The 63,373-nt window shown below is 37.6% G+C and overlaps 2 protein-coding genes across 3 annotated transcripts; both read left to right on the top strand.

Moving 5' to 3' along the window:
• The first annotated feature begins 17,008 nt into the window (after nucleotides 1-17,008).
• Nucleotides 17,009-39,218, top strand: LOC5567014 (lysosomal alpha-mannosidase). 2 transcript variants are annotated; one of them, XM_021847819.1, is made up of 6 exons: nucleotides 17,009-17,482; nucleotides 35,593-35,695; nucleotides 35,754-36,361; nucleotides 36,693-36,826; nucleotides 36,880-38,644; nucleotides 38,705-39,218. In XM_021847819.1, exons 1-6 carry the CDS (start codon nucleotides 17,288-17,290, stop codon nucleotides 39,140-39,142), a joined length of 3,243 nt encoding a protein of 1,080 aa, XP_021703511.1. In that variant the 5' UTR covers nucleotides 17,009-17,287; the 3' UTR covers nucleotides 39,143-39,218. The 2 variants fall into 2 exon arrangements, with proteins under 2 accessions (XP_021703511.1, XP_021703510.1); XM_021847818.1 differs by lacking the exon at nucleotides 36,693-36,826 and adding an exon at nucleotides 36,428-36,561 and having other exon boundaries at nucleotides 17,010-17,482.
• Nucleotides 39,219-39,383: 165 nt separating this feature from the next.
• LOC5567009 (lysosomal alpha-mannosidase) lies at nucleotides 39,384-55,193 on the top strand. Its single transcript, XM_001651361.2, has 6 exons — nucleotides 39,384-39,724; nucleotides 51,846-51,948; nucleotides 52,010-52,617; nucleotides 52,681-52,814; nucleotides 52,875-54,561; nucleotides 54,624-55,193. The coding sequence occupies exons 1-6, from the start codon at nucleotides 39,614-39,616 to the stop codon at nucleotides 54,993-54,995; spliced, it is 3,015 nt and encodes a 1,004-aa protein (XP_001651411.2). The 5' UTR covers nucleotides 39,384-39,613; the 3' UTR covers nucleotides 54,996-55,193.
• Nucleotides 55,194-63,373: the final 8,180 nt, after the last annotated feature.

A 63,373-nucleotide genomic window follows, 5' to 3' on the forward strand; every position in this document is an offset into this window, starting at 1 on the left:
CTATCTTTAAATACTATTCAAAGATAGTAAAATTGTTCTTTGTAGAAAGTTACCAAATTCGAATGGTGAGTTGAATAAACCATCTAAAAATTGTCAGTATTTGTTTTAAATACTACTAGAATATTGTTGTATACTATGAAAAAACAACATAAGGATAAAAAGCAGACGAGGATGGTGAAAAAAAACCAACACGAAAGAAAGAGCTCCAAAATACAGCGGAAAATTTAACTATTAGAGCACAATTTGAAATAGCATATAATTCAAATTTTGTAGCATCTTTGGTGTTGAAATTCGATGAACATTGTTCAACGACATGATTCAATGAAATCTACATTGAACGACTGACTTCGTTGTGTGAATCGCTAGAGAATACCGCTATGAACAGCATTCCTTATAACGCAGAACGTTCCATATTTATAACCGTTCGAAGGGAGATCGAAGTGGATAAGCAAACAGAATTACACTTACAAGAAAATCTCGGAGCATCGCTGATCATAATCAAGTAAATATGCGGTTAAGAAGTAGAATTAAAAAAGAAGTAGAAAATTAAAGCTGGAGAAGATCGAGAAGATCTGTTTGAAACTTCAACGGAATAGTTTCAGAACAGGATGCCTTATGAAACGTCATCGGATGTTTAGACTGTGATGTAGTTTCACAAAAAAAAAGCAATCTGATGAAAAAGCCGTTACCGATTTGGGTAAGTGCATCAGTACTATGAAGCTTGAAGTGATTACAATGACTCTTACGAATGGTACCAATTACAGTACCGTTGGTGCAGTAGAATATCAAAATTGATCAAAGCGGTAATCGATGAAATGATCCAGATATCGTTGGAGATTTGAATAAGGTGTAATATCTAATAAAAAGCCATTCTGTTATTCAAAACGTTTGAAATTGTACGTCCTACAAAGTTTCAATGTAAAGTATTGCAATCAAATGCTACGGATGCACGTTCTGTGGAGCTTATTTCTGTGGCTACTATGCTTGGAAATGGGCCAATTAAGTTTTCGAATTGAACTCTTAAAAATAAGCCATGAGATACCCTCAAATCGATGTCGATGTAACAAATTTCACATCACATTGTTATCAATAACATTACAGTTATTATTGTGGCTATTCGCCTTCAGCCAGTTTACCTCTGAATATTTGATTTTTGGGTATATCCTTCAGCCGTTTAAAGTGAAAATGGCACATTGGAAGATTAAATTTGTAGTTAAAATGAAATTTCAACTTGACAATCTCAATTGACTTCATGTAGTATTTGGATAAATTGGAATATATTTTGCTAAGAATTGTAATAAAAACATAGAATGAATTATATCTGAAATAAGCGTATTTCGTACATTTCTAATAATAAGAGAAATAAAACACTGAATTAGATTTAAAAAGGAGTAGGAAAAGAGAGTAATGTGAGGAAGTAATGAACTGTAATTGAATTGATAAGCAGGCTTAGAGATACAAGAAATAATCAGGCTTAGAAAAATAAGAAACAAACAGACTGTCAGTTATTGGTCTAATCTTGGCTCGCAAAGATGCTTCTCAAGTTAACTACATCTGGTAGTGAAATTTGTAACTTAGTGAATTTGAATTTATCGCTTTCGTCAGTGTTGCATGTGTTTATCTGTGGAAAAGCTGTTGGATGCTGTGCTGGGTTGGTTTGGTACCGTTGCTAGTTCTACTTTTTCATCATCAATCTCACGTCGGAGTCCCCTGTGATGACGAAGGTAGCCCTTTGGGCCCACTCGATCGGTATATTCATTGACGACAGCAGGTCGTTGACCGATCGTGCTTTACACTTCCATCTGTGGTCTGCTGCCAGATCATATTGCTATAGTTTTACTTTTTTCCATCAATCCAAATTGATTTTCATTCGGTGGATGCGGTTATAGATGGATGATAGTGCGTTTGATCCATTATGAGGCTCACGAACGAGAAATGAGTGTGCGGAGAAAATGGATATCGTTGTCAGAGGAGGTCGTGATCGATCAGTTTATGATGGAAATGAACTCTTCTGAACACGATTTCAAAGTGATCATCGTTATTTTTAAGTTAGTTTCCTACTATTGGATACTGTTTCTAACAGGCGGATCCGTGGATCATGGCAAATTGATCAATATGCTAGAACAATTTGCCATCGTCAACAGATACCATGGTTTTAGCTTAGTTACTGCGATTTCATTTGTTGGTCAGCTAGTAAGATGACATTTTAATACTTTACGAAAATATTCGCCTCTCTTAGTAGTTTCGTGGTTGTAAACAAGCAATTAAGATAGAAATCGAAACATTTTGTGCATTTGAAATGCTGATTAACCTTCAAATGACAGTCATTTTGCTATTTTAAGGCATCTAATCAATCAGCTTGCTTTATTAGGGCAGTGAGCATATGGCATGCAATTGGAAGACAGATTTAGGGCTTATTCAAATACTTATTGGTTACCTGGGGTTCGCTTTGAATCCAGTTGGTACCAAAAGGTGCGGAGTGTAGTAAGTAGACGTTGACCTATTATCACCTCAAGAAGGTACTCAACTTGAAGCCGAACAAAAATTAACATGCGAGAAGCTCAGTTTGCAAACGCAAAGTGAATGCATCTCATTTCTAATTGTAAATTTTCATCTTAACAAGCATATAAACAAACTACCACCGGTAGCTTGCATAAATAATCATCTCTAAAAATGTTGCAACATCCGAAAGCATTTTGCTCTTAATAATCACATTGTTTCGCCTCCAATTTGATCCCATCGTTTTTCAGTCTCGGCTCCGTCTTCATCAACAGCGCTATTCAGTTTACAAACAACACGACCAAACATTCAAACACACGACCGTTTTTCGCACGATCGCACCGCACTGCATGTAACTACAATCTCCCAATATCAATGGAAGTCAACTTTAATTGAGCCTTCCATGACACACGAGTTTACTGTTTTCGGATGAGAATACAGAAGAGTGCAAAGCGCCCCACATGGGGCGAATGACCCCCTCCGCTTAATGGACATTATTTTTTTTCGGGTCTCAGCGTTTTCTATGCATCGTTTTATAAAACAGAGGGTGAACTTGAATCACTCACGCACGCACGATTTGTTGCTTGCGAAGCGAAGAAAGTGAAATGAATCGAAATGTTGATACCGCATTGCCGTTGACCGCCTCTCGTTAGTCTATGACCATTGGTGACCAGGGGGTACAAAATGCTTCGAAATGGAATCGTTACGAAAATGGCCTAACAATTGGTTATCAGCTGGTAGCAAAGATGAAGTGGACGATCGAAGTAAAGATTATTTGCTTGAAAAATGGAAATGTCTGTTACGAAAATAATTACTAGCATAATAATAATCAAAAAATCAATAAATGATAATAATTATATGAGCATACCTATATATAAATAAAACCCGAATAACGACTCTACTACCTGACACTGAAGACGGTCCCATAGTTGAGGTCGAAATTCGCGTATCTGTTCAAGAATACAATATCTAGTTAAGCAAAATGATATAGTACTGAATTCGATTTTCATTTATTTATACCAACAAATCTAGATTATGATTGTGCAAGGGCGTAGCCAAGTCTTCTATCTCATGATTGATCATTGAGTTCCCTCCCTGACTGACTCCAAATCGCTTTTTTCTAGGAATAGCTCTGGAATATCTCCAACCATCTCTCAAAGTGTTTTTCGATGGATACATCTAAAGAATGCAACAGGAATGTCATCTATTTTGTACGGGTAGAAATCAGAATTAAAAAAAAAACAAGATTATGACTCATGATATCATGATTTCAGAGTAGAGTGTCCATCCCGGGACATCCCGGGACAAAAAATCCCGGGATTTGATAAATTTCGGGATTTCCCGTTTCCCGGGATTTTATTTCTGACATCCCGGGATTCCCGAAATGTACGTAGAATTTGATGAAAACCACTAAATTTCAATGAAAAACAGTGACATTTTTCCTCACTATCAACTTCATTCGATAAAATAGAAAAGCATAATGAAAAAGAAAATAAACGAGTAATTATTTTCATGAAAAGATTAATTTATCAAGTAAGAAACACATATTTTTATTTGTCTAGTTGCAAAGTTTTAATGCTTTTCTTTTCAACATTAGCCGTTTTTATAAGCCTATGCTGAGATAACAAATTGGAAAGTACACCTAAACTGCCGCAAATCGCAAATCAGTACCATCTGTAAAAGTAAGCATTGAGAAAATTGACTGAGAAGTTTTCAATCTCGTTTTCCATACGAATATTCAAAAATTTCCAGGAGATTGGAACATGTTTCGATCTAAATGATAATGATACATTTTTGTGCCACACGATACAGTGGGACTGACATGCGTTTACTTTTCATTAATATAGGACAATTCGATTTGGTCTTTTTTTTCCTAATTTTACTGAACAAAAAGTGATTTCTCGTTAGTGCAGCTGAAAGATCATTAGAAAATATAATGAAAATTGATATAAACTCAATTTTGACCAAAATTCAGATGGGGTTGACAAGCGATTCACGGCAGTTCACTGCTTTTATATATTTTAGTAATTAATATTAATATTTTGAGTAATTAACTTTTAGCATGATCTACAATACCTTCAATGATCTTGTATCGTTTCTTTTATTCTAAAGTTTTTATGACTTTCTTAATGTTTGAAGCAAATCGCTTTAAAATTATGACTTAAGTTTTTATCATACTTCCATTCATAAGTGTTATAGAGAATTTAACAAAATCAAACAAATAAACCCGTAATTAGTCAAGCTAAGTTTTGATTTTTGTTAGGTTACTTCATCAGAATAAGAAAGTCTTATCTGAAATGTGATTTGCTTTAATAACCATATTATTTTGAAAAAGTTCATTATCTTTTTATTTCATCCAAAAAATTGTATTGTTAAATTTGTACTTCAATTTCAACCGAAATACTAGTTTTATTGAAAATTCGATAAATCCCGGGATTTCCCGGGACAAGCATAGAATTTTATCCCGAATCCCGGGACGAGCAAAATGGCCGGGAAATGGACACTCTATTTCAGAGTGTTTTCAGAATATGAAAATACACCATGATTTGGACTCTTGATATCATGAGCCAGATTGCCGTAACGCAACACACGCGTTATGTTTTTGTTACGAATTGCTCGGAATGATGAATCACATGCGGTGGTAGGTCATTTGGCATAAAGTCGTTTGGCATAAAGCCGTTTGGCATAATGGTCATTTGGCTTAAAGTCGTTTGGCATAATGGTCGTTTGGCATAATGAGTCTGAAACCAATAATTTCTTAAGATGACATTCGTTTTTACGTTTCTATTGAATCTATCTGATCAGGTCCGTCCCACTCGGGCTCAGATTGGGTACCACTTCTAGTACTGCATTTGGTCCCTCGGTAGTGCAAAAGGTACCCAAGTTTGACAGATCGCAGTACACTTTGAACGGCATTCTAGATTACCTTATGAACCATAAAATTTTGGGCAACTGCAAGGGACATGGAAGTCTTTAATGTGTCTTTGATCTGATGGCATCAGGCTTGTTGTGGAGTCAATTGATACAAAATGTCACGTTATTCAACAATCATATGCTCTTGAATAAACTAAAGCATATTAAGAAAGTTATTGCCAATAGTATTTTATTATTTATCCAGCAATTATCCTTCTATCAAATATTAATTCTTCTTTTGAGTTCCACTATTGAAATACATTTTTGCACTGAAGATATTGATATATTTAGCAGAAATTTACCCTTCTTTCAATCATTATATATTTTTTTAAATATGATCTAACCAAAATTATAGGTATAAAACTGTTGATTTAAAATTCAAATGAATTTCACCTTCTTTTATATATAGGCTGTTCTTTGAAGATATTTTTTTAAAGTAGATGAAAACCTGATTTTAGTACTATACCATTTAATTCCACTAGAGTTTGTATCCTTTACGCGTATTTTGACCTCAACTGTAAGGCCGTCTTCAGTGTCGTGTACTAGACTCGACTAACTTCTACTAAACGGCTCGAAGATTTATTATCATATATATTTTTTCAAATATTGTTTTGGTTCCAACTGACAAAAGGGTGGCAATCGATAACATTGAGCTGCTCAAGTTATCAGCGAAAAGAGAAATCGATTACTGCAACTATTTCGATGGGTTGTGCTACTTTTCCCCCAATGTCGGTTCCACGAATGTCGTTACCCCGAAAGCCAAATCGTCGAATGCGAAAACGTCGAATCCCAAAACGTCGAAAGGAAAGAAACGAACATTTCCTCGAAGAATGATTCTCTTCCGAAAAAATAGATAATTCATTATGTGCCAGGCGTTATTTATAGTATACTTAACTATGTGAAAAAAGGCATCTGGAAAACAATCTAGAAAATTGACCACTTGGGACGTTTTGTCCTTTTAGACATTTTGGGACTCGACATTTTGTCTTTCGAAAAAAAAAACCTCGGAAGACAAAACTTCGAATGTAAACAATATTTATCATATTTAAATCGCTGAAAATTCATCGTTCTCGACGTTTTTTTCGAAGTTTTAGTATTCGACGTTTTGTCTTTCGACATTTTGTCCCTAAACCCTTTACAATAAAATTTTACGGTTCAGGGACAACATTTTGGAACACAAAACGTCGACACGTCATAACGTCGAAGTGGTGAATTTTCAGCATTGTTTGTCAGACTTGTTTTTTCACATCGGGATCGATTAAATATGGTAGATTACGTTTGAATAGAAACGACATTTTGTACTTTGGACGTTTTGGCATTCGACGTTTTGTCGCCCAACCATATTTCACTTCTTGGATAATTTTATAATATATGTTAGCTTCTGTCATAGAAACAGTTATTTGTTTGAGCTGAAATATCAAATAAGAGAAGGACTTAAATAGTCAGCAACGAAATTCTGAAGGAAAAACATCTTTTCAAGACAATGTAACGCTAAATTCAACAGGGATTCCTTTGGAAGATCTAGGAGATTTCATAAGATACCCTTTCAAACCTCATTTTTTATTAATTTAAGAATCACTTCAAGAATTCTTGTAGGGATAATTCCATACGTTCTTTTTTCATGAACATATTTTACTATGAATTAGTGCCTCAACGATATTTCCCTGATTGTTATCGAAATTCTCTGAAAATTCCAGGTTTTTTTTTCAGATTCAATAACATTTTCTGATGATTCCAGGTTTTTTCAGGTAGTCTGGGTATACCTTCTGAATGGTATTCTGGAGTAATTAATTTTGAAGAAAATTGTTTAGAAATTATCTTCCCAAATCATTCCAGAATTATCACAAGTATTCTTCTAGGTATCCACGAAGGGTAGATATACCAATAGTGGAGGTGCTTGTTAAATCCTGAGCCTGAGGTCAAACTTAGAGGTATTTTCTCTTGTTAGGGAAAAGTGATCTGAGTAGCTTGGTATCCACTTAACGAATGAGACTTCGGTCTCTCATTTATTCATTTCATCAACTTTCGATATTGTAGTTTACAATGATGCCAGTTCTTTCTTTTACATCGGAATGCGTTCACAGATCAGACACTCTAAAATTAGTTCGATCTACTCGAGCTAAACACAACAAGTTCTCCATCTTTAAGATCAATGATACATACAGACTTATGCAATTAAACAACTCGAATAACTACTTATAATTATAATCAAATTTAATTCGAAAGCTTGGTAGCAAAATAGATCCCTAACAAAATTCACTTTAAAACTTCTCTTTTGATCTTAATTCTATGTATACACAAAATCACTATCCATTTTCAAAAATCTTTTCCTTTTCGATCTCCTTGGAGTAGCATTCGGCATTGACGCCGACTGTTGAAGTTTCCTCTTCCTGGAATGATTCGAATGTGCACTTGAACACCTTGTACTTGCTTGATTTGACGAATCTTCTTCTGAACGCACTTCATTTGCTTGGGGTACCATCCCCCCTTCATTACGAATAGACACCATGCTCTCTTTCTCATGTCTCCCATCTTGCTGAGTTCCTCTTCGGCCCTCTTGTTGAATTTGACTCTCGCGTTGTACGAAAAAGTTTGGTCTTGGCAAATCGCCAACGGCCTTACATACCCTCAGTTGGTTGCGATGAGCGTGAAGGACCGCGCTTCCAATTTGTATCTGGAAAACGTTTTTTGAATATTTTTTTATAAAATGTGATTTTATCCAACGAAGATTATTGTTAGGATTGTTATTTTTGTACCACAATTCGGCTCCCTCAGACAAAGCATCAAGTGGATCAACCGATCCCTTGGAAACACATCCCTCACCTAACGGGTGAACACTATCATCATTATCATCGCTTTGTGGTACTAACTGTTTCAAAAAATGCTTCTTAGGATTTAGCAAATCAACAAGAGTTTTTGGTTTATATGTAAATATTTTTTCAGCTGGAAAGCTATCGTCTTTAGTCACGCAGGTATTTCTATAATTAATCAAAAAAAGATTGATTTGGTCCTCCAACGATAAATGAGAAAAATCTGAGTCTATTAAAAATTTCTTCAAAACTTCTTTTACAGTTCTTACAAGCCGTTCTGCTTGTCCATTACTAGGCGGGTTATACGGTGGGCTCTTGAAAACTTTAATTCCTTGCTTTTCCAGAAAGTTCACAAACGCATACGAGTTGTAGGGTGGCCCTCAATCTGACACAATCACGTCCGGTAAACCAAATCGTGCAAAAAATGCAACCAATTGTTTTAGAACTTGTCCACAATCCGTACCCTTCTTCATCCATTCTACCTCGATCCATTTCGAATAACTATCAACAATCGACAAAAAGGTATGGTGGGAAAAATGAAAAAAATCTATATGGATTCGACTAAAGGGCCTCACTGTCGGAATCCATCGTGACTCAATCTTTGGTTTCTTCACTATAGCCATGCTATTACACACATCACAATTTGAAACCAGCTTCTCAATATCTGTATTGATACCAAACCAGTATACTGATCGTCTCGCCACCTGCTTCATTTTCACCATCCCTAAATGATTAGCGTGTATCAATTTCAAAATATTTTTCTGTAGTTTTTGTGGAATAACAACCCGGTCCTGATACAAAAGACATCCGTCTACGAGTTCTAGATCGTGCTGATTGGAGAAAACATCAATAAGACTTTTTTCTAATTTTTCAGGCCAACCATTTTTTAAAGAACTTATTATTGTTTGGAGCCATTTATCATGTTTTGTCTCATTTGCAATTACTGTAAAGTCAATAGGTAAATCCTTACTGAAATTTATGCTCCTCACTAAGTCATGGTCATACTCTGTCGGTATATTTTGATCCAAAGGGAACCTAGAGCAAAAATCTGCATTTCCCATTTTAGCAGAACATCTGTATTGAATATCATAGTCATAAATTGACAACTCTAGGATAAATCTTTGAAGTCGGGTGACATAAATTGAGTTTCTGCCAGATTTTCCAAAAATTCCCACAAGTGGTTTGTGATCAGTAAAAATTTGAAACTTTTGCCCATACAAATAATTATGAAATTTTTTAACTGTGCACACTAAAGCCAAAGCCTCTAAATGTAATGTAGGGTACAATTTTTGGGCATCATTCAAACTAAAAGAAGTAAAACCTATTGGCTTTTCTACTCCATCCACAATGTGAGCAATCACTCCCCCCAAACCATAACTAGAAGCGTCACTGACAATAACAATTGGTTTATTAGGGTCATAAAACTCGAGAAAATCAGCATTAATCAGTGAACTTTTACATTTTTCAAACGCTTTCTGGCAATTTTCGTCCCAAACAAACTTGACACCATTTCTCAGCAGGTTGTACAAATGATAAAGTTTGGAAGATAAATGAGGAATAAATTTATTATAATAGTTAATGAGACCTAGGAATGATTTAAGTTCAGTCACATTAACGGGATTTTTTGCATTTTTAATCGTGTCTAATTTATCTTTACATGGTAGTAAACCGTTATTACTAATAACATGGCCTAAATAATCAAGATTCTCTACAAAAAACTTACATTTCTCTAGGTTCACCTTAATGTTTGCCTTTTCAAGCCTTTCCAAAACAATAACCAATTTACATTTGCAGTCTTCCAAATCTTTTCCCGCAATTAACACATCGTCCAAATAAACACACACATTTTCAATACCTTCCAAAACTTGTTCCATGACCTGCTGAAAAATTGACGCACTTGATGAAGCTCCCTGTGGCAATCTGTTATATGTAAATAAACCTTTAATTGTATTTATTACCATAAATTGCTTTGACCTTTCTGATAAACTCAATTATGTATAAGCCCCTTCTAGATCCAATGCACAAAAAACTTTGCTTCCAGCCAAACTAGCAAATAAATCCTGAGCTACAGGTAATGGGTATGTGTTTGGTATTATGTACTTGTTAACAGAAACTTTGCAATCTATGACTAAACGTATATCGTCATTCTTTTTCATAACTACTATTACAGGGGAAGCCCACTCACTTGTTTTAACAGGTGTTATGACCTTCTCTTTCTGTAACTTCATCAAATAGTCACAAACTCTATTTTTAAGCCGATAAGGAACCGTATAGGCCTTCTTGAATATCGGTACGTCATTTTTTAAAACAAGATCCGCCTCATACCCCACTATGGGTGACGAAAAATTTTTGGTAAAAACATTTGAAAATCGCTGCTTAATTTCATTAACATATTCAGTACATCGTCCTTCACTTACATTGTTAACCATTGATTGGGTTATAAAATAATTTCTCCAATTTGGATAAAATATATCAAGCCAGTCTCGTCCCAGCAGGGGAGTGAAATCATTACTACAATTCAGTACTAACAATTTGCATTTACTCTCAACCCCTCTATAGTTGACCAAAACACTCGTTTCTCCCTCAATCAACAACTTTGCTCCGTTAACCACTATCAATTGCTTTGAACTTTTTTTTAATTTCTTTTCAAAATTAGAGAAATACTGAGATTTATTCATAACAGTCACTGATGAACCGCAATCCACCTCCATTTTTATATTTTTTTGCTCAACAATCACATCAACCAAACACGGATTGCTTATCTTATCAATAAACGTCACTAAGTTGCATGCCTTCATCTAATTCACTGTCGCTGTCCGAATCCCTAGCATTCATCCTGTCCAGTAATTCGCTAAGCTGACGATCAACACTTGGTTCCGGCTCCGACGTCTGCAAAAGGTTTACCGCTCCTTTTTGTAAGTGTTTAAGCTTAAAGCACTTACGCTTAATGTGACCCTTGATCCCACAAAAGTCACAGATCAAGTCTGCATATCTTGAAGGTTGCCTTCCGTCATCTCTGCGCCAGTCCCTCGGATGGCGATTTTCCGTTTGGTTTCTGTTCCTAAATTTGTAATCAAATTGACCTCGGTATGGTTGCTTGTAGCCTAGTCCAGCCTTGATCGGCCTCCTTTCTGGCTCCTCACTCTCAACATGATGTTGACTATTTTTTACGTCATAAACCTGAGCCAATTCACTAAAACTTTTCCCAACCATATTTGGACTGTAGTTACGCATTGATGCAATCAGTCCAGAAGTATTTCCTGAACCGATGTTTCTAGCATTTTCACCCGCAATTTCCCAAGTGGCAATGAGTTTCTCCGCACTTTGTAAAGTTAAGCTTTCTTCATTGAGAAGACGTTGTCTTAAAGCGCCATCACTCAAACCCGCCAAAATTCTATCTCTAATTGCCACTTGTTTAAATTCACCAAACGAACAGAATTCGGCTTGAAGCTTTAAAGAAAGCACGAAATCTTCTGCCGTTTCGTCGGGTTGTTGCACCCGAGAATTAAATTTCATGCGTTGAACCAAATCTGATTCAGTCTTGTCCAATCGGGCTTTTAATTTAGCCACCATATCCGGATAAGAGACCTCGGACAAGCTTTCCCTTGGGTAAAGCAAATGAAGTTCCGAAAAAATTACAGGTCCACTTAATGCAATTAGATACGCCTTTTTGTTCTGATCCGTAATCGCATTAATGACAAAAGAATATTCTAAGCGTTCTACCCAGTCTGCAAAGGAACAACCTTTACAGTATGGCTCAATAGTAACTGCCATAGAAGCCATTTTCTATGCCCTTTCAATTATTTCAATTGTTGTTTTACAATGTAATTATTTTCCAAACAAAAAAAACGAGAAAAGGCAACTCAATTAGGCAAAGAAACAAATGATAAAAAAAACTTTTTGACTCACCGGTATCTTCACTATTTCTGCTACAGTGAAAAAAGGCACCACAGCAGTAAGATGACCTCGAACGGGACCTCGTATGTACCTTTGAAACCAGTCGGGAAGGATTCTCGCTACTCGGAGCCGCAAGCTCCTACAAAATCAGGTTGTTCGGACCTCTTTTAAAAAAACGTTTTCTATAGCTCACACAAGAACACGATCCACACCGGATCAACCACTGGACTCCGCTCACTCCGGTAGATTTCAAGCGTATCCTAGACAAAGAAAAACAAAACGCTCTTATTATTGTTGCTCTTAACAAAAGCTTATCCTTTCTTGAAAGACAAATGATCCTTAAATCATTGGAATCCAATCATAGAATAAAAAACAATAGAACAAAGGAAAAAAAAACACGCCAATCTTGCGAGAAATGGCGTTAAATTGTTGGTACCACGGATTTTCTGCTTTTCACCACACGCGTTTTTACAAATCCTTAGCTGAAGGGAAACGTTACTTCGGCTCTCCAACGTTACCACTAGCGTTCAGAAATATTCCGTTGTCCTTAGAAGATCCTTTTTCGTAGCCTTGTCCGTTTACCAATCCTTTTTTTTCCTGTTAGCCGAAATCCAAACGTGTCCAAATCGTAGTCCTTTATCTCGCCGCCACTGTTAAATCCCGAGCCTGAGGTCAAACTTAGAGGTATTTTCTCTTGTTAGGGAAAAGTGATCTGAGTAGCTTGGTATCCACTTAACGAATGAGACTTCGGTCTCTCATTTATTCATTTCATCAACTTTCGATATTGTAGTTTACAATGATGCCAGTTCTTCCTTTTACATCGGAATGCGTTCACAGATCAGACACTCTAAAATTAGTTCGATCTACTCGAACTAAACACAACAGTGCTTAGGATTGAGCTTCATTTAACCGCTTAAATTCAAGAAGCACAAATAATGCACATATTAATGTGTAAGCGGGAAGTAACGACCATTGACTTAATGATAAAAATGGAGGATTTCATCGCAGTAACCAACGGCATGAAAGTGAAAAAAATACCTCCACTATTGGTACACTGGTCCCCTAGTTGCAATATATTTTTAATTTGTATCCGTTAATTTCTTATGGGATCCTCCACTAAAGGAAGACTTTGCCGTTCCATGTTTTCTAGTTTATAGATGTCTAATGATGATTTTGAACTATTTAATTTTTATTAGGTGCAGTTTTGCATAGAAATATGCGCACTTTTTAAGGTGTAAGCAATACAATTGGAAATGTCGGTTCTAAACAATCCACTGGTGCTATGCCTACATGTCATCTGTAAATGTTTAAAATGTTGTGTAAGCTAAAGCATGAACTACTGGACTCATTTTTGATTTCAAACAGTATAGAAAGTATAGTTTTTACTCATTCAACCGTTTATTATGAACCGAAATTGCCTATATTTAGGCGTATAAGGCTGATTTTCACAGTATAATTTTGCAATAAAATGATCAAATACCCGAGTTGTGAAAATTTTGACATCATATTCAAATTCAGGAGACCCAAATTTAGTAGTTAGGGATTTTTTATTCTTAAATCTGCTTTGTTATATGATGATCAATTCCGCCCCAGCGTGGCATTTTAATTTTTTGACGTTTAAACAATTTTGATGATATGTAAATTATTATTTCATGCAAAATCGATTACATAAACTGATAAAGACCAATGGAGTCTGATTTTGTCAAAATTTATATGACAATATTTGAATTCCGAAGGACAACACAACAAAAAGTTGTAAAATAGTGATCAATTTGCCCCCGAATTACGGTACCACTAACTTCTCAATAATTGATAAAGTATGACAGCACTTCTTATTTTTTAAAAACGTTTTACAGAGATTTCTCCAAGTATTAACTTCAGAAGTTGCACGAACACTAGGAATTCTCCTAATGCCTGATATATGTTTTTTAGAACTTCCCAGAAAAAAAAAATCAGAAACATCCTAATTTTTTTATATAAAAGAGCTTACTAAAGAAACTTGGGTGAAAATCGTGTTCAAACATATATATTTTGAGGATTTCTTCTCCGGATTTCTAAAGATGAACCAGCCTATAGCTGAAAATCTCTTTAATAAAGATAAAATAAAATAAAAATTCTCAGGATTTTCATGAGAATTTTCCCAAAGCTTTTTTCTTATCGAATTTTTCTCGATAGGAATCTATCTGCAATATTTTCTGCAAAACATAATCCTGAAATGGCTAGAATGATTCATTCCACGTTTTTTTTAGGAATTTCTACAGGAATTCATGTAAGAATTTATCTATCGGTTGCTTTAGGGAATTTTGTAAGAATATCTCCATCAGGTATAAGAACAAGTTCGTCAGGGATTTCACCGGAAATGAACTAGACATTCCTCCCGGAATTTCACAGTATCTTCTCTCTGAATTTTTCTAGCAATTTGTTCACGGATTTTATCAGAAAATTTCAAAACTTCTCCCAATGAAAAATTAGTTCTTGAAGCTTCGCCAGAGGTTACTTCAGGAAGCCCTACAGTGATTTAATAAAAAAAAAATTCTTCGTATTTTTCGCGAGTGATTCCATTCGTTAGATTTCCATTCGAATTTCCAAAACATGCGAGAGAAATATAATATGCTTAAATTTAAATCAAACTTTAAAGAATTTCTTCCCAAGAAAATTGTAGAGACATTATTATTTTTGTATTACACTGTATAACCTCGAGTGGGGCTGATATGCGATTTCCTTTAATGATGGATCAATACAAATTGCCTTTGTTAATTTTTGTTAGCAAATCGTGTTGTTTCGTAAGTGAAGCTAAAAGTTCTTTAGATGATATATTGGAAAAGATATCGAATCAAATTAAAGAAAAAATCTTGATGGACTGAATTGCTATTCACAGCAGTTTATGCGCAGGATTTTTTTTTAATCAACGAACGAATTCTTGTCAAGAATTTCTTTTATACTCCGTCAAAAATTTCTTTGAAGTTCGGTCAGTAATTTCTTCATGATTTTTCATAGACGCATTGATTCTTGATTTTTCTCCGAGATTTTGAAAGGGTTCGACTATGAACTTTTCGAAAAATTTCTCGTAGAATCGCTTTACAATTTATCAGTATAATTCAATCGGGAAACAATCCTTCAGGATTTCTCCAGGGATTCCCCCAATAATTCAATCAGGAATATCTTAAGTCATTCCACCTAGAGTATTCTAAAATTTCTTCAAGAACATTTCCGTGAGTTTATTTAAATGATTAGTCAGGGAATCCATCCGAGGATATTTTATTGATCTCTTTGAATTTCTCAATGAATTTTTCCAATAACATTTGCGGGGATTTTTGGGCAATTAAATCCATCATTTCAATAGCAATTCATTTAATAAACTGTAATGAATTCTGTTATAGAAAGAAATAGTTAACCACTAATTCTTCCAGAAGATTTTCAAAAAGAATACTTCAAGGATTGTCGTAATTTCAATCTCTTTCAGACACTTCATATAATTCCTGCAAGAGATTTCTCAACAAATGTTGAAATAAATAAAAGGCGCTTGAAGATTGAAAGAACTTCCTTAGGCATTTCTTTGGAAATTTACAAGGGTTTTCTTAGGAAGTTTTCCCACATATTTGACCCAGAATCACTCTAATGATTGGTACAGTACATTTCTCAGGGATTTGCCAATTCAATTCTTTCCCACTAAACCCGCGTTTTTCATGTGCTCGTTTTATTCGTAGGAGCTTTTTTCTTGAAATCCTTTCAAAAACTTCGCGATACCGTTACGAATTTTGTTAAAGAATGTATTTTCAGAACATTTCAGTAATTCACCATGCATTCCTCCAAGGATTTTTTTAGAAGTTCTTACAGAGTGTCTTAAAAGAATTTTCCTGTGTTAGAATTTGTTCAGTTTTTCTTCAGGTTTTTATCAAGGAATCCAAAGAGTTTTTTTTAATTTCCACAATAATTCTTTTGTGAAGTCATCCGCAGACTCCATCATAATTATCCCCTAATGCTTCCCTAATAGTAAATTCTTTCAGTAAATCTTCCCAAGTTTTTCACGAACTCCTCCCAATAATTTTGCAAGTATTTTACCAGACTTTAAACCATTATTTAACGGCTCCTTCCAATATCTATTCCAAAATTTCGACTATTGAAGAAGTTTTCCAAGAATTCTCAGAAAGTCACTTACCTAGTGTCCAGATTCCTTGAAAGATCCGTTGAAGATTTTTCGACGGAACCCTTGAACCTTTTTTGGTAAGATTTTATCAAAAACTTGATCTCTTTGTTGAATATTAAAAATCTCTCCAAGTAGAACTGCAGAACGTAAATATATTATAATTATTATCTAAATAAAAACATATCATCATCTAAAATAAATCTACGTTAAAAATTATTTATTTATTTATTTCATTATTCATTCTGACAAAAAACACGACCATTTAAAACATTTGTCTAATGGTCATCCCATCGGTGCAGTTCTATCGGTAGTCGAGTGTGCAGATTTTACTTCTCTCCATAAGCTAGAGGTTAACGAGCTGATTAGAGTGAAGTGCCCACTTTTGCAGATGTTTTTCACTGTTATCAATCCTCCGATTGAAGCCAATCCGAGCCACAACAATACAGTCGTCTGCTACTATCAGTCATCGAAGCCTGCCCAATCGCTTTGATCCGCACATTAAAACGAATAGGCCAGGGGAAGTGGTTCACCTAGAGTGAATTTCTGTCAGAGAAAAAGTAGATTTTGTATGAGATTTGACAGAAAAATGAATGACAAGTTCATCCACTTCTCCTGGCCTATGCTTACCGAGCAGCTGATCTCTCGTAAGCTGAATTGAAACCCGGCACTTGTAGCTGAATGGAGAGAGTGAGAGTGGTTTGTGTGAGCGATCTTCGCGAAAGGGAAAAAGCTCACCGGATGAGTTTGCTCGCATCAGTCGCCGGTGACTATTCGCTTCCGACGGTTGCATCTTCGGCTTTGTGGGTCTATAGAAATTCTTCGCGTCCGGTTCAGAGTGATCGCTATCAGGATCTTCGTGTGTAGAACCAGTGTCATTCATTATCATACGGCTCATTGTCCGAGATCATTATCAATTTGTGACCAATTGAGGGCCCGTGTGTGGATGCTTTGTGATTAAGTGATCGTTAAGTGTAATGTTCTGAGGGAAAAGGGAAAGAAGCATAAGAACGTTCGATCCACAATGGTGATCAGTTCGGGAAGGCTGGCGATCGTCGCACTGGTCGTGGCGTTCGTTTGCCTTGCAGATAGTGGTTTGGCGAGTCCGCGAAGGCAGCAACGCTGGCGCAATGGGAACGGGTTCTACCGAAGGGATCAACGAGGGAATTATCAGGAATATTCTGGGGCGTTTCGCGCGGAGGGAAAATGTGGCTACGAGGTAAGAAAAAAGGGGAGAGTTTGCGCAGGAAATCTTGCGAACTGCGGTCGATTAGGTTGTGGAACCACATCAGGCGTTCGTGGGTTCTACGCACTTTGATGATTATTTGCAGTGCTGCGCCATTGAAAAAAATGCCATCCGGGAAACTTGAATTCTCAAGGGATAATGGGTTGAATAATGATAATCGGACGTAATAAAAACTAAGAAATGAAATACTTTAAACATTTGTTCAATGAATAATTTCCTGTTAAAGAACAGCAACAGTTTTAAAAATATTTTTCTTTGAATTTTATGATTGTTGTAGCGCTATTAGCGTTCAAAATTTCCACTTTACGTTTGAAAATGTGAAAATGATTTTAGACAGTCAATTTTGTTATCTTACATCATTGTATTATTCGATTTTTGTTGGAGACACGTAGTTTAACATTATTATTTTCACTGAGACAGAGTCTTATGATTAGTGATTTTTCTTTGAAATTAGGCAGGGTCCTTTCTATAAATATCATTTATCGATAAAAAATAACCCACGATTTTATTTCTCAATAAATAACGCGTGATTAGCATTTTCAATTTGCTGACATTTTTTGGTTTTGGCGGTTTGATTTTGTGGTCGGTTCGTTACAAAATCAAAAACTCCCTTCTTCCATGCACACTCATCGGTTTAGAGAAAAACAGTTGTTCTTCTTGGAATTTCGGCCTCACTGGGACAGAGCCTGCTTCTCAGCTTAGTGTTCTTATGAGCACTTCCACAGTTATTAACTGAGAACTTTCTTTTGCCAAAGTTGCCATTTTCGCATTCATATATCGTGTGGCAGGTACGATGATACTTCATACCCAGAGAGGTCATGGAAATTGCCATTACGAAAAGATCCTGGACCGACTGGGAATCGAACCCAGACACCTTCAGCATGGCTTTGCCTTGTAGCCGCGGACGTTAACCACTCAGCTAAGGAAGACCCCTAGGCTGCTTATGCCATTATTGTTGAAATCCGGTTTTTCACAAACAACTACAAATTTTCGCATGCAACTTGTTTGAAAAATTCTAACTCCTGAACTAATGAATTTAGAGAAAAATGTTTTCATAAAAAAATAAAAATAAACCTTTAATTTTTATTATTTTTCAATTTTTTACCATAGAATCTTGATAGTAAACAGATGTGTGGGACAAAGTTACAAGGTGGAGAATTTTTTAATATTTTTTTTTCTAAGAACTTTTGGCCGATTATCAAAGTTTTGATTTTTTGTCAAAATAAATACGTTCTGATGATACAATAAGAATGTTAAAATTATTATTATTTATTATTATTATTCTCTCGAAAACGTATTATTATTGATGGAGAATCGCAAATAACTAATAAAAATTTGCTATTTTAATATTGAAATAATATGTTTTGCATTAAACTCGAAATAATTCGAAACATTGCTTCTTCTAGAGAAATTGACCGTATGATTATTATGGTTTAGAATCATTTCAAAATTCTTATTGTATCATCAGAAAGTATTTATTTTGACAAAACATATAAAATTTTGAAAATCGACCAAAAGTTGTTCTTGGAAAAAAAATTTTATTAAAAATTTCTCCATCATGTAACTTTCTCCCACACATCTGTTAACTATCAAAATTCTATGGTGAAAATTTAAAGAATATTAAAAATGGGTTTTTTGTGTAATATAGAATTCAACGGGTTTAATCGTTATTTTTGATTTTTCTATGAAAATGAATAAAATGTGTTTTCAGTATTTTTTTTTCTAGTAGTTCAAACGGTTCACTACTACTTTTTCATAGAACATTTTTCTCTAAAATCAACAGTTTAAGAGTTTGAATTTTTCAAATTAGTTGCATGCGAAAAATCATAGGCAATTTTCAAAAGTTGTTCTAGAGCAAAAAAAAAATCATTTTTCTTTGTGAAACACTTATTGCATCGTACCAAAATCATGTGCAAAATTTACTGCAAATCTGGTCGAAATCGGTGACTGACTTATTTGATATGGAATTCGTCACTGGTCAAAACAAGTTTAATAAATCTTCGAGCTGTTTAGTAGAATACCTAGAATAGATGAAAAAACCGAATTTAGTACTATACCATTTAATTCCACTAGAGTTTGTATCCTTTGACAGCTGTCAGTATCTAGATACACGTATTTCGACCTCAACTGTAAGGCCGTCTTCAGTGTCGTGTACTAGACTCGACTTCACACAACAACTGTGCAAAATTTCAACTCGATTGGAGACACTATATTTTAGCGCCAGCCGTTCAAAGTTTGTATGGGATTTACTATGGGGTAACTTACTTTTGCAAAGAAAAATCGCCAAAGGTCGCCCATTGACCACTATAAAAATTCTAAGTACATATTTCGATAGGTATTTTTACGATACAGAAAATTGCCGAAGACCGCGAAACAATCCGACCCTTGTGAAAAAAGTTTTTCAATGATAACCTATTGGCAAGGCGACGTTGATTAACACGTAAAGGAATAACAATAATAACAAAATCAGGCATCAGTGCGCATCGTACCTTCGTGCTGTGCGTACACGAATTCTCTCTGCTCTTGGAAGTTTTCTTAAAAACTACCTAAAGCAATAAATCAGTACTTTTCAGTGCTACATAAACAGTACTTTTCAGTGCTAAAATTAAAAACGGTACTTTTCAGTGCTACTAAAACAGTACTTTTCAGTACTATTTTTTCTACTATTGATCCCTTTACGATCCTTGTTTGGACCCGTGCCTTCGATTTTTCGTTGGACCCGTTGGCGAAAGCTAGCGGTGGTAATCCTTCTTGGACACCGTCTTGGGAAAAAACCTTTCGAAGGTCACGTCTTCTTTCGTTTATTAACTAAACATGGTATCAACAACTAACAAAAGAAAGGGTGAATCTCTGAATTCACTACTTCCTTCCAAAAAAGTGGGTTTTAAAACTGTCACTACACGTGGCAAGAATGGAAGAAAGGACGCTTCCCCGGAATGCGAACTTTCTTCCAAGGGTGAAATGAATAATTGTATCGAAATGAGCAATCAGTTCGATGCTCTAGACAAATTTTCCGAACACCAAATCGAAGCAGCCTCTAGCCCAGGCTCTTTGATTCAAGTGAGGAAGCAAAGAGTGCCGCCTATCGTGGTCAGTTGTTCCGAATTTGCGGGATTTAGGCAGGAGATCTTGAACTCCATTAGGGGAATCAAGGTTTCCTTCCAAATCGCAAAGAAAGGAGACTGTCGCGTTTTGCCGGAAACTCTTAAAGATCGCGAACTTCTTCTCAGACATCTTGAAGAGAAGAAGCACAATTTTTTTACTTATGACGACAAAACTGAACGTTTGTTCAAAGTTGTCTTGAAAGGTCTCTCAAGTGACTATAAGTCACCTGAAGAGATCAAAAATGGAATAAATGATTTACTTGGATTTTCCCCAGTCCAAGTAATCATTATGAAAAAGAGAACCCAATCTGGCATTGTTCGGAAAGGGCTTTCTCAAGAATATTATTTAGTTCACTTTAACAAAAAAGAACTAAATAATATTAAAGCTTTAGAAAAAGCAAAACTTATGTTCGATGTCCGTGTGACATGGGAACATTTCCAGAAACCTGGAGGAAATTACCAGAACCCCACTCAGTGCCGTCGGTGCCAAAAGTGGGGTCATGGTACAAAAAATTGTCGCATGGATGCTAAATGCATGATTTGCGGAGGTTCTTCTCACGCCAAAGACGTCTGTCCAGTGAAGGAAGATACCACCAAATTCATATGCTGTAATTGCGGGGCTAACCATAAGTCCAATTTTTGGAATTGTCCTTCACGCAAAAGGGTCATTGAGGCTCGTGCCAGGCAGATGAAAGATAATATCCGTTACGATAACGGTCGTTTCCGAAATTTGCCTGGTAGAGTATCGAACAATGCTCATTTTTCAGTTAACGATCGCTTGATCATGAATCATACCCATCAGGAAGATCATAATCATGCTCATTCACAAACAAATTTTAATCCGTCGGGTAGTCGTTCGAATCTTTCAATTTCGAACGTATCTACCCACGGTAAATCCTTTGCCGATATCGTAGCAGGAAATTTGAACTCCTCCCCTGTTCGATCCATGGGTACCCATTCTACTTGTTTCAAATCAAATGGAAAAAACCCTACCGCCACAGGTAATTCCGCTTCTTCGTCTACCGAAAATTCCAATGGGAAATCATCAGATGATATGTCTGCCTCTGATTTTAATTTTCTAACTGAACAATTGAATCTAATGATTGATGCAATGTTCAAAGCCACCACTATGACTGAAGCAGTCCAAGTAGGTGTAAAATTTACAAATCAAATTGTTATTGGATTACGTTTTTCTAATGGATCCAAATAATAATTTAAATATTTTAAATTGGAATGCTCGTTCTCTGAATGGTAAAGAGGACGAGCTGTTTAATTTTCTTACGGTTAATAACGTGCATATAGCAGTTATTACCGAAACGTATTTAAAACCTGGATCTAAACTCAAAAGAGATCCTAACTTTTTTGTTTATCGTAATGATCGACTTGATGGGGCATGTGGGGGAGTTGCAATCATCATTCATAGGCGTATAAAACATCAACTGTTTTCATCATTTGAAACTAAAGTTTTTGAAACTTTAGGTGTTTCTGTTGAAACACAGTTTGGTAAATATACTTTCATAGCTGCCTATTTGCCTTTTCAATGCTCTGGACAGCAAGTTAATCTGCTCCAAACTGACTTGCGAAAATTGACTCGCAATAAGTCAAAAATTTTTGTCATTGGTGACTTTAATGCCAAACATCGGTCATGGAATAATTCTCAAAGTAATTCCAACGGCAGAATTTTATTTGATGAGTGCTCTTCAGGATATTTCTCAATTCAATACCCTGATAGCCCTACATGTTTTTCCTCTTCTAGAAATCCATCTACGATTGACTTGGTCTTAACCGACTCTAGTCATCTTTGTAGCCAATTAGTTACTCATGCTGATTTTGATTCTGATCATGTCCCTGTTACATTTCAAATATCCCAAGAAGCGATTCTAAATCCTATCAGCTCCACATTCAATTATTTACGAGCCGACTGGAATATATATAAAACGTATGTTGACTCAAATCTTGATGTTAACATTTCTTTAGAAACTAAACTTGATATTGACAATGCTCTTGAAAGTTTAACAAATTCTATTGTTGAAGCCAGGAGCATTGCAATTCCAAAATGTGAAGTAAAATTTGAATCCGTGATTATAGACGATGATCTTAAACTCTTGATCCGTCTTAAAAACGTGAGGAGAAGGCAATTTCAACGCACTCGCGATCCTGCTATGAAAATTATATGGCAGGATTTGCAGAAAGAAATCAAAAAGCGTTTTGCTCAATTAAGAAACAAAAATTTTGAAAATAAAATTTCTCAATTGGACCCTGGCTCTAAGCCCTTTTGGAAATTATCTAAAATCTTGAAAAAACCTCAGAAGCCAATACCGGCATTGAAAGAGGAAAACAAATTATTACTAACTAATTGCGAAAAAGCTCAAAAACTTGCTATGCAGTTTGAAAGTGCGCACAATTTTAATTTAGGACTTACTAGTCCAATTGAAAATCAAGTTACTCAGGAGTTCGAAAATATTCTCAATCAAGAGAACGTTTTCGAAAATACCTGGGAGACTGATTTGGAAAAAGTGAGAACTATTATTAAAAAATTCAAAAATATGAAAGCTCCTGGCGATGATGGAATTTTCTACATCCTCATCATGAAACTTCCAGAAAGTAGCTTATCATTTTTAGTTGATATATTTAACAAATGTTTTCAATTAGCATATTTTCCTGACAAATGGAAAAATGCTAAGGTTGTTCCAATTTTAAAACCAGACAAAAATCCTGCAGAAGCTTCTAGCTATCGTCCAATCAGTTTGCTTTCCTCCATCAGTAAACTTTTTGAAAAGGTTATTTTGAACAGAATGATGGCCCACATCAACGAAAATTCAATTTTTGCCAATGAACAGTTCGGATTCCGCCATGGACATTCGACCACTCATCAACTTTTACGTGTAACAAATTTGATCCGTTCCAACAAATCTGAAGGCTATTCTACTGGTCTTGCTCTTCTAGACATAGAAAAAGCATTCGACAGTGTTTGGCATAAAGGTTTGATTGTAAAATTAAAAAACTTTAATTTTCCAACATACATTGTTAGAATAATTCAAAGTTATCTGTCAAATCGTACACTTCAGGTTATTTATCAGAACTCCAGATCTGAAAGACTTCCTGTAAGAGCTGGTGTTCCTCAAGGCAGCATTTTGGGACCAATATTATACAATATTTTCACATCTGACTTACCTGAGTTACCTCAGGGATGTCAAAAATCTTTGTTTGCGGATGACACAGGCCTCTCCGCCAAAGGTCGAAGCCTGCGTGTCATCTGTAGTCGATTGCAAAAAAGTTTGGATATTTTTTCTTCATACTTGCAAAAATGGAAGATTTCTCCTAATGCTTCCAAAACTCAACTAATAATATTCCCACATAAACCAAAAGCTCTTTATTTGAAACCTTCAAGTAGACATGTTGTCACGATGAGAGGGATTCCAATAAATTGGTCAGATGAAGTTAAGTATCTAGGGCTCATGCTTGATAAGAATTTAACTTTCAAAAATCACATTGAGGGCATTCAAGCCAAATGTAATAAATATGTAAAATGTCTTTATCCCCTTATTAATAGAAAATCAAAACTTTGTCTTAAGAACAAGCTTTTGATATTCAAACAAATTTTCAGGCCAGCCATGTTGTATGCTGTACCAATATGGACTAGCTGTTGTAATACCAGGAAGAAAGCTCTGCAGAGAATTCAAAATAAAATTTTGAAAATGATTCTGAGGCTTCCTCCCTGGTATAGTACCAATGAGTTACATAGAATATCCAATGTTGAAACATTGGAACAAATGTCAAATAAAATAATAAATAATTTCAGGCAAAAATCGTTACAATCTTCTATTGCCACGATTAATGCGTTATATGTTTAGGTTAAGTTAGGTTAAGTATATTTAAAGCGTTTTTTTTCTCTTATAAGCAGGTGAAATCAACTCACCTGTAAAAAATCAGAACTGCTACGGCAAATGAAACGTTATATGTTGTTAACAAAATGTTAATAAAATCTTAAATTTGTTTTACCAAATTAGGATGATAGTGTTGTCTAATAACACAGAACACCTAGATATAAGAAATGAATGTAATGTTTGGAATGATACTAATAAAGAAATTAAAAAAAAAAAAAAAAAAAAAAACAAAAAAAAAAACAAAAAAAAAAAAAAAAAATCAGGCAAAATTTCCTAAAAGTCTATGCTCAATAACTTTTTTTACAACCTTCGGATTGCTTAGCGGTCTTCGGCAATGTTGTTCATCGTAAAAATACCTATCGAGATCTGTGTTCAGAATTTTTATAGAGGCGACCTCTGGCGATATTTCTTTGCAAAAGTAAGTATTCCCATAGTAAATCCCATACAAACTTTGCACGGCTAGCGCTAAAATATAGTTTCACCGATCAAGCTGCAATTTTGTACAGTTGTTATGGTACCTAAATGCAATCCAAAAAGTGGACTGGAGTGAGAATCTAAATTTTTCTTATAGGGTTTTGTTCTACTTCGTCGTAAGCGCTACTATTCGTCGTATCAAACTTTTAATGTTCCACTACGGCGGATATTCAAACTTACCTGCAACATAGATTCATTATCCAAGTGAAATTTTGTGAAAGCTGATATGGTTTGTACACTTCTACACCAAAAATGCAATAAAACTACTGTATTTCGGTAAATAACTTCAGTTCAATTATCCACTTTGCACTTTTTCACCGAAATCGCATGGACGAACACGATTTGAGAGAAATGCTTAGCGATCGACTGAGCCACACCACTTTCCAACACAAGTTTCTTCCCGCCCCGTGGGTGATTCACTTCGCCGGGCACTTATTTTCACTATGGAAATCCTTCGTACTTCTTCACTGAAGGATTTCATTCCAATCACACGCCGTAAAACTTCAATCAATCACCAAATTTTACGAACTTTTCTCAACCGCCGCGTATAATTGAGAATGTAAACAAAGTTCAATCCGTCGTACTGAGAAAAAAAAGCTTGTGCGCATCAATGTGTGCGCGACGTTCGACGTAAAAATATGGTTCCTTTGATTGTGTTGTTTCCGCTGTACTGTGAGCAAATGATATAATTGTACGGTCAAAAGGAATTGTGTTCATATGTTTGGGCTGAATTTTGATGACGAACAATTAATTTTAAAGGAAATTAGTATATTCCATCATGCTGAAGGAATGGAGGGAGTTGCCCGTAGATCTATATATTCTAGTAAAATATTTTATTATAGCGTTGATATGTTGTGTTTTAACCACTCTATACACACAGTAAGCCGTAAGTTGTGAAACGAATCTGGAAACTGATTGCGACGGAGTTGAAAACGATACGACGGACTGAGAATACGGTAAGATGCATTTTCTTTGCATTATTTCCAAAAAGAGATCAAGATTTATCAAAATGTTATTGTAAAATGCTAAAGCCGTTTTGAGACAGAATTGTTTGGCATCGGTTTGTATCAGCATCATTCACTGCAATACTGGGGAAATTGCAGTTCTCACTGATCAATGCTTAATACGATGGCTACTAGCACATCACCCTAACCGTGTCTCAGGCTGCTGTACATTGGTGTTCTTATTTCTGTAGCATATTGTACACTCAACCCCCCTCAGAAAGTCAGAAGTGCAAGTTTGGCTATGCGTATCTCTGTCGTTTTCGATGCGATTTTCAAACCTTCTTCAGAGATGGAATCGTTTATTTTTATAAAAACCTAAAAAATAGATACGTCTATCCAAAGTTATTAACCAAAAGCACTTCCTAGTTTTTTTTTTTGGGAAACGCATTTATCTTTCAAGAAATCAACAATAATACAATTTTTTTTTCGAAATTGAAATTTTTGATCACACTCAAAATTTCTTTTACTTGAAATATTACGAAAAACACTATATTTTTGACCATTTTGCTTGTATCTCAAAATTCAATGCGATGTATATAGTTTTTTCGACATTAAATTGATTGTAATTTTATAACTTTCTCAGTCTTAAAGACTATAAGACTGAGAAAGCCATAAAATTACAATAGTCCTCCCAGTCGCAACACCATCACTAAATAAAATTGATTGTGAAAATTGAATGAAAATTTTCGAGTAAAAAATATAGTAACATTGTTCCGCATGAATGGCGACAAGTGAGGGTTATTGCCATTCAAAAGCCTGGAAAACCCGCGTCGGACCACAACTCGTACCGTCCGATTGCAATGCTTTTCGAGAACATCGACTCGACAAATGGGCCTTCTATCAGATACGCAATTTGGTTTTCGCAGAGGTAAGGGAACGAGCGTTGCTTTCTACAGAAATTCAACTGGCCTATGCTCAAAAAGAACAAATGGGCTCAGTATTCTTGGATATTAAGGGGGCTTTTCATGCCATTTTTATTGATGTACTTTCAGACAAACTCCACGTTTTCCGGTTTTGAACAACTTCTTGTACAATTCGTTGTCTGAGAAACACATGAACTTTTCTCATGGAAACTCAACAACTTCACGAATAAGTTACATGGGTCTCCCCCAGGGCTCATGCTTAAGCCCCCTGATTTACAACTTTTACGTTAGAGACATAGACGATTCCCGACTAAAGGTACAAAACAAAATTATATCAGCACAGCTTGCAGATGACGCCGTTGGGCTGTAAAGCTGGGTATCGAATTCTCTTCGGAGAAAACTGAGTTACTTGTCTTTTCTAGGAAGCGCAATCCAGCAGAACTAGAGCTGCAATTAACGGGTAAGGCACTCACTCAGGGTTGATCGCATATGTATCTAGAGGTCTGGTTCGACTCCAAGTGCACCTGGGGAAAGCACATTAGGATCTGTATCAGAAGTGCCAACAGAGAATCAACTTCATGCGTACACTCACCGTAACATGGTGGGGAGCCCACCCGGAAGATCTGATAAAGCTATATCTAACGACAATACTGTCGGTTTTGGAATACGGTACACACCAAAAAAATCTTATTTTAGTTTCAATCATGCAAAGCCATATCTCATGTATTATTCAATGATAAAACCTATAAACACATCTATTATATCCAACATTGTTACCAAATTCCTTAATATTGAACGCGAAACGTCTTCTCTCAAATAATGTTGCTTGCAAAACGGTTCGGTTTACATGATTTTCTCGCTGAAAATTCAATCATAAATAATGCACATGGTATGACAAGCCGTCGATCCTAGCAAAAAAATCTTAAATTTACATGGCACGTAAACTTCTATGATAATCATGTTAAACGAGTTATAACTTAATGTTCAACGATAAATAATGTAAACTGTCTCATTGCATTCGAAAATGCTTCAATCTTGAGTGAAACTGAAACATTTCATTATCTTACATCCAACATTCGCCAATATTGCATGCGTTCAATATTAAGGAATTTGGTAACAATGTTGGATATAATAGATGTGTTTATAGGTTTTATCATTGAATAATACATGAGAGATGGCTTTGCATGATTGAGGCTAAAATAACGTTACGTGTAAATCTAAGCTTTTTTTTTGGTGTGTATTTGTTCAGATAGCCTCAGCTCCATAGAGGCTATTCGATCAATGAGGCCGGTAAAGCACTTCACGTATTTCCTTCGCGAAATACGATCTAAACTGAGTGCTCTATCTAATCAGTTATATACCATCGCCTTAGTTTGGGTCCCTTTTCATTGCTCCGTTCCGGGAAATGAGAAAGCGGACTATCTTGCTAAGGTGGGCGCTATGGAAGGCGATATTTGTGACAGACAAATAGCTTTCAACGATTTTTTCTCAATTGCTCATCAGCAAGCCTTGATCAGTTGGCAACGAAAATGGGATGCAGGAGAATTAGGCCGATGATTATATTCCATTCTCCCATAGGTATCAAAGGCATCTCCATCGAATAGGGCTCACCAATAGCAATCACTGTAGCTGTGATGTAGGCTATCAAGATATAAATCACGTGGTGTGTGTAAGCTCTGAATACGACTTTGACAGAGCCCAAGGGAAACCGGAAAAGGAAGACATTAGAGATGTGTTGGGTAAACTGGAGCTTATGTGCAAATTTTTTACGGTTCCCCGAAGCTTAGATATTAAGAATCAAAACGAAATGTAAAAAAGATTTCAAATGAATTCGGCTCCGTTATGCCTGCTGGCGCTTGAGCCTTGTAAATAAGTGAATAAGTAAAACACAAAAAATCAAAACAAGAACTATACAGAAATCAATTACCTATCAATGGAAATGGAGTAATGCGACATGCACTATACACTAAGGATACGGGTAATGCCACAAAAGATCTGCATACTGGTCACAGTGGCGCATCCGAACAGAGAAAAAAAAACAAACTCAGGATTTTGAAATTTTCTTTTTCTACTTGACTACTACTAGTACATTCATTTCGAAAAAAAAACTACATGTCATAGCCTTAAATTTTTACTTACAGAAAAAATGCCAAGGAAAAACTTTTTCTGAGGGTTTTTTGGGTAAAGTAAATTTTGAGTGTAATTTAACTCAAATATTTTCATTTGACTTTTACAATCAATTTTATGTCGAAAAACCTATATTCAGACCGAAAAAACTACTTTTCAATTTTGATTTGGGCGTCATGCACAAATTACGTCACGCTCCGAGGGGGGGAGGGGATCAAGCCAAGCATGACAAGCCTTACACACATTTCGGAGGACTCTTTACGAACGACTCGGGTAGTTCAGTTCAGTCTGAAGTTTGGACCGTCGTTGTTGTTGGGGAAAGCTGGCTGCGTTGCTATAATTGAATTAGAAGAGTCACAGGTATTCAAAATCATGGAGAATGATCCGTCTCATGCCTAGTTTTGGTACAAACACCTAAATATCGCACACCACGGGTATCTCCGGTGGCCTTTCCTGGGTTATTTCGTGGTAGGGTCGTTCCGATATTGCGAAGTATCGATATTTGATTCGATACGATTATCGAATCAAAGTATCGATACCACCGATATATTGATTTTAAATATCGATATCTCGGAATATCATATACGGTGTGTTTCGTAGAGCAATTTCAAAACAAAAAATTCGGCATGTCTGAAATTTTGACACAAGAAAGCCATGATTTTCCCCTTTCATTTGCAACCAAAACGAAAATAATCGGTCGGGGGGTCTAGAACAATATGTTTTTTTTCAATTTTTTCTTACGGAGTTTGGAAAATAAATTAATCTAAGTAAGGACCTTGGGTGGTTTTCGACCCATTTGAAAATTCAAATCGTTGTAACTTTTGATTAAAATAACCTAACAATTTGACGTTTTCTGACAATTAAGTATAGGGAAAGTGTACCAGTTATGGACATAGTGGTTCCCTATTTGGCCATAAGTGAAATTCGGATAGCTTTTACATTTTTAATCTTTTTGAATGTTTTAACATCAAGATACATCCTATATCTTACTGCTAAAACACAAAAAAACTTTTCAAAATGTTGAGACATTCAAAATATCACGTATGGCGAAATAGGGAACCACTATGGCCATAACTGGTACACCTACCCTATTTGTGTGGGAACATTTATTTTTGCGGAAACATAAGTTTTGAATGGCCTCTTAGGGAGCTTCCATAAAATAAAAGTTACAAATTGTGACTTAGGGTCGTTTTCGACCCGAAAATTCAAACAGCTCGAAAATATCAGTTTGTTGACCGAATTCAGTTCTTTTGGGCTGAAATGAAAGATACACATGTCGATTTACGGAAAACCATCCGCAGATCCGAAATTGCGTCACTGTGGCCACCGGGAACCTGCTTCATCTGAAAAAAGGCCCTTTAGAGACCCTTACTTTGACAACCTGTAGTTTCGTAACTAAACGTAAACAATTAGTCTGAAGCGTCGTCATATTGTTGAATAGGTATTTACGTGGACTGTTAATAAAGATTCTCAAATCATTCAGTTATTCATACCCCGTTCCGGAAACCCGGAACATCCGAAAAACAAGTTTCCATCGCAGTTTTGTGTATGTAATTCACATCGGTACTATTCGGTTGATAAATATTTTGTCATAACATTTCTCAGTAATAAGGAACCAATTGCCGGTGCACATCTCTTAAAAAATTCGGTCCAGTATGGTCCATGCGGAACCGGTTCCTGGAGACCCGGAAGGTAGCGAATCTGGACAATTCGATGAAATTACTCGGATTGATGCCAAAAAACCAAATGAATTGTGTCCAACTCATAACGATTTATTATGTTTGAATGTATTTTGCCAAAAGAATGAATTGATGCTAATTCTGGTCCTTTAGGAGTACCGAAATGACTACCGGAAAACCTGTAATATGGGACCACTAAGTTTTAGCACCAAAACTAGGCATGCTACAGCCCAAGCTTCATGATTTTGACTCGAACGTCTTTTGATGGAAGATTATAATCAGCGCAACAAAAATGACATATTTGCGTATCTCAAGGATCAAATTATGTGTCTCTTGTAGATTTGGGGTTGCTGAATCTGATGTCGTTCTCAGCAATTTCCCAGCACGTCACAATTTTTAGCTACAGATCGCCAAAGTTGTATTAAACATTGGTTTTGGTGAAGTTTACCTAAAATTTTAAATATATTTCATCAAACTTTCAAGTGATCTTATCCACCAAGCATGCAAAAGAGGACTTAAACTTTCGTTTTAGATATATTTTGGTTGAAATTTTACGATTAAATTTAGATTAAACCGATCTTTTTCAACATGCTTGCAGTCTCCATACAAAATTCTTCGTTTCTCTTGTATGAAAAAATACAATACTTTTCTAAACCATCAAAAAATAACTTTTCCGCATCATATATATTATAAACTTCGATGATAAGTATTGTTATATACATAAAGTTTGAATTCTGTGGCAAATTAAGCAAATAAATTGCCTTACAAGCTGGCAAATTTGCATGCAAGTTGGCTGAAATATAATGGATTCAGCAGCCCTTAATTAAGAAAATAGAGGTATTTTGATGCTGGAGACAAAAACGTGTTCCGCAGTGTTAGCATCAAAAGTCGTTCGAGCGAGCGCTTTTATAAGTTAAGAACACAACAAAGCTATAGAAAACAAAGTAATCGGAGACTTTTATGATTCACCTGATATTTTTGTTTAAGCTTCGTATGATTTCGTTGTTAAGCTAGTAAAATCGTAATGTTACTGAGTAACATTTTCAAGCAGATTGAATGTATTTTTTTTTATGAATTAGTATAGAATTCCGTACAACTCTAATAAAACTATGCTAAAACTGGACATTACAGCACTTATTGAGATCTCTGAGCAAAATTTTACGATCACACGATCAATTTTTTACAGGTAGATTTGCTATGAATGAAACCTTTCGATGTTTGTATGAATTCATTTGCACTTTTTCTACTATCATTTAAAAAGGAAGTGTATATTCGTCAGCATTATTGTTAATATTCTTATCTTTATTTACAAGATTTTAAGCCCTAGACTGGCTTTTCTGGCTAATCTGAGAATATTTGTCAGCAATTGTGTTTGTTTTACCATCGCTAACAAAAGCAATGTTCTGTCAATTCACACAACAAATACATAGACAGTAGTGTCAACATTGCATTGCTTTTGCAATTGGGTTGGAATATTGGACTTATGAAATGTTATATTACGTCTATCATTGGCACAAATGTGAACTTGTCAATTTTCTTGAATCTATGACATAAGGTCGAAAGGGCAAAAGATCGAAGAGGGATAAAGAGGGGATAAAAGGTCAAAAATTTTCTTTCAAAAATGATTTATTTTCCCATAATGCAAATCACTTTCAACCTTTAATCCTTTTGACCTTTTGCATTTTCGACCTTCTGTCTTGTCTTCTTTTTGTCTTTCGACTTAATGTCCTTTCAACCTTTTGTCTTTCGATCGCTTGTTCCTAAACCATGTCAGAAAGATGGATATTGCTCTTGAGTTACAAATAAAAATTGAAAAGAGGTTGTATGACATACTTAGTTTTAAAAGCAATGCAAATTTCAACAATGGATGAAAGCAAAAGAGAGGCAACTCGAAAATTTAAATTTCGACTTCGACCTGTTAATTTTTAGGCTGTCTAAAATATAATCTACATGATTTTGACACTAGATTTTTGCAACATTTTTTCTAAATCCGTTTAAACAGTTCACCTCTCCAAAATTTATAATTTTACGGTGCATTTAAAATGATATTACAAACAACAATATTTAAAAAAAAATTGTACTAGACCCCCCGATGGATTATTTTTATTTTAGCAGCAAATGAAAGAGGAAGGTCTTGTCTTTAATTGGTCCAAACTTGAGACATGCCGATTTTTTTTGTTATAAAGTTACATGAAAAAGACACCGTGTCATATGATATATTTGAATGGAGCAAAATTTCCTTTATAGCGTAGTGACCTATTGCTTAGTTTCCAAAAATTCAAATAAAAATCTTCAAATACTCAAGATTATTGGTATTTCAACCGTTTTGGACTTAACCCCTCTACCGGCAGCTTCATTTTTTACCGCCAAAAAAGTATTCAAATCACGATAACTTTTTTGTTTCTTAATATTTTTGCTCAATTTTTCACAAGATCTTTAAAAACTCTTCTAATTTGAGAGTCCGTGTCGATATTAATAATTGGTGATCTTGTTTTGAAGATATTCCGATGTTCCTTGGGGGACCGACATTCTCCATATAAAATGTCCTTGGCGGCCATTTTGATTTTGATCAATTTATCAAAAAAATAAAATAAAACGTGTACTATACAATACCAGGTATTTAGGAGCTACCCTAAAAAAATCATACAAATCGGTTAAATATTCTTGGAGAAATCTGAAAATTACAATGAGGTTTTTTGGAGTTTTCAGGATCTTTATTTGTCCAGCGTGGTAAAAAATGAAGCGTCCGGTAGAGGGGTTAAGCATCTTCTGTTAAGGGACATGACAGTACAATTTGAACGGTAACTGCTTTTTGAAATACTAAAAATAAATGTTATATGGAGAAATTCCTAGAATTGTTTCCTTATGTGTACGATATATCGGAAGGAAATATCGATATCACCGATTTATTGAATGGGTAATAGCGATACCAAAATATCGAATATCGAAAGCAAAATATCGATATTCCGATACATCGAAAGTATCGGAACGTCCCTATTTCGTGGTAACAATGAGCAAGAGTGGTCATTCATCTACAGTACTGGACAGAATAAAGTACGCATTGACCGTTTTCCCATACAAAATGGTCAAGTTTGGAGATCTGAATCAAGCTTTTAGTGTTCCGATTGATCTGAAATTTTCCCCACAGCCTAGATATAACATAGATTGTACTCAATTAAAATATCACTGCATTTGAAACACAATCTTTTAAATTATTGAAAATCTCTCAATTTGCAAAAAATTTGAAAATATTTTGAAAACAATCAGTTTTACCGAAAAATGATGTTCTGCAAATTTGTGTGTCTTATCAAATTGTACATTTTTGCAGAAGGACATATTGCTCTAAATATTTTCATTTAAAAATTATTTTTACTTTAAAATTTTGTCATTTTTATCAAAATTTGAGATTTGCGATAGCTTAAAAGTTCGTTAATGAAAAACTATGAATTTCTAGCCTAGCAAATTTGAGGTTACTTTCAAGCTGCGGTGAAAATTTCAGGTCAATCGGACAACTAGAAACCGAGATATAAGACTCCAAACTTGATCATTTTGTATGGAAAACGGCCGATGCGTACTTTATTCTGTCCAGTACTGTATAATTGAACTAGAAAAGTCACAAAATCATGGAGAATGAGCCGTCGCATGCCTACTTTTGGTACTGAAACTTTGTGGTGCCATATTACGGGTTTCCCGGTAGCCGTTCTGGTGCTCCAAAAGGATCAGAATAACTATCCATTCATCCTTTTGGCAAAATACATCCAAACATAGAAAACCAGAATTGGGCACAATTCATTTGGTTTTGGGGCATAAATCTGAGTAATTTCATCGAATTGTTCAGATTGGCCACCTTTCGGGACTCCAGGAACCGGTTCCGCATGGACCATACTGAACTGATTTTTTCAGGGGATGTGGGTCTCTAAAGGGGCTTTTTTCAGAAGTAGCAGGTTCCCGGTGGCCACAATGACTAAATCCGCATCTCCGGGAGGGTTTCTGAAACTAGACATGTGTGCTTTTCAACAGAAATAAATTCGGTCAACAATCTGATTTTTGCGAGCTGTTAGAACTTTCGGGTCGCCGAAAACGACCCTAAGTCACAATTTGTAACTTTTTTTATGGAAGCTCCCCTAAGGTACACTCAATACTGTTGTTTCCGCAAAAAAAAAATCCCACAAAAAATAATTGTGAGAAAAATTCGAATTGCTAGGTTAAATCAATCAAAAGTTACATTGATTTGAATTTTGAAATGGGTCGAAAAAGACCCAAGGTTCTTGCTAAGGTTAATGGTATGATCCATGGATACAATAATATTGATGCACGATATGTGAATTCTTAAGAGCATTTCTAGCATCTACTTTTTATAACTCGTAATACGATTTGTATCTATGCTGCAGTAAATACCATAGAGTTTTAGAATTTTGCCTCGAAATGTAGCAGTGAGTGTAAAACACGGCATAGAAGATTAAAGCAGCACATAGCAACACTATCCACCTGAGGAACGTTTTTTCTCCATTCCCCGACAAAGCAATAATCATTCGACTCTAATCAAATTGGCCTCGCTGAAGCATTCACGGTCAACCCGCATTACATGCAGTGTCGGTTATCAATTTCCGAAATTGCTTATGCCAGCATTATACTTATGCATCTTAGGCACTCCTTACAGACCGCCTATGCCTAGTATGAACATCTGCTCCAATCAACATAATTCGTATAGAGCGCAGCATTCCTACTGAGTGTTTTCAAAACAAGCACCAGTGAGTTGTATGCCGCGCGATCATCGATTAAAGCAAAAGAAACGAATTAATTCATGACCCGTTCGAAGACAATGGATCCGCTTGATGGTCTGGCTTGTTGGGCACTCAATGCCAGCTGCCTATTATTAGAACTTACACTCGCCTTAGATCGATGCTACATTAATTCCTCATTTGTATGCTCATTTCCATTGCAGTCATGTCCGGAGATCAAGAAAGATATGCTGAACGTCCATCTGGTACCACACACCCATGACGACGTCGGCTGGCTGAAAACCGTTGATCAGTACTACTACGGAAGTATGTTCGGTATTTAGATTAATTGATGTTGATAACGTACAAAGGCAATTTGTTCTAGGTCGTACCCTGGTCCAGAAGGCGGGCGTGCAGTACATCCTGGATTCAGTGATAGAATCGCTGCTCAAGGATCCCTCGAGGAGATTTATCTACGTGGAATCAGCATTCTTCTTCAAGTGGTGGAAAGAGCAGACGCCGGAATTGCAGGACAAGGTTCGAGATCTGGTGAATGAGGGACGATTGGAGTTCATTGGAGGAGCTTGGAGCATGAACGATGAGGCTACGACTCACTATCAGAGCATCATCGATCAGTTCACATGGGGGTTGAGGTTGCTGAACGACACCTTTGGGGAGTGTGGACGACCTCGGATTGGATGGCAGATAGATCCGTTCGGGCATTCGCGGGAACAGGCTTCGATTTTCGCACAGATGGGTTTTGATGGGTATTTCTTTGGAAGGTTGGATTATGAGGATAAGAGGGAACGGTTATCTATGAAGAATCCGGAAATGATTTGGAAATCGAGTGCCAACTTAGAGGACTCTGACATGTTTACGGGAGTTTTGTACAACGTTTATCAACCTCCTCCTGGATTCTGCTTCGATATACTTTGCTCGGATGAACCATTTATCGACAATCCATACAGCGCTGAGAATAACGTGGAAAGTAAGGTAAGGTTGTTAATTGTAATAATTCTTGTACGTTGAGTACTAATGATCAATTTCTGGAATCAAAAGGTGCAAAAGTTCTTGTACTATGTAGAACTTCAGGCCAAACACTACAGGACCAACAACGTTGTGTTGACAATGGGTGGGGACTTTACTTACATGGACGCTAATGTGTACTTCAAGAACTTGGACAAATTGATCAGGTAAAATCATTACTTCACTATTCACGTCTTTACACTGCATACCTAAGATATGAGTTTGGTCATCTCCAGAAATTGGTCGATTTGCACAAATAGCAACTGTACATAGAAATTAAAAGCTTTCTCATACTTAGGTTGACCAGTTCATAATCACTGTTAAGAACATGAGTTCGTCTTACCGCACTAACAACATTGCACTTACGATGGGTGAAGACTTTCACTATCAGTATGCTGAAATGTGGTTCAAGAACCAAGATAAGCTTATAAAGTAAAGCTCGTTCAGCTTTGAAATTCCGACACTAACCTAATGTTTCGTTGTAGATACACCAACGCCAAACAGGCCAACGGTTCCAATGTGAACGTCTTCTACTCCACGCCATCCTGCTACCTGAAATCCTTGCACGACGCGGACATAACTTGGCCAACCAAGAGCGACGACTTCTTCCCGTACGCTTCCGATCCGCATGCCTTTTGGACCGGTTACTTCACTTCACGTCCCACGATCAAGCGTTTCGAACGAGTTGGCAATCATTTCCTGCAAGTCTGCAAACAGCTAACCGCGTTAACTCCCAACAAAGAGAATCATTTCACTCCACATCTCAATGTGCTGCGAGAAGCTATGGGTGTCATGCAACATCACGATGCCGTTACCGGCACCGAAAAACAACACGTGGCCAATGACTACTCCCGAATGCTACACAGAGCGATCGAAGCTTGTGGAGCGAACACTCAGGTTGTTCTGAACCAAATTGCTGATCCTGCTCAGAAGAAGGGTTTGGCCAAAAAGTTCTCCCATGGAATCACTCGGGATTTCACTTTCGAGTTCGAGACCTGCCATCTGTTGAACATCAGCAAATGTGAAATGACGGAGTCTAAGGACAACTTCATGGTCACTTTGTACAATCCACTCGCCCATTCTGGCTATCAGTACGTTAGATTACCGGTTTCCGGCAAAAAATACATCGTTAAGGATTATCGTGGCGTTGAAACACCTTCGCAGATGGTTCCAATTGCTGAATCCGTTCTGGACCTAAACTATCGCTTTAGCAACGCAAGCTACGAGTTGGTCTTCCTTGCCAACGAGCTACCTCCGCTCGGGTACAAGTCCTACTACGTTTCGCGTATCATCGAAACCGTTGATGACTTCATACAGAATCCTTCTAATCCTACGGCGCAACTTCAGTCGGATCAACCCCACAAACAGTGGCACTCGGAAGAAGTCACTATTGGAAACAAGTACTTGAATGTCAGTTTCGATACCAACGGTTTCCTAAGTACCATAACGTTGAACGGAGTTGCGCATCGACTGCGGCAGACATTCGTCTACTACGAAGCTGCCATGGGAAACAATGTAGCCTTCAGAAATCGTTCATCCGGAGCGTACATCTTCCGCCCCAATGGAACCGATAGCGCGATAACCGATAGTGTCCAGCTCAAGGTATTCCGTGGCAATGTCGTTCAAGAGGTTCACCAGGTGTTCAACGAGTGGGTTAGTCAGGTGGTTCGAGTCTACGCCGATGAGAACCACGTCGAATTCGAATGGATGGTGGGACCCATTCCCATTGAGGATCGAGTCGGTAAGGAGATCGTGTCCAGATTCTACACGGCTGCTCAATCGAATGGAGTGTTCTGGACGGATTCCAATGGTCGCGAGATGATCAAACGGAAGAGAAACCATCGTGACACCTGGGATTTGCACTTAGAAGAAACAATTGCTGGAAACTACTATCCGGTAACGGCAAAAATCGCTTTGGAAGACGAAAACATACGATTGGCTGTGTTGAACGATCGTGCTCAGGGTGGATCAAGCCTGGAGGATGGAGCGTTGGAGTTGATGGTTCACAGGAGGCTGCTACATGATGATGCGTTCGGAGTGGAGGAAGCATTAGACGAACGCGCATTCGGCCGGGGACTTGTAGCTCGTGGTAAGCACTACGTAGTGTTTGGACCGAAGAAGACAAGCAGCCCCACTTTGCAAGCGAAGGAACGCTTCCTGCAGAACCACGTTCTACTGCCCAACTGGGTTTTCTTGAGTGACGTTTCTAAGTTCAGTTATGAGGAATGGCAGAAGCGTTTCAACAATATCGTAAGTTAATTGTTCACCTTTTAACACGTAAAACAATGATAAATGAACTTTCTTTTTCAGTACTCGGCCCTTTCGCTCTCCCTTCCACTCAACGTCAACCTGATGACGTTCGAACCGTGGAAGGACAACAGCCTTCTGGTGCGCTTCGAGCATCTACTGGAAAAAGACGAGGACCCAATGTACTCCAAGCCGGTTAGGTTCAACCTGCAGGACATCTTCCGCTCGTTCAGCATCGAAGAAATCCGTGAAACTACCCTTGCTGGCAACCAGTGGAAAGAGGACAACAAACGCTTCCAATTCAAGGCGGATCCCAACTATTTGAAGCAAATCACACGGGCAGAAATTGTCAATCCGTTCAACGGTACCGAGAGAGTGGTGAAGAAAGACGATCAACCGGCAGTGGAGAACTTGAAGAACGTCAGCAACGAAGGGTTCGAGATTGTGCTGGGTCCGATGCAGATTCGGACCTTCGTGATGCAGCTGGAGTTTAGGCCATAGACAGATTTTGCAGTTCGAAAAATGTAGGGTTTTAAGAACGACTGATTCTATCAAAATAGAGTATGTGAGATGAGTTGAAGTGGCTTACTTTTGTGATGATGACAGCATATTCTGGGATAATTTTACTCTTATCTTATGAATTCCAACTTGAATGTTTTGAAAAGATTTAAATAGCTGTATAGGTCAAATTATCAATTTGTTCCGAACAAAAAGCTCAAACATTTCTACAATTAAACACAATGAACTATACTTTATGTGTGTACAACAATAAGGTGCTCTAATAATAAATGGAGGAATTACTGTAGCTGCACAATAAGCTAAATATCTGTACGTGCGAGTATGCATTGTTATGTGAACTATAATTTGCGCGATAAAAAACGGCCAAATAGTCAGTCAGTGTCGCGTTTTCAGTGGAAGTGGATGGTTTGAAAATAATTAGAATCCAAGTTGTTCGGACAGTGCAATCCTGGCATGAAGAAAATACAATTCAGATGTTTTTTGTTACCGATCATAGTTTGTATACTGTCAGTCGTACGAAGCAACGGTGATGTTTCCAATCGGGTAACTACATGTGGTTATGAGGTGAGAGCTTTTGATCTGTTGAACAATATTAGTGATGCCAATGTAGGTATTAAATCAAGCCCAAAAAAGTAAATATTTCATATACTAAGTGATCAGTTTACTTGTGCTAAATTTGTGAAATTTCTAAGTCTAAGAACAAGTTTTAAATCGGATGCAAATGACAAACTATCATCTTGTGTGGCCGTTTTGGCGTTAGAATTATTCCAAACCTTACAACAATTGTAGTGCTGAGCTCAAATCTTGTGTGTAAAAAAATCCCATTATTTCCACCGGGAAAGTCAGAGAAATAAGCGTGAACGGAACTGTCGAGCAACATAAGCTTGTAACGGAGATACACTACTATGCTACTATGTTCAATGTTGTAACATGTCAGCAATTGCGCCATTTGGCAGCAGCTCTAAATGCCGTGAAATGAGAAATGCCGTATTTTTGACGATTTTTTAACAATTTATCTGTACTTTGGATACAAAAATGTGCAGAAAAGGAAAAGGAATGATACTACGGTTGAATTTTTACGATTAGGCTTGAGGTTGACAATCTCGTAGAACAAACACTGTAGAGAAATGTATGTTTTACAGGTGCTGTGATGAACAGATATCGATTTTATAAGGTCAAAAACATCTCCAATCGACATACAATGTTCTCAAAAGTTGTAAAGTACTAATAATAGTTCAACTAGTGGTATTTATTTTGACTTTCGGTTTTTAAAATTCCCGTTAGAGTTGAATTGGATTTTTCCAAGGAAGCGGAATCTCTTAAGGAACTCTTGGTGTTCCCGTGTAGGAATTTTCGATGAATTCTTTTAGATGTATTTCTTTAGGAAGGAGGAAGGAAGGAATTTCAAGGAACTTCTAGAGAAAATCGGTGTTTTATGTTCTGGAGGAATCTGTGGAGGAATTACTAGGGAAATCACTAGAAGAATCACTGGAAGATTTTTGATAGAAGCAATTTCTGATGGAAATTCTTGGTGGAATTTCTGATGGAATTCCTGCATCACCTTCTCGGAAGGGATTTCTTGAGCAATCTCTTTAAGAATTTCTAGAGGAATTCCTGGTGGAATTGCAGCAAAAAAAATCTGATAGAATCTGATCAGAAATTCCTGAAGTTTCAGTAGAGGAATTCTTAAAAATATCTTTGGAGGAATTTTTGGTAGAATTCTTGAAGAAAGCATTGAAAGAAATCCCTCGAAACGTTTTCACAGGAGGAATTTCAGGTTGAACCTGTGGATACAGGAATCAATAATGACATTTTTGGTAGAATCTCAAGAAGATTTGTCGGAGAAATTCCTAGTATTACCCATAGATTTCTGAAAAAAACTTCAACGTAGAATAACTAGAGGAAACCACTAAAAGATTCTGGATATAATGTTTGAAAAAAAAATCCCATTGTAATTCCCATATCGATGCTTACTCAGAATAATACCCGACAGAGACCCCTCATAATTTTAGAGTTTTGCCGGAATACTTCGTATGAATTATAATTGAAATTCCTCATCCAAATCCATTTTTTCGGGTACCTTAACTTTGAATGTTCTAGTTTTCGTTACAAGGATTGTTCAAAAATCGTAATTCTCCCCACATATCCACTAGACTTGCCGAGATTGAAAACATGCGAAGAAATATCGGCTTCATTTAAAAAAAAACCGGAGTCATCTACGCGCGAAACGCAATTTTACTCTTAATCTACGCGTTGAACTGAACCTAAACGTCGGGCATAGTGCGCTGGATCTTATGCGTACTACACAGCGCCCGACGTAGTTCAACTCGTCAATCATGACCAGAACGACCAAATACTCGATCCTCGATGCTATGGGTTCACTAATATCAGGAGTGGATTCAATAAAAGGTGTGACGTTAATTCCTTTTCTAACATACCACCCAACACATCCACAGGATTTTGTTCTTTGTCTGCGACCAGACGGTAGTGAGTGTCTGATGAAATTGTAGCCAGGATACTGGCCTACAGGAGAAGTGTCTTCCAATATTGTTTCAGTTAATGAAAAAAGATGACACTTATGATACAGTATGAGGAAATGAAGGTTTTGCTTACACCGCATCAAAGAAAATCGACGACAAATCTCCAGTGTTAGTGGTGTTTACTGCTAGTTCGTGAAGTTGTTGAAACTGTTTATAATCTGTTTTTTTTATAAATTGTTAAGTTGAGAGACAAAGTTGCATTGAAGGTTAACATCAGAAAAAAAAGAACAAGAAGAAGAGGAGTAAGCGTAACGGTAGCCAACATGTGCTATCAAGGTAAATAACTTATTCTACTACTTAAAATGTTTTTTACTCAAAAAAAAATACTATTCTTTACAAGTTTGAGTCGAAGAAAATACCAGAATTCAAAACGAGCGGCGAGCTAATGGCGAAAAAACTGAAATTCAAAATAACCGCCAGATTTTTTTATACCTTCTAACGAAAGCAGGATGTAGCTCCTCTATGCGATGCAACTAAGTTTGCTTTGTATTTCAAGGGAAATATGAGACGTATCATGTGAATAAATACCTAAGTGGTATTTTTAGTGTCTTAAAAAATATTATAATTCGTAAAAGGTTGGCTTGTTATTTTTTGGCTCTCATACAATTTGTACGGAAAAAGGCCACCGACGTCGGTGGTAAAATTTCTGAAAAGCTTCAAAACCGTTTTTCTCAAAACTTCCCAACTTGTAATTATGAGGGTTTTAAAGCATTCAATCTAACTTCTGGTAATGAGAACCTTATCCAGAACATAAAGCATAAAATTTATAAAAGAAAATATATATGAGAATATAATAAAGCAGTGGAACTCAGCCTAACGGATCTGGAGGGCCACCTCAATGCCTTTAAAAAATCTCGCGGGGCACAAAATAAGAGAGAATTTATTTAAATGGCTTTCTATGGGCTTAAATTTTTTCAACACAGGGACGAGTTCCTGGGTTCTTCAATGCACTTTACAAGAGAACAAAATGATTTAAACCATGGTTTTGGTAATTTTGTTCTCTTCATGGTTCCATGGTTTTAATCGTTTTGTTCTCTTGTAAAATGTATTGTTTAATCGAGGAGCTCGCCCCTGTGTTTAAAAAAATATTTTCAATCCCATTGAAAACCGTTCAAATAAACTCTCTCTTATTATGTGCCCCGCGAGAAGTCCTATGCCACAATTTTCATAAATTTCACGAATTCCTTGAAGTTTTGATTTTGAAGTTAACAAATTAAAACATAGAAATTGATACATAAATCTGCATACTTTCAAAGCCTATTGAACTTCAAAAATGCTGCTTCAAAATTTCGTCAAAAACAGCCAGTTACCGTGAAGCGAAGTTTTTTTGTAATATGAGGTAAACTGGAAGTATTTTAATTTACTTAAGCTTTATTTTTGATTCAAGATAACTGCTATTTTTGAAGAAACTAATGATCTTAAACCAATATTGAGATTCTCATGGGCGTATTATAAATTGATTGTACCCCGTTTGGCATAAAGTCGTTTGGCATAAAGCCGTTTGGCATAAAGTTGTTTGGCATAATGGTCGTTTGGCATAATGGCCGTTTGGCATAATGGTCGTTTGGCATAATGGCCGTTTGGCATAATGTATGAGTTAGAATGAATATCGGCATTTTCGAAGCTTTTACCGAGATCAGCACCACTGAGCCCATAGCAAAAAGAACATAAAGTATCGTTGAGTTGTTGCGATATACATATTTGAAAATAGTAAATTGGCAAAGAAAGTTCGCAGTAATTAATAAAGGGAACGCACATATTTTGCTGCAGATCAAGCTCTGTTCCAGTTTATACGTAACACTTGATGAAAATTACATGGTAGAAGAAGGAAAAATTTATTTGCAAAATATTAAAAGCTCTTATCCAAAGATCTATTATTGCAGCATAATGCAAAAATAGCCTATATACGAGAGCAGAATATTTTTCGTTTAAAATGTTTAAGGCTCTTACACTGAATATCTTCTCACAACATAACTCAAATGAACAACACATTTTTGAAAAAACTTGTGGCAAAACTTTTGAACGATTCAATATAAATTTTAATTTTGAAAGTGTACATCAAAAACACTGTCTATTATCGAAAGGAGGGAAAATGTGTGATTGAAATAATATTTTTCCAGCATATCTTGATAGGAGATCTTGTGTTTGCAAATAAAAATATGTTGAATATTTACAGGTTCTAAAGTAATTATTATTCTAACAGCACATCTTGCAAAAATTGCGAAATATATAAATGGTGAACATTTAGCTTGACTAAATAATAAACTTAAAACAGTATAAATATAAAGAACATTTTATTTTTAGAAGAAGGCAAAATTTATGATTGAATCAATAGAAGATTGGACGCCACAAACTATTGCGGCATAATAAAACGAAAAGACATCAAAAATTGCGTTCAGAATCATAGTTCTTGTCCAACTTTTCCCCGAATGTCGTTTCTCTGAATGTCGGTTCCCCGAATGCCAGTGCTTAGAATGACTCGTTTCCCCGAAAAGTGATGCAGTTTAAATAGGTGCTATAATAGTCTTTAGTGGCTGGAAGGTGAACGAGCAAGAACGATAAGCAATCAAAAGAAGCAGGTATTCTGTCATTTTTGGCTATACACTGTAACACACCAGCCTGCGCATTTCGGGGTTTAGAGTAAGGTGGCTTACGCGCCACTCCTTTCGGAGACCACCTACCAGTTTAGGGCTTGCCCGGCCGTAGAGACCCCCAGGGATTGGGTCTAATTACTCCCGATCCGAGATATTTACGAGTCGGCTGACGTCCAACTTTGGGAAGAACAATTAAAGGGGAAAGGGACAGGATTTCAAATTACGTGAAACATACGAACGAAACGACAACGCAAAACTAACTCGCTAGGTTCTCATCACTGGCCGACCTGACAAATCATCGATTTAACCAGAGGAAAAATAGGGAGCATCAACGGTTGTTCCGGGGAACCGCCCCAGTAAAGTAAAATAAATTAAAGAATAGAAACTACGACCGAATTAACATGCAAAATCTTTACGTAGACATTTATTGACGACTCTTCACTATTCGACACTAAACAACATAAATTTTACTATAAATTTCGCCTACATTCATTCTTCCCACGTTACTCTACAACATTTAAACAGCATAACATAAATTCATTTTATTCTCCCTCTCTTCACATCTTCATTACACTAGCCTAGGCCTACTCTCTGCTTTCCCTTCTATCTTTCTATCGTCGTCACTTGGATTGAGTGTTCATGTGCAGATGTTCATTCGAATGGTGTGCGTGTGTGCGTGCTCGTAGTGACTACCAGCGCAAGCGCGGGAGCTAAGGGTAGCCACGTGAAAAAATCGAATAGCCACGCTACCGACTCATAGGCTACGGTAGCGGGTTAAACAGAGCCATGCGCATGGACTTATTTTCTAATCATGCATGATTTCTACTCACGGTTTGCAAACTCTTGGAGGGTCTTACGGGTACCGCAGACGGCCGTTCATTCGTCAGTGAACGCGCCGCTGGGCGAAACTAGCGTCGATGGGTGCTGGTGATGACGCTCTCCGACTCTCTTTCTCCGGTTGTGGGCTAATGCGACGGGGACGGCCGACGCGACGCCGGCGGTGAACTCCTCTTCACGTTGGCGCAATTCCTGATGAATGCTGGGTGCCTGCTACCGTCGCCTGGGGCGCGAATAACGTGCGCAAGCCCCCTTCCGGTTTCCGTACCCCCGGGATAAACCTCGTAGCTGACGGTGGGGTCAGAAGCGATCTTGATGGGTAGTGTGATGTGTTCGGTTCCGCAGGAAGCCACAAACCTGATCTCGAAGACACTCGCACGTAATTTCTGCTAACTAAATGCACTCAATCTCAACGGATCAATTCTAGCTACTCGACTGATCTTCAAAGACACATCACGGCGCGAAACTTAACTGTGATCACTCCTGCCTCTTCCACTAGCCAGAACGAAGTGCTCGATCAAGGTCGGATTATCCTCAGATCTGTCGCGAGATGCATGTCCTCTTCGCTATCAAATCTGAAATATTTCCCGAAAGAAATACCCGAGATTTATTCGTTCCCATGTTCGCGAAACATTCAAGGTCAGGGGGAGGGGGTTGTTCTTCACCGCAAGGCTTTCGTCAAAACGGCTCGTCTCTATCTCCGACCTAAAGAGAGGCGAACCATTCGGGAAAGTTCAATATCCCTTGAATGCATTTCTTGGGGGTCAATGCTCAGAAGCACACGCGCAAATTTGGCTAGAGTGCTATCGCTGTTGCTTTTTGGGCGGCACATAACATGTGCGAATTGGCTTCAGACGGAACTCATTTACCATGTGGTTTGGAGGATGCTACTCGTGAACTCCGAAGAATGTTCATGCAGGGAGTGAATTGCTTAACCTTAGACTGGTTCAATATATTTAACTATTTAAATGGACAAATATTTTGAAGCATACGAAAAACATTGAACTAAACATAAATTTACTCTATGGTCGTTACAACACATGTTGGCAAAAATATTGAGGACGGTAAAACTCGAAAGAACCGCCAATTAAATAAAGAAGGGTGCATATCAGATGGTCAGTTCGCTCACCACCCTAAAATGTTTAAAGTTACGACAAGTATGAGTGCAACAAACTTTTCAGGGAAGTGGACTTTTTGTTGAAGCGGGATAATCGGGAAACTGGTATTCGGAATACTGGCGTTCGGGGTAATGACATTTGGGGAACCGACGTTACGGGAAAAGTAGCACAACCCATCAAAGTAACTGCAGTAATCGATTTCTCTTTTCGCTGATAACTTGAGCAGATCAATGTTATCAATTGCCGCCATTTTGTCAGTTGGGAACAACAAAATATCTAAAAAATAAAGAAATCTTAAAAGAACAGCCTATGTATAAAAGAAGGTGAAATTTGTTTCAATTTCAAATGAACAGTTTTTATGCCTATAATTGGTTACATCATATTTAAAAAAAATCCAATGTTTGGAAGAAGGGTAAATTAGTGCTAAATATATCAAAATCTTCAGTGCAAAAAAATATTCCAATAGCGGAACTCAAAAGAAGAATTAATATTTGAAAGAAGGGTAATTTCTGCATAAATTGTAAAATATTATTGACAATAACTTTCCTAATATGCTTTAGTTTATTCAAGAGCATATGTTTGTAGAACATAACTCTTGCCCAGCAACTCCTATCCCTACCTCCTCGTGGTACTGGCCGGGGTACGAGTAACCTTGGGGAAGATCGGGTAACCAACCCCCGGTGGGAACTTTGGTCGTATGCTGACAGGGAAGGGGGGGTTTGCTTTTGCAAACCTGGAGCGTCTGTACTCCACGTTAGGAGCGGCTCACAACTGCGTCTGTTCCCCATGTCAGGGGCGGCTGATCATCGTCCGAGTGCCAGAGAAGGACTCTAAGCTAAACTGCGCACTATGGCCCTCCGAACATTTAGGGGGAATGGTCCTCCGGAAATCTAGGGGGTTGGTGTCAGGCCCTGCGAGCCAGCCGTAAAAACACATCAGCACAGGAACGTCAACGAGAGAATACGGACCGGAACAATCGGCAAAGACCACAGCGACGAAAATGGACTAGCGATTGGAAACTCGGTACGTGGAACTGCAAATCTCTCAACTTCATTGGAAGTACTCGCATACTCTCCGATGTACTGAAGACCCGCGGTTTCGACATCGTAGCGCTGCAGGAGGTGTGCTGGACAGGAGCATTGGTGCGAACGTTTAGAGGTAATCATACCATCTACCAGAGCTGCGGCAACACACGCGAGCTGGGAACAGCTTTTATAGTGATGGGTGATATGCAAAGGCGCGTGATCGGGTGGTGGCCGATCAATGAACGAATGTGCAAGTTAAGAATCAAAGGCCGATTCTTTAACTTCAGCATAATCAACGTGCATAGCCCACACTCCGGAAGCACTGATGATGACAAGGACGCATTTTACGCGCAGCTCGAACGCGAGTACGACCGCTGCCCAAGCCACGACGTCAAGATCATCATAGGAGATTTGAACGCTCAGGTTGGCCAGGAGGAGGAATTCAGACCGACGATTGGAAAGTTCAGCGCCCACCGGCTGACGAACGAGAACGGCCTACGACTGATAGATTTTGCCGCCTCCAAGAATATGGCCATTCGTAGCACCTATTTCCAGCACAGCCTCCCGTATCGGTACACCTGGAGATCACCTCAGCAGACAGAATCGCAAATCGACCACGTTTTGATCGATGGACGGCACTTCTCCGACATAACCGACGTCAGAACCTATCGTGGCGCCAACATTGACTCCGACCACTACCTGGTGATGGTGAAACTGCGCCCAAAACTATCCGTCATCAACAATGTACGGTATCGACGCCCGCCCCGGTACAATCTCGAGCGGCTGAAACAACCGGATGTCGCCAATGCGTACGCGCAGCATCTTGAGGCAGCGTTGCCGGATGAGGGCGAGCTCGATAGGGCCCCTCTTGAGGACTGCTGGAGGTCAGTCAAAGCAGCCATTAACGACGCTGCCGAAAGCGTTGTCGGATATGTGGAACGGAGCTCAAGAAACGATTGGTTCGACGAGGAGTGCCAAGAGGTTTTAGAGGAGAAGAATGCAGCGCGGGCTGCAATGCTGCAGCATGGTACGCGGCAAAACGTGGAACGATACAGACTGAAGCGGAAACAGCAAACCCGCCTATTCCGGGACAAAAAGCGCCGCCTGGACGAGGTGGAATGCCAAGAGATGGAGTTGCTGTACCGTTCTCAAGAAACGCGGAAGTTCTATCAGAAGCTCAACACATCCCGCAAAGGCTTCGTGCCGCGAGCTGAGATGTGCCGGGATAAGGATGGGAGCATCTTGACGGACGGACGCGAGGTGATCGAAAGGTGGAAGCAGCACTACGATGAACACCTGAATGGCGCAGAGAACACAGGCACAGAAGGTCAGGACAGCGAAGGCGATGGCTACGTCAGCACAGCGGATAGCGGAAATCAACCAGCTCCCACGATGGGGGAAGTTAAGGATGCCATTCAACAGCTCAAGAACAACAAAGCCGCTGGCAAGGATGGTATCGGAGCCGAACTCATCAAGATGGGCCCGGACAGGTTGGCCGCTTGTCTGCATCGGCTGATAGTCAGAATCTGGGAAACGGAACAGCTACCGGAGGAGTGGAAGCAAGGCGTTATATGCCCTATCTACAAAAAGGGCGACAAACTGGAGTGTGAAAATTATCGTGCAATCACCATCCTAAACGCCGCCTATAAAGTGCTATCCCAGATTCTCTTCCGTCGTCTATCACCTATAGCAAACGAGTTCGTGGGAAGTTATCAAGCAGGTTTCATCGACGGCCGCTCGACAACGGACCAGATCTTTTCCGTGCGGCAAATCCTCCAGAAATGCCGTGAGTACCAGGTCGCTACGCACCATTTGTTCATCGATTTCAAGGCGGCATACGATAGTATCGACCGCATAAAGCTATGGAAAATCATGGACGAGAACAGCTTTCCCGGGAAGCTCACAAGATTGATCAGAGCAACGATGGACGGTGTGCAAAACTGCGTGAAGATCTCGGGCGAACACTCCAGTTCGTTCGAGTCTCGGCGGGGACTACGACAGGGCGACGGACTTTCGTGCCTGTTGTTCAATATTGCGCTTGAAGGTGTCATGCGGAGAGCCGGACTTAACAGTCGAGGCACGATTTTCACGAGATCCGGACAATTTGTTTGCTTCGCGGACGACATGGATATTATTGGGAGAAAATTTGAAACGGTGGCAGATTTGTTCACCCGCCTGAAACGCGAAGCAACAAGAGTCGGGCTAATGGTGAATGCGTCGAAAACAAAGTACATGCTGGTTGGCGGAACTGAGCGCGACAGGGTCCGCCTAGGAAGCAGTGTTACGATAGACGGGGATACCTTCGAGGTGGTGGACGAGTTCGTCTACCTCGGATCCTTGTTGACGGCTGACAACAATGTTAGTCGGGAAATACGAAGGCGCATCATCAGCGGAAGTCGTGCCTACTATGGGCTCCAGCAGAAACTGCGGTCAAGAAAGATTCACCCCCGCACCAAATGCACGATGTACAAAACGCTCATAAGACCGGTAGTCCTCTATGGGCATGAGGCGTGGACTATGCTCGAGGAGGACTTGCAAGCTCTTGGGGTTTTCGAACGCCGAGTGCTAAGGACGATCTTCGGCGGCGTGCAGGAGAACGGCGTGTGGCGGCGAAGGATGAACCACGAGCTCGCTCAACTCTACGGCGAACCCAGTATCGTGAAGGTAGCTAAAGCTGGAAGGATACGCTGGGCAGGGCATGTTGCAAGAATGCCGGACAACAACCCTGTAAAGATGGTGTTCGCCACGAATCCGGTCGGAACAAGAAGGCGTGGGGCGCAGCGAGCTAGGTGGATTGATCAGGTACACCAGGACCTGGAGAGCGTGGGTCACAGTCGAGGATGGAGAGAAGCGGCCATGAACCGAGGGAATTGGCGAAATATTGTTGGCGAGGCTTTATCAAGATAATTGATGTAAAGCCAAATAAGTAAGTAAGTAAGTATGTTTGTAGAATAAAGTGACATTTTGTATCAATTATTGTCAATTATTGACTCCAAAAGAAGCCCGAATCTCATCTTAAAAAATTCTTGGTTTCAGACTCATTATGCCAAATGACTATTATGCCAAACGACCATTATGCCAAACGACCGTTATGCCAAACGACTTTATGCCAAATGACCATTATGCCAAACGACTTTATGCCAAATGACCTACCACCTTATAAATTACAGTTAATTTCTTAATAATTACTGATAGATATTCGACTGAACAGGACGAGAAACACAGACAAATTGACTAAGATTTCAATAAACGGTTGCAAAAGCGAAGAGATCTGAATCCTGTCATAAGAAATTTTCCACATGAACGGGCCACATGATCTTAACACTCGAAATAGTTTCGCTGTACAAAAAAAGGGCCACATGTAGCCCGCGGGACACAGTTTGATGACCACTGTATTATAACGTCAGAATTGTTTTCTGGAAAAAGGCCCCCACAAGACTCTGGCCCCGGGGCCCCTACATTTGGAAATCCGGCCCTGAGCGCTATGATGAAAGAAGGATCATTCTCTATCAACCAGTGATGTTGGTATGGATGCTTATTCATTCATTTGCTCAGAAACAACGAGCTACACACGCGGTTAGCAATGGCTTTTTGGGCGTTATCCCAGAGTACGCGAGAGTTTCACTCAAGATTGTAAGCTTTTTCGAATGCAAAGAGACAGTTTACATTATTTATCGTTAAATGTTCAGTTATAACTCGTTTAACATGATTATCATAAAACTTTACGTGCCATGTAAATTTAAGGTTTTTTTTGCTGTGTAGTTTTTACATAGCTTGATTGAAAGTTAATTACAGTCAACGCTCTCTTACTCGGTATATCGATATCGGGTATAGAACCATAGTATAAGTTGGTTTTCATGGCTACCTCGATGGGCCCTTAGATCGCATATGCACTACTGGTGCTGTGTTCTATAACTCGATACCTCCCAAACTAGATGGTCCCTTCAATGTGGAGTTATGGAGAGTTCACTGTATAATCAGATTTTTGTAATGTACTATAAAACGGATATATTGCCATTGGCGAAGCTCGTTGTTTCTGAGATTTGAAAGGATTCACACGTTATTTAACAACGTAATGATGAAGAAAGCATCATTCTCGACCTGCCTATGGTGTTGGTTCGGACGCTTATTCATTCATTTGCTCAGAAACAACGAGCTACACACGTGGTTACGTGCCGTGTACATTTTAGATTTCTTTTGGTGTGTACACCTTAAAAATCTGTAAATATTTCTATGGAAAACTCAACTTAATAAAAATGGAATAATTCATAATCACCTTTAGATATCTATGAACTAGAAAACATGGAATGTCTGTGATGCGAACGAAACATTCACTATTCTTGAAAGGGAATGCTTTTTGGTACTGTCCTGCTGAAATTGGACCAATGGTGAATTGACCCCTAGATTACAGTAATTTACTTTTAAACTTTTCATATTTTTGTTCCATATTTGTTTTTGGACATCCTCTTACCTTCCAAGAGTTCTTAAATACACAAGTGATTGATATTGGCATCACCCTAATATTGCCCTTCAAAAATTTTAGGGTTCACTAAAATTATATTCTATTGCAGTCATGTCCGGAGCTCAAAAAAGATATGCTAAACGTCCATTTGGTGCCGCACACTCACGACGATGTCGGCTGGCTGAAAACTGTTGATCAGTACTACTACGGAAGTATGCATTTAGGAATTGAATGATCAAATATTTTGAAACGTTTGTGAATTATTCATCACAGGTCACACACGAATCCAGAAAGCTGGCGTGCAGTACATCCTGGACTCGGTAATTCAATCGTTACTTAGAGATCCCTCGCGGAGATTCATCTACGTAGAGTCGGCCTTTTTCTTCAAGTGGTGGAAAGAGCAGACGCCGCAATTGCAGGACGCGGTCCGGAATTTGGTGAATCAGGGAAGGTTGGAGTTCATCGGTGGGGCTTGGAGCATGAACGATGAGGCCACAACTCACTATCAGAGCATTATCGATCAGTTTGCGTGGGGGTTGAAGCTGTTGAACGATACCTTTGGGGAATGTGGAAGACCCCGAATCGGATGGCAGATAGATCCCTTTGGGCATTCACGGGAACAGGCTTCTATCTTTGCACAGATGGGCTTTGATGGGTGTTTTTTCGGACGATTGGATTATCAGGATAAGAATAGTAGACTAAATGGAAAGAATGCCGAGATGATCTGGAAAACTAGTGCCAACTTGCCGGATTCTGATCTGTTCACGGGAGTGCTGTTCAACGTGTACCAACCTCCTCCGGGATTCTGCTTCGATGTACTGTGTCCAGACGAACCGTTTATCGATGATCCCGAAAGTGCTGAGAATAATGTGGATAGAAAGGTAAGATTATAATGTGTTAATATTTTGATAATATGGAATATAATTTGTACGCTTCATCAACAGATTGATTATTTCTTGATGTATGTCAAAAAACAAGCGAAGCATTACAGGACCTACAATATCGTGTTGACAATGGGTGGAGATTTCACTTACATGGACGCTAATATCTACTTCAAGAACATGGACAAACTCATAAAGTAAATAACTTTATATATTTCTACAGTTTTTCATGAAACGAGCAAAAATTTTTTTCTCAGATATGCAAACGCTAGGCAAACCAACGGTTCCAATGTTCACGTATTCTACTCGACGCCATCTTGCTATTTGAAAGCCCTAAACGATGCAGACATAACGTGGCCAACCAAAAGTGATGACTTCTTCCCCTATGCCTCGGATCCTTACACATATTGGACCGGTTATTTCACCTCACGCCCAACGTTGAAAAGATTCGAACGTGTCGGAAATCACTTTCTGCAAATTTGCAAACAACTAACTGCGCTGACTCCCCGTAAAGATAAGCATTCAATTTCACGCCTGAATCTTTTACGTGAAGCAATGGGAGTAATGCAGCATCACGACGCCGTGACCGGCACGGAAAAGCAGCACGTAGCCGATGACTACTCCCGAATGCTGTCTCACGCGATCAATTCCTGTGTAGAAAACACTAAAACTTCGTTTCAGCATTTGGTTGGTGCAAATGCAACATTCGAATTCGAATCCTGCCCTCTTCTCAACATCAGCAAATGTGAAATTACCGAAAACAAGAGTAGCTTCTTCGTCACTCTCTACAACCCTCTAGCTCATTCTACAAACCAGTACGTACGATTGCCAGTTCCCGGAAAAATGTACATAATTAAAGACATCCTTGGAAGAGAAATCCCAGGGCAAATTGTCCCAGTCGCGCAGTCAGTCCGAAAACTCTACTACCGCTTCAGCAGAGCAAGCCACGAACTTGTATTCTTGGCTAGTGGAATACCGCCACTTGGGTACAAATCGTACTTTGTTACGCGAACTGCCGAAAACGTAGATGAGTCCCCACAAAACTCGCAAACGAATCTGCAGCTCAACCAGGAGGAAGTAACCATAGGAAACAAATTCCTCAATATCAGTTTCGATTCAAATGGATTTCTCAGTTCGATTACGACTGATGGAGTCGTACATCATCTGCGGCAGAACTTCGTCTACTACGAAGGTGCATCCGGGAATAACATCATCTTTAAAAACCGTTCATCCGGTGCCTACATATTCCGTCCCAACGGGACGGATCACGCCGTTACAAATAAAGTGCATCTGACGATCTTCCGAGGTAGTATTGTTCAGGAAGTCCATCAGACGTTCAACGAGTGGATAAGCCAAGTGGTCCGCGTTTACGCCGAAGAGAACCATGTTGAACTCGAGTGGATGGTGGGACCTATTCCGGTAGAAGACGAGATCGGGAAGGAGATCGTTTCCAAATTCTATACGGCAGCTCATTCCAATGGAGTGTTTTGGACAGATTCCAACGGTCGGGAGATGATGAAGCGGAAAAGAAACCATCGTGACACTTGGGAGGTGCATCTGGAAGAACCCATAGCTGGAAACTACTACCCGGTGACGGCAAAGATCGCCTTAGAAGACGAAAACATCCGACTGGCTGTGTTGAATGATCGTGCTCAGGGTGGCTCTAGCATGCAGGATGGATCGCTGGAGTTGATGGTCCACCGAAGACTTCTGTATGATGATGCGTTCGGAGTTGGAGAAGCCTTGGACGAGAAGGCTTTCGGAACAGGAGTGATCGCGAGGGGAAAGCACTTCGTGGTGTTTGGGTCGAAGAAGACAAGCAGTCCTACGTTGGAGGCGAGGGAGAGATTTCTGCAGAATCTTGTTCATTTACCGAGTTGGATGTTTCTTAGTGATGCTACCGGGCTGAAATTCGAAGACTGGCAGACGCAATTCAACGATATGGTAAGTTTTTGGTACAAAAAAGACGAAGCTTGATCGCTGAACATTTTTAAATTTCATTTCAGCACTCAGCCCTATCGAGTTCCCTTCCACCCAATGTCAACCTATTGACGCTTGAGCCTTGGAAAGAAAACAGTATTCTAGTTCGATTTGAGCATATTCTGGAGAAAAATGAAGATCCTTCGTATTCGAAACCAGTTCAATTCAAGTTACAGGACTTCTTTGGTTCATTCAATATTGAAGAAATTCGCGAGACTACGCTGGACGGTAACCAGTGGAAGGAGGATAGCAACAGTTTTCATTTCAAAGTGGAGTCCAATTATATGCCACAACAGAGCCCAGAATCAGTATCACAGACACAAAGGAGTGATGGATATGAAATTGTTCTGGAGCCAATGCAGATTCGTACATTTATAGTTCAACTAAGAATTGCATAGTGAAGGATAAAGGAGTCAAAACATAATAATAATTAGGTTTATTCTACGAATGGCATGCGATTAGAATTGTCGGTCTCGTATAACGAGGTGACAATTCTTGACTCGAGTGAAATGACTCTTCATTTGATTTATACGACCTACAATTCTCACTTTACGCCACTCTTAGAATAAACCCAAATGTAACACATCAAAACAGAATAAAAATTGTATAGAAAATCGAATAATTGTCATTTATTAAGATATTTAGTTCTACATCAATTTTAACTTGATAAAACCTCGCCAACAATGCTTCGCCAATTCACTCGATTTCTTCTCTCCATTCTCGACTGCAATCCACGATCTCCAGGTCCTAATGCACCTGGTCAATTTTTCAGCTCACTGCGCCCCACGCCTTTTTGTTCCAACTGGATTCGAAGTAAATACCTTGTGCACTACTATATGGTTATCATTCCTTGCACATTTACAGTCGCCTCTTCACATCTCGATATTGAAGGAACCATCGAGATAGGGAGGGGTCGCGATAGAACAAATTTTTAATGAATACTAGATTGAAAATCATTATCATATGGTAGAAATTTTATAATCGGTGTTTCTTGAGGTGACACCCATACGTTGTTCTTGGAATATTTGAGAATAAGCATATACAATAATTTAGTCCGGTGTAATGTGTCCATCTCGGGACAAAAAAATCCCAGGATTCAACAAATTTCTGGATTTCCGGTTTCCCGGGATATTATTTCTGACATTCCGGGAATCCCGGGATTCCCGAATATACGTAGAATTTAATGAAAACCACTAAATTTTAATGAAAACCAATGACATTTTTCTTTAGTTTCAAACCTTATTCGAAAAATAAGAAAAGCATCATAAAAAAGAGAATAAATTATTTATTATTTTCATACAAATTCCAATTTACTAAGTAACACATATTTTTATTTGTCTAGTTGCAAATTTTTAATACTTTTTCTCATTGATTGTTATGTTTAAAACTAGGCTGAGAAAGCAAATCTAAAAGTACACCTAAATTTTAGTCGACTAACATTCAGTTTTCAGTAACCAACTTTTTGAATGATATTCAACAATATATACTTTCAATGATCTTTAATTCTTTTAAATCTTTAATTAATTAACTTTTGTTCTAAAGTTTTAACAACTTTTCAAAAATCTGAAGTATTTGTTTTACTATAATGACTTAATTTTTTACCAATTTTTCATTCATATGTATGATAAAGAATTTGAAAATATCTCTAGCAAATCTATAATTAGTCAAGCTAAATTTTGATTTTTTATAGTTACTCCAAAGTTATAATTTACATATTATCTTAAAAAGTTTCAATTGGAAGTTCTTAATTTCATTGAAAGAAATTATATTGTTGAATTCTTACTTCGATTTAAACCAAAATATTAGTTTAATTCCAAATTTTAGACATCCCGGGATCCCGGGATTTCCCGGGACAAGCTTAGATTTTTGTCCCGAATCCCGGGACAATCAAAATGGCCGTGAAATGGACATTCTACAGTCAACTCTCCATAACTCGATATTGAAGGGACCATCGAGTTAGGGAACTATCGAGTTATAGAACACAAAACCAGTGCATATGAGCAATTCTCGCTGAAACCAGGCCGCCATCGGCACCCATCGTTAGAATTCCAATTTTATGACACTGATCACTAGTTTTCGATAAAACTTAAGGGTGGTCCTTTCTTTTTTCTCAAATTGGTGGACCCCTCGTACGCCAGCTAGCTGAACAGTTTGCGAAAAAGCCCATTTTTTTTGAGAAATCTTGGGTATTTCTTCACGGGATATGTCTAATATTTCGCTTGGAACACATATCAAACTTAGTGGCATCGTATAGAGAAAGGATATAGTTTTCATCTAAACTTGAAAAAATTTTGGCAGCCATCTTGAATTTTGTTAGAAAAATCGATTTTTCACCATTAGCGCACCGCTAGTTTTGAATTCTGAGATCACCATCAGAAAGCTGAGGAAAAATTGCGTAAGATAGGCTACAGAAACTAGGTGAGCAATGGTATTTACCCTATCAAATGAACGATTTTCTAAATCATGTTATACGATTTTGACGTATATGGCAAGTGCAATCAATACAAACACGTATTCAAATTATGACAATAGCTTGATGGGCGATGATGAAGGGCAACAAAAGTGTTTAGTTTATGTAGGGTCCTATCCTCTGGATTACATCGAGCTGCCAATCTATAACAGGGAATGATGTCTGTTAGCGCTGGCAACACAGTAACGAGGAGAGAGCTTGAGCCGGGGAGGGACAGGGAGTAGAGTAGAGTGTGTGACGATGAACGGTGCGAACGTGACTAGGGTTGTCGCAAAATCTCAATTAATCGATTAGTTGGTAATCGATTACAGTTCAAGAATATCGATTATCGATAACGATTAATCGACTAGTATTTTTCGATTAATCGAATGAATCGACGTTTTTTTCTGTAAATATGAGTTCTTACTGCTATAAGGTACACCGGAGTAGGCAAAATGAAATACTAAGTTCCAACCATGATAACAATAAGTGTTAGCAGGTTTTTCGTTCCTTAAAGTTGGTTTCATTTGTTAGCACAATGTTTCTGTAGTGAAATTTTAAATTATTACGAAATTTTACATTTCACGTAACCCCAGCCGTTTCGACTTGCCCGAAATTTAATTGAAAAACAGTTTTTTAAAAAAGCCTCTAATTTTTTTTAAACCATATATTCCGACTAGTTAGTTATTAACATTAATGTAAAATGTGAAATTATCTAAACCTATTACATTTTCTGGTGTTTCAATTAGATAGGTATAGTAAATTGCTAAGGTTTTAATAATATACTGCTTTGAATCGTGATTAATATTCCTAAGGGTTGGATAAATTCTTGTGAATTCAGATGGACATGCACGATAAAATTCTTTTAAAATTTAATAGAATTTATCCAATTTTCGAAGCATGAAGCTGAGGTTCATGACTTAGTAAATTGTTTCTTCAAGTTATTGTTTTTAAATCAAGATGAATTTAAGTATGTTATAAGTATACTATTTATATATTAATATTTCGTTAAACCTATGGCCTACACTTATAATTCTGAAGCTTATCCTCTCCGTTCCCATTGTTCATGATTTCCATTATGGAAATGAAAAAAAAACATAGAACTGACCCACTTATGCAGAACATACATGAACGAGCTTTGTAGAAAATTTCTGGTTTGCTTCCCTTACTCTTGGAGAATAATTAGATCGAACTTCCATTGAAATTTGTGATATTTTTATTCATGGTAAATTGTAGGGAATAACTTGAAGAGTTTGTAAAACAGTTCGTATTTATCAGAACCACTAAAAATGTTTACGGAATTGTTACAAAATTCTAAGAAGATTTTGAAATGAGTTTCTACACGATTTTCGAATGAACTTTTAATTCGTTTTTCAAGAAATTTCAATACCTTAATACCGATATTCAGTTTTTTCAGGTAAGCTCTGTTTAGGTTACTTCAGAGTTTTCTACCTTCTGAATATTTTTTTTCACAATTCTGCAAGGAGGAGAACGGTAAAGATAAATAGAATTTTTACTATTAATCTATACGTTTGCTTTTTTTACATTATAACCTAGCTATCCTGGTAGAAGTGCAGTTTATGGGCGTTTATTCTACATATTATAACACACAATTTCCTAACGTTATCTATAAAGTTTATGGAATTTCCCCTCGCATGCGCCTGAGTTCTGGACAAATGCATCAGTCAAAAAAAAAACAAATCCGTTGACCCGCTCTCATGTCAACTTTTGACTAGGACTGGTATACTGCCCAGAACTGCATATTTGTCACTTTCGACATTTTGACAATTTGAAGATGAATCGAAGCCAACGATGAAATTTTCAAGAGCACGAATCTGGAGAACCAAACTTCCGTTTAAGCTGAAAACGTAATCGATTGGTCACTAGCTGGTGGTGACCAATCGATTAGGTTTTCAGCTAAAACGGACGTTTGGTTCTCCAGATCCGTGCTCTTGAACATTTGAACTATGGCTTCGATTTATATTCACCTTAATACCGTGGAGAGTCATCAAACGATAAACACTTACGATCAACTTGCTGAAATCTGTGAGATTGTTCTAGAAAATTTGATAAATAATACCAATTTGTTTGCTGGTTTTAATCGCATAACAGTCACATTGAGATTATACATGAGCCTCGTAATGTTGTAGCAATGAATTATCCTATCAGAATTATTTTCTGACCATTCGCCCAATATGCAATATTGTCTATACAAAATGTCAATCTCAAGTAAGCACTTTTGAGTTCATGGTAATTTTAAAAAATCGTCAAGGATGTTTTTCAGAAACTATTAGTATATGAAAAACTGAATTTAGTACTATACCATTTAATTCCACTAGCGTTTGTACCCTTTGACAGATATGCGTATTTCGACCTCAACTGTAAGGCCGTCTTCAGTGTCATGTACTAGACTCGACTTGGAAATTGTTGGATTATTTTTCGAAATAAATCTGGAGGTAAATTCTAAAGAGAATTTTAATGACGAAAGCTAGACACACGGAAAATAGTCACATTGAATGGTACGAGGCGACCTTAACATGACATATGTCAACACAGCTTTGAGAATTTTTTTTTGTTATGCATAACAAATTTAAATTGTTTCCCTGTGTGCGACGCTTCGTATTGGTATACTAGTTCGCTTTAAATTATTTAGAAAAAATATACAATTTTTTGATGTACATATTTTTTTTAATTAACGGGAAATCGTAGCTAGACGGTAGTTTAAAAATAAATTTCTTGATACTTTTGGCCCGTGAAAATGTCCAGGCAAAACTGCTGGAGAAATCCTCAAGGAAAATTCCTGAGGAAATGTTGGTTAAATTTCTAGAATTTAATCCTTTAAGAATTCATTTAAAAATTTTAATAAAAAAAGGCAGAATTCTTGGGGCAAGACCTGGATATTTCCCCTTTTCCTCAGGAAACCTGGATATTTTTTTGTTGGTCCTTTGTTAAGGTTATGTATTAAACAAAAAGTTATATATTAAACAAAAATTTCACATCATGCATTGAGGGCGGAAATGGCCATTGGCTTTGAAACAATTGCAGCAGGAATTCTACCAGAGACTCTTTTAGGAATTCCACCAGGGATGCTACCGACAGGATTTTTTTTAGGGATTTCTCCCGTAATTTCACCATCATTCATGCTTCCAATGATTCCTCCATGCATTTGTCCCAGATATTTCCCTCAGGCTTCTCCAGGAGTTTTTACGGTAATTTATCCCAAAATTTTTCTCAAGATTTCTGAAAAAAATCTCACAAGGATTCTTTTTGGGAGTTCTCTAGAAAATTTCATGAGATTCCTCCAGCAAAACTACCAAGGAGTCCACATGAAACCCCTCCACAAGGCATGAATACTTCAAGAAATTTTGCTTCAGAAATTCTCAGTAGATTTTTTCAGTTTTTTCCTTCGCGATTTTTTTTTTCAAAAAGTCTGCCTAAGATTCCCCTAGCCATTTTGTGTCAGAGGTTTCTTAACCCCTATACGAGCAGCTTCAATATCTTGCCATGAAGAAATATTGAAATCGCTATAACTTTTTTGTTTCTCAATATATTTGCACCACCACAAGTTTTCAAAAATCTCTTCTATTTTAACTATCTGTATTTGTTTTGATCATTGGTCATATGGATCCGGAGATATTCCAAAATTTTTTGGGGACCGACGCGTAGCCAATGACCCACGTCAATATCTCAAGTTACAGATTTTTCTCATGTTCTATTATTGGCTTTTCAAAACTATACTTTGACGAGAGTCTGTTGTGAAAAAATGAAACAAAACGGTGCAACCGTTTTTTGAGTACCGTCGATGGGGGTGACAATGGCTCTAGGGGGTGAGATTGGGTCGAAACGGAAAAATATGATATATGAAATATTTCAGCCAATAACGCTGATATTATTAAAATTTGTAATTCATATGTTAGAGAACATATAATTACACGTAATTCATCACAATATACATTTTTTGAAAAAGTAGTTTTGTTTACCATATCGATAAACTTGTATGTTGAAACTAGATAAAATTTATAACATTAGATTTCTCCTGTGCAAAGTATCACACATGTACTTTAACGTCTATAGTTATATTAGTAGAAAGTTGAAAGTCTTTTCATTACACTTCACATGTATTTTCCGGAATCTATTTGATTTTTCCACAAAAATTTATTTTTTTCCGGTACGGTGTCTAAAACATTAAAATGGGGGTGAGATTGGGTCAAGTAAGAACGATAGTAAATGAAAACACAAGTCCACTTTTTTGACATTTTACGGTGTCGGGTGTTCTCTTTTTTCAATAAGATTTATTTATTCTTTCTAAATACAGCATCTCTGAAACATCAAACAAGTCTACTTGAGTATTCCGTGCATTGAATAACAATTCAACGCATCCTGACAACTTCTCAAACCAGCTACTGTTTTTTGTGCGCAGCAACATCGTAACATTTTAGTAAATGAATTTTTTCTTCAATTCAATTTCAAATTCAATGTTTCATTAGTGTTTTCATATTATAGAAACATCTCACGGAAGTACAAATGAGTTGGATCGCTGAAATACCGGGTATTATGACGTCAACATCTGCTGAAACGTATTGATCATGGAATGTCGCACCGAAATTAAACTATTTGCGAAGATTTAAAATAATCACTGTTTCAGTACACCTTTGGGAAACCTGAATAGGCTTTATGGCAATGGGGATGAGACTTTGAAAACAATTTGATGGAAAAAACAAGAAAATTTATGTAAACTTAACGATAAATGTTGGGTTTACATATTTATTCTCATAGCTCTTCAAGTTTTTGGTATACTCGTTCTTTAAAGTGGGTTAATCATACTTGTGAAACATCTAAGAAATCTTTTCGTCTTGTTTGCATCGTATTTCATCAATATTTTTCAGCTGTGAATGGTTTTGAAATCATTTTTTCAAAAACAAGTTATTTTAATTACAGTGACCCAATGTCACCCCCTCTATGGGGTGAGATTGGGTCATTTTACATTCACTTGTGGTGCCGCTGTGAATAAATATTTTTCTTTAATTTTTTGAACAGTTGTTAATGTACCATCAAAGTACATACACACCAAATTTGAAGTTTATTGGAGTTAAATTGCAATAGTTATTCAATATATAAATCGCACATATCCCTTTTTAACCCATTGTCACCCCCCAACGACGGTAATAAGCTTTTATGCTTTTGGTACAACTGCGGCCGTAACAAGATCTTGAAAACTTAAAAAACATCATATTGTAGTTTTGGACTTCTCGGAGGGAACTCAACCGATTTCAATGATTTTTTCAGTGAAGCTCTTTATTACCTGACACTGTATAGCTCCCATTTTTTTTCATAAATCGACTTAAAACAAAATAGTGGCCTAAGAAATTTTTTATGAGAAGTGTCGGTCCCCCAAGAAATACCGCATTATATTCGAAACTAGATGACCAATGGTCAATACCGACACAAAATCCAAAAATAGAAAAGTTTGTTGAGATTATGTGAAAAAAGGTGCAAAAATATCGAGAACCAAAAAAGTTATCGCAATTTGAATATTGTTTTTTGGTAATAAGATGAAGCTGCCGGTAGAGAAATTAAGAATTATACTTGGAATTATTCGATTCGTTTCTGTTTTGCTGCTACAGTTTTTCTTCTTCGGATTTTACTATGAATTTAATTTGGGGTTCCTCTAAAATTCCTGCAAGTATTTAGATAACTCATCCAAGGATTTCTTTATAAATGGCTCTAGTACAACTTTTAGGGATTGTTTATTGCTTCAAAAACATCACTTGGCTTCTCCGAAAAATTTTCCTGTGGTTCTATCAAGAGTTCCTCCAGGAATTTCTTCAGGGTTTTAAAAAAAAATCTCTTTGAGGTTCTTGAAGAATTCCTCCAAAAAAATCCTAGGATTTTCCTTTATAAACTCTACGACTTATTCTAGGAATTGTTCCAGATTTTTACCAAGGGATTCTACCTGTTTTTTACAGTCATTTCTCCTAAAATCGGCCAGAATATTCTCATGTTTTGTATTTCAGTAATCCATTATTTGTTCATACAAGATTTAAATAAATAAATAAATAAATTTCTCAACAAATTCATCCTGAAATTCCTTCCAGGGTTTCTTTAGTAAAAACAACAAGTATTATTAGCAACAAGTATTATTATCCTGAAATTCTTTGAAGAATACCTGTAAAAACTCATCAATACTGACTCATACATCTGAAAACTCTTCCTGGAATTGACCATTTTTTTTGTTCCGCAATATCTCCAGTTATTTCTCCTGGGTTTTCTTAAAAAATTTCCTCCAGATTTTTTCCTGGAATTCTTTCAGGAAATACTCCATGAATT

The sequence above is a fragment of the Aedes aegypti genome, chromosome 2, assembly GCF_002204515.2.
Source record: "Aedes aegypti strain LVP_AGWG chromosome 2, AaegL5.0 Primary Assembly, whole genome shotgun sequence".
Classification (NCBI taxonomy): domain Eukaryota; kingdom Metazoa; phylum Arthropoda; class Insecta; order Diptera; family Culicidae; genus Aedes; species Aedes aegypti.

Coding starts and splice junctions, on each gene's coding strand:
- LOC5567014 (XM_021847819.1), top strand. CDS start 17,288: ATGGTGATCAGTTCGGGAAGGCTGGCGATCGTCGCACTGGTCGTGGCG. Junction 36,362..36,692: donor AGAATAACGTGGAAAGTAAG/GTAAGGTTGTTA, acceptor TCTCATACTTAG/GTTGACCAGTTCATAATCAC. Junction 36,827..36,879: donor AACCAAGATAAGCTTATAAA/GTAAAGCTCGTT, acceptor GTTTCGTTGTAG/ATACACCAACGCCAAACAGG.
- LOC5567009 (XM_001651361.2), top strand. CDS start 39,614: ATGAAGAAAATACAATTCAGATGTTTTTTGTTACCGATCATAGTTTGT. Junction 52,618..52,680: donor AGAATAATGTGGATAGAAAG/GTAAGATTATAA, acceptor CTTCATCAACAG/ATTGATTATTTCTTGATGTA. Junction 52,815..52,874: donor AACATGGACAAACTCATAAA/GTAAATAACTTT, acceptor TTTTTTTCTCAG/ATATGCAAACGCTAGGCAAA.